This window comes from Prinia subflava, chromosome 5, assembly GCF_021018805.1.
Source record: "Prinia subflava isolate CZ2003 ecotype Zambia chromosome 5, Cam_Psub_1.2, whole genome shotgun sequence".
NCBI lineage: Eukaryota > Metazoa > Chordata > Aves > Passeriformes > Cisticolidae > Prinia > Prinia subflava.
This window is the reverse complement of record NC_086251.1, coordinates 59,242,283-59,313,418: the sequence shown is the minus strand read 5'-3', so window position 1 is coordinate 59,313,418 and position 71,136 is coordinate 59,242,283. Positions and strand designations below refer to the sequence as shown.

Below are 71,136 nucleotides of genomic sequence, written 5' to 3'. Positions count from 1 at the left end.
ATGCTGCCCAGGGTCTGGTGAAAGTGGTCTTGGGGAGGAGGCTTGGGCTTCTTTCCATGTCCATCTCCATTCATAAATCAGGGAAAGTGCTACAGCAAAATTCCCACAGTTAGGAGCATTTTAAACTCCATTCTCCAAGGCAATTCCAGAGTGGAGCTGGAATTGGTCATCCAGCAGGTAACCTGGGAGAGCTGTGGGATGAGGGTCTGAGGATCTGAGGAGCAGGAGTGAAAGTTTTGCTGGAGATGTTTTGATCCCAGCACTGTGTTCCTTTGGAAATACCAATCAAAAGTTTGCCTCTCCTGGTTTCCTCTCTAGGTTTGCTCAGCAATCACCAAGAAAGCAATAAAAAAAGAAAGAAAATTGCCACAGCCCTCTAACCATTGGTTTTCCAAAGCATTATTCAGGGAAACCTGCACCAGTTGCTCTCTAGGGTGAAAAATAAAATTGTTTCCATTCCCATGGCATTTGGCAAACACATATATTGACTGAGCTCTCAGAGAGCAGGAGCAGCCTGTGCCCCAAACCAGGGCCCACAGGGACCCTCCAAAAAGCCTCCAAGCACCAAGAGTGTGGCACAGACCAGTGGTGAGAGCAGAAGAGAGAGGCACAGACCATGAATAAGAAATATAATTTACAGTCCACAGGACATGGCACCAGCTCAGGTAATGCAGAGCATCCTCTAGGACAGCCCTTATTAGTCTGAACTGGCTGTTGAATCACTCCAAGGACTTGAGCAGGCCCTTTTCTCTCCCCATTTATACTGCTCAGGGTGGCATGAGCTTGCTTCTTTTAGCAGAACCAAGCCCTTTCTTTTTTTTACCACCAACACTCAATCCAAGGGCTGACAGTAGATCAAGGGAAGAATCTACAAGCTCTCATGTTGGCTGATGGTTTATTCCTTACCCAGGTAATTCCCTAACCCAAATGCACAGCAGTGGAGGGTCTGTGGGGGTGCTCCAGCAGACACTCATTAGCTGCCAGTGCTGGAGAGGCTCCTCCATTCTTGGGAGACACCAAATCCTGGAAGCTGTGCAGGTGACATGAGGGTGACAAAGATGCTCCTGGGTGGATCCTGTTCTCTGCAAAGGTCTTTCATAAATACAGCTAAATAAAGTCATGAAACATTGCTGCCTAATCTCTTTGGAGAAAGGCTGTGCTGCGGCTCAGAGCTAGTGATGACTCCCCTGGCAGCTGGCAGGTTTTCAAGAGCAGCAAAAAAAAATCCTGTTGCCTTCTGAGCAAGCCCAGCCATATCTATTTAAAATGTAATGTGCATGCTCTCAGGGAAATGCTCAGCTGTCACAGCAGAGCAGGTCATAACAGCATTTGATCTATGGACTCCAGAGCTACTGGTGGATGTCATGTCCTTTGTGGGCAGTTAGGTGCCACTTCTTGTCCGTATCCAGCAAATCATTTTATTTGCAGCCATTACCACTTTAGAAAGGACTCTGTGCTTTCAAATAGACCATTGAAACAATGGTTCAGTCCCCAGCCTCACCAGGAGCCACCACAAATTGACAGATGGGCTGCAAGGACAGTGTGGACGGGCTCTGTGGCCACGCCAGCATTTGGTGATGTCCTGCTGCAACATCCCCGTCCCAAATGAGGGATCAGAGGGATTTTGCTTTCTCTTCTTCAGGAGAGCAACAGAGCATCTCTGATTGAGACAAGCTGCTCCTCAGCAGCATCTTGTGGTCCATGTTCAGATCCAGGGTGTTTTCTGTGCCCTGAAACACAAGGAGCACTCACAGCCTCAGAGACACCAGAGCTCTCCAGGCCCATGGCTGAAGCTCTCCTCTGGTAGCACATAAAACCCATGCTGCAACAACATCCTTATTTTTTCCTGGGATCTTTCCCCTCTCTTACATCTGGTTCTTCAGATCATCTCAAGCATCTCTAAAGCAGAAACTGTTATTTTCTTGCCCAGAAAAGTTGTGGCTGACCCACCCCTGGAAGTGTTCCAGGCCAGCTTGGACAGACTTTGAAGCAACCTTGGTGTAGTGGGAGGTGTCCCTGACCCTGGCAGGGGGTGGAACTGGATGGTCTTTAAGGTCCCTTCCAACCCAAACCATTGTGTGATTTGTGATTTTATGACACCATGTCACCACCCCAAGCTGTTCCATGAAGGGAAACCCCCAGGCCACCCCTCCCCTCTGCCTCGACACCACCGTGGATCCCAAATCAGCTGAATCCGCAGTGGAATGAGGGATGCTGGATGAGCCAGGAGGAGAAGCAAGAGGCAGATCAGCTCTCCCTGCTCTGTGTGCGAGACTTGGCAAGTCCTGTGACTTGCACTTCCAACAGGCTGCTGAAAGAAAAGGGCCTGATTTGCCTTGAAGTGGTGGGAGTTCAGGCTGTGCACAGCCTCTCTCCTTGCCTTGAAAAGCATCTGTTAATAGAGAGGAGTTGGAGGGGAGCAGCAGACAAAGAGACATCACAGGCACGATCCTCCCCATCAGTGGCACTGCCGCTTGCCAGGAGGGTTTCTCATGCAGCCCACGCCTGTGATGTGCTATTATGTGCCATGAAAAGAAGGGAAAATGTCGTGTTTAGAACATCTTGGCTATTTCCAGAGGATAATGCTATTACAGCGCTGAGGTGACATGCACTAGAGGCTGCTGCCTGTTCCCAAGAAGCAGTTCAGGACCCAGCTCTTGAGGAGTCACCCGAGTAAGAATAAAACTAATCCCAGAATAAAGCAGAGGCTCCCCATTTAGCTCCTTTTATCCATCAGGGCTCCCCAGATCTCATCCTGAAGCTCCATTTGTTGACCAGAGCACACAGGGAGGGGATGTGAAGGGTTCTGACCTCGTGTGACATTTCTCACACTCTGGCATCCCAAAGGCCACATGTCCCAGGGCACCCACCAAATTTGTTGTCCTGCCTGTAGCTCATTTTCCTTTTGCATTTGCAGCAACAGAAGAAACTCGGGCCTCATTTCCTGCATTCCAGGTCATTCCCCAACAAATGAATCATCATTCCCCCTGCAAAGGAGCTTGAAAAAGATCCACCAACCATTTGCTCTGTGGTGCTTCTTGAGATGCTCCAGGTATCCACCTCAGCATCCCATTTCTCAGGACAACAGCACAGCCACAAATCCCTTCTTACTGAGGATGTCATTTTAAAGGACGGAATAATTGAACGTCACACACAGGTTTTCCTTCAGCACTGGCAAAGAAAATCCCTTTAATCTGAAATATGACACATCCTGATCAGGTGCACGGGGGGGAAAAAAGAACCAGATCAGAGAGATTTGGCTTTCATGTGGCTACAAGATAAATCATCATCCAGGGCAAGTAATGGGTAGTAATTGTAACTCCTCTCTGCATTTACAGCACATCAGAGACCTGGAGGGCTGAGATGGCTCGATAGCTCCTGAGCCTCCCAGGCTCCAATTACCCCTCTCCCTGCTCTCAGTATCAAAGGCAAAAAATTGCTTTCTTCATGCTAAATGATCTGCAGGGTGGAGGCAAATGGGCAAAAGGACTTGGAGAAATGATCATGGGCTCTGCTGTGCCCAGGACTCAGCTGTTTCTTCAGCTCCTTCCAGAGGAGGAAGCACACTAGGAAGGTGTGGGACTGAAGGTGCTGCATTATGCACCTTGCCCACCCTGTGATGAGCTGGCTATTTACTTTAGGAAAAAATAAAATTAATCTGTGCTCAGTTTGTGTCAGAAAATCTCTTTTTTCTGACCCAGAGATGGGGAAATTGAGAGGTGTTTTAAAAAACCTTTTATTCCATTTTCAGTCTCATCTGAAGAGTGAAACAGTACAGATGTTACAATTCACACCATCAAAATCAGGTGCCAAATTATTTTCTAATTACAATACATTATTTGTATTGTAATTAGTGGTTACAAAAAGTGGTTTTTTGGCCTATCAGCTTTTGCCACACAATGCTGTTAATGCTTTTAAGCCAATCATCTAAAAATACCCTTTGTGGTCCTACTACAATGCATCTTTCATCGTTCTATTCCTCCCAAATATCTAGTCCATGTGCAAGGTCATCATTTGAAACTTGTTTCCAGTTCCATTTCTCTCTCAGCAATGTCTGTCCTATCCCATGGCCTTTCCAAGTCAGCACAGTCTGTCTCAAGGTTTGCATACAGAGACACAAGGCTATGTGAGCCTTCTGTCAGGCTTTGAGAATTCTCTACAAATCCATTTCCCACATTTCTCTCTCTTTCTTGAATGGAAAAAAACTTCTTTGATGGCCTCATTCATGGTTTGCTGTACCAGGTGAAATACACTTTGGTCTTTGGACACTCCAGTGTACCAGAGAGGAAGAAACAAACTGCACAGAAAAACGTTTTTGTCTTCTGATGCTGCATTTCCATTTAGGAAAAACACCCTGCACCACACTGACTGTCGTGGGCAGGTGGACATGAGCATGTCAGGGGAGCCATCTGCCCTCTTAAAAAAGGACAAACCAAGGCTGGTGGAATTCATTTGGTAGTGGACCACCTAGAAATCCTGTGGCATGAGACTTTCAGTCTCTACATCCCAGGGTTTGGCTTCTCATGCCCTGCTGTTCTCCTGAAATCAGAGGCATCCTTTTTGTCTCCTGAAACAAGTTTCCCTCCTTCCAAGTAGCACAAGACCTGCCAGGATGCTCAGCCATGACCAAATCTCTGTCAGATACTTTTATCTATCCAGGGCATGCCCTCCCCTCCTCTTAAATCAACTTAAAATTAATTTGTGGAAGGTGTCCCTGCCCAGACATTTCACACTTGCAGTGCCTCTTGCCCTCCCTGGCCATGCAAATATTTCCATCACTGCCTGAAGGGTGGCAGGTCCAGCCAGCTCCATGGCAATGTCCCTGGGGTTGCTGGATGCAGATTTTAATTAATCTGCAGTGCTTCCAGTGCCAAGGTTCACTTGCTAAAGCCAGGCTGATCACTGCACCACTTCCCTTCTCCATTGCATCAATTTTTGATGTCTTATACACTCATTTGCTGCTGACTAGACCCAAAATTATATATATAGCTTCAATTTTGTCTTTCAAGCAGTGGCCATGAGTTTATAACCTCAAGAACAGCCAGGTAAGCAAGAGCCTTTCCTTCACTTCACCATTCTTCAGATTCAAAGCTCAGCCCATAAAACCACACTAACATTTTATTTCCATAGTGTCAGCTGAGATCTCTCTTCCACAGAAAATCCCCAAAGTGATTTTCTCATGAGCACCAGTGTCAGGGCTCGGGGTTTGCCATGGCAGGGAAGCTCACAAGCAATCCACACTGAGATTTTAGCTCCAGGTTTCTGTCAGGCTGGGGGATCCAGAAGAGTTTTGTGCAGATTCTAATAATGTGGGTGCTACTCAGCACCACAAGCCCTGGTGTGGCTCACAGCACTTTGCTTTAAGGTAAAAGTGAAATTATTATTTCCTGTCTCCTCAAAGTCTGTACTCTTCTATCTAAAAAAAATCCCCCCGTGTATCTTCTGCCTCAGTATTTTCACATCCTCCTCTCCTTTCCACACTCAGATGTTTTAGGGTAATAGCTGAATATTTTTAAGCCCTGCATGCTGACAACAAAACAAATATCCAATTAAATACTTATTTTTAATAGATGCTGTACAGCTTGCAAGCACTCAAATCCCTTGATTAGCCTTTTGTTTTTCATGCTATTAGGCCACATTCTTCGCTTTCAGTTCTAGAGGAAAGACTTCCCTGGACTGTGCATCCCCCTCCTGCAGCCCCAACAGGCAGATCCCATGAGCTGTGGTGGCTTTGGAAGCTTTTTCTGTCACTTCCAGCAAGGACAAAGCACCCAACAAACCTCTGCCACCATTTCTCATGCAATCCATGGTCCAGGGGAGCTGCAGACCTGGCACACTCCTGCCCATAAATAAATTCCACATGCCCAGCACTGAGGCACAGCTCAGCTTTCCCTCATTCCAGCCTGGATTCAATGATGCATTTTACTACCTCCCTCCTTTCCATTTTAAACCCAGCACCAGAGTATTTTTTATGCAGGTCTCCTTGGCCATGTCTTGAATATAATATCAATTTTTTTCTAGTTAACTCTTCACTCCTGCTCCTGCTGCAGTGGGGGGCAGCTCCAAATTCCTCTGGGACGCAGGATTGATATTGCTGGTGTGTTATTTAATCTCACAAACTACAAATCCCCCCCAGCAACCCCCTCAGCTCCTTGTGCCCAAACTACCTTTGCGTTTGTCACCACAAACCCATCCTGGATGTTCACGCAAGGGTGCAGCTCCCATTCTGCAGCCCTGCTGCTGCTCTTGTAACAAAACTCCAATTTCTGGGTATTGCAGTTGAATTTCAGCCTGTATCCAAGTGAGATTTAACCAGACAGGAATCTAATGCAATAAGTCAGTGGAACAGAAGACTGTTACTTGCTATTTTTTTAATATTAAAAATGCAAAGTATAAATAATCTGGGGGAAAAAAATTAGATCAGAAACCCTGAAATTGCTTCCATCATTGCAGATTAAGTTATGGAAAGAATAAAGCACAACTCCATGGGCAGATGATTTCCAGAGGCAAATCAATAACTTTTAAAGGGCATATTGACACCAAGAATGAACCTTGGGAAAAGAGCTAAAATTGAAAAAAATATCTAGTTGACAAATTATTTTAAATAAGAATTTTTCAGCTTCTTGATCTAAAGCACAGTTAAATCCAGTGATCTAAACATTTTGACTGCAAATCCCAGGTCAGGTTACAGCTTGATCCTGGATAATGTTTTCATTATTGAGACTTTGCTTGTCTAAGAGAAGATGTTTTAAATTTACATCAGACACTCTTGATTTAATTCAGAATTTCCTTTTATGTGAGTACGATCGTTTCTTTTGCAGGGATTTAATTTTTTTTAACACACTACAAATTTTCCCTCCATTAAAGAAGAAAAAGAAATCTGGCAAAATCAGCCTCTTTTGTTGCCCAGTTCCATTTCCTCTGCCTCAGATGAAATGAAATCCTTAGTGAAGAGCCTCATTGACTGTAGTTTTTACCCTTCCAGTCACTTTGTATTAAAAATTTGGAAAATTGGTAAAAGCACGGCTCCACTCCCAAGTGCTGGCCCAACACAGAGGTTAACATTCCCCTGGAATATTAACATTAAACCCAGGAGTTTTCTGGAGATATTTTTGGAAAGGGTCAGTCAAAAGTTGCCATTTATCTCCATTTATGTCCCTCCACAGCCCAGCACTGCCAGGAGCTGCTCAGGTCTTTGGCAACTTTTTAGTGTCAGAGAACCACAGAATCATTAAGGTTGGAAAAGACCTCTGAGATCAAGTTCAACCATTCCCCCAGCACTGCCACCCCTAACCCATGTCCCCAGGTGTCACATCTGAATGGCTTTAAAATCCCTCCAGGGATGAGGGATTCCACCACTGGCCTGGGCAGCTGTGCCAGTGCTTAACAACTCTTTTTGTAAAGGAATTTTTTCTAATTTCCAACCTAAACCTCCCCTGGTGCAACATGGAGTCATTTCCCCTTGTGCTATGGCTTGTTCACTCCCCCTCACCCATGAATATTCCTGCCTGGACATCAAGGCTCTGCTGAGCGTGGTCTTTCAATGCTCAGCAGCTTTTTCTGGACAGAAGGAGAACGTGGCACATTTCCACCACTCTGGGAAGAGATCTTTTACCAGGAAATCAGACTAAGACCTAAGCCAAAAAGACTTAAAGTAAATCAGAAAAAAACTCTGTAGTGCCTGGGAGGTGGAAAACTTGGGTTGCAAATCCCTTGTGGAGCACTGGGTGCCCAGCATTTATCATTAAGAAAGGAAACATTTCTGCTGGGAACATCTCTGTTGACTCCCTGCTGCTGGCTGAGACCCAACCCCTTCCCTTGGGATGACATCACCACTGGGGAAAAAAAAGAGGAAACCTCTGTAAGCCCTAAGGAAGCTGAGAGTGAACATCCCTGTGCACTGAAATTCTGATTTGTGACCCCCACACGTGCAGGGGGTTTCACAGGAGGGAGATTTGCCTCAAAGTAAAGGAGGATTTTTGTTCCTGGCCCTGAGCACAGATCCTGGTGTGTGCCTTTACCACCAGGACATGCAGGAAATGCCTTTGCTTTGTCCTTCCCAAGTATATTGATGAAAACAACCCCAAGCTGGGCTGTCTATGCTGCTCTGCAGTGTCCTGCTCGTGACTGAAATGGGCTGAGCCCTGTGCCAGACTCATCCTTGTGCTTTGTTCAGCCCCAAGGAACCCACACAGGGCAGGGACCCCAATGATTTCCAGGACATCCAGCTCATTCTCTCCATCAAGCCACATAGAAATGCTGAAAATGCAGGACTTCTGCAGCCTCACAACAGCTCCATACACACTTTTTTTTTTTTTTAATTATGGTCTCTTCTCTCCCCCATTTTCACAAACCCCTAGCTTGGTTGGCAGTCAGGGACATTAGAAGGAGACCAGCTGATGGACAGAGGCTCAGAGTGAGGCAGCGAGATCACAGAGAGTAATTTGCTCAGGAAATAGACCTAGGGGGGAAAAAAAACATTGTCATTGTTTATCTTCTTTCAGCAGGTCTTGTTTTTTCATTGGAAAAAGCCAGCAGTGCAGCAAACAGCTTCATGAATACACAGATTGTTTTTGGCAACTACCAATTAGCAAAGAATGTGTTCATGCAATCCCCAAGCAGCTATTTCCCTGGGAATTTCTTGTTTTGAACAAGCCATTTTCCATTAGAGAAAACACACACAGTGACAAATAGTTCTTGTTAGTGGAGGGAGATGGGAGAAGGGCAGGCAGACACCCTGTTACTGGGGTATTGGAAGATTTGGGCACAGACATATCAGAAACAGGACAAAACAGAAAGAAAAAATGTCCTGGTGTGCACAGAGATGTCACTGTTGGAGTTCACTGCTGCCACTGCAAACCAAGAGACTTTGTTACTCAGCACAGCCTCTGGCAAACACCTACTTGCAGGTAAATCCTACCCAAAAAGTGCCAGGCTGAGGTTCCCCACGGCTGCTGTGGCCCCTGCAAGTCCTTGCACGGACCATGCAGCCTTGGAGAAAGAAACACAACACCCAAATCTTGCAAGCATCACTTCCCAGCTCTGCCTGAGACACTGAATGAACCACAGATCAGGGAGAGAAAGCACTTCCAGTCAGCTATGATGGACAGCTTTTTTATTTCCCGATGCTTTCATTTAACAAAGTGCTACATTCCATAGTTACAGGATGAGGAGTTGTTCCTGTCCAAAATAGAAAACCTCCAGGAAGCACGAGGGCTGCTCACACAGCCCAGAGCAGCCTCGCCAGGGGGAACATCTGGCCTCAGAGACACCTCCAGGAATCTGTGTCATTCCTTTGGGGCAAGAGCTGGTTCCTCCTGTCAGGAATGGGGCTGCCAAAGCTGCTGTGTAGTGCCTACCACGAAATTCTGCCTTGTGCTGTCAGGAAGATGCAAAAGGGAGGTGTGTGTCTCATCCTGTGTGGGGTGCAGGGGTTGTTATTGCTGCAGTGACATTGCCGTGCCAATGTCACCACGCTCAGCACTCAGGGGCTTGCTGTTCACCCAGCACTGCAAGGAGGGTGAGGAGGGCCCTCCCTGGCTGCTTTCCCTGCCCTGCCTCTTCCAAAATAATCTGCTGCTTTGGCAAGGCAGAGGTAAAATTAAATCAGCAGCGTTAGGCCACTGGAGCTTCAGCTCCCACCTGAGCCCCCCGTGCCCTCCCTGCTGCCATCTGATCACTCCAAGGGAATGAAACAAACTCCAGGAGCTGTGCAGAGAGTATTTTTAAGAGCTCAATCCAAAGTCTGTTGGCCTTGAATGAGGAGGGAAAGGGCTGAGTGGTGCCTGTGCTGTCAGGACCTGCAGACACTGCACTGATGCCAGGGGCACTGCAGGAAACGCTGTCTGAGCTCCAAGCTTCCCTCCAGCCAAGGCTGCAAGGTTCTGACTGCCCACCTTGCCTCCAGGTTAAGCTGAAGACCCAGGCACCCCCCAGGGCTGACCAAAACCAGCTATTATTCCACAGAAACCTCCTCTCCAAATGGCCATCAGCTGGCACCTCTGCACTGCTGGGCAGCAGTGGAAGGTCCCATCACTGGGTGATGGATTTCAGAGCCAGAGTCGGGGCTGGCAGGGCAGACAGAGCATAAGAAAAACCTTTGGGAAATCCTCCTAACTCCTGAGCCTGTCTCCAGCAGAAATCAGAGAGCCCACACTGAACTGTGCATGCAACTGGGCCTCTCTTCCCTGCCCACTTGCAGCATCCAAGCCACCCCTGCCATCCCCTCTCTGGGCAACTCTGGTTCTGAGGGCACCAGGGCCCCCACAGATGCAGTAAAACCCCACTTCCATCGTTCTGACTGGCAGTGCTGCCTTTAATTCCTCAAGTTCACTATGCTGGAGAGGGAGAAGAGAGACAGGGAAACTCTCTTCTCCCCTGCAGAAAGGCCATGTTTCCCAAACTGGGGATTTGTTAGCACAACAAAAGGCCACGGCACCTCCCCACCCACCTTCCCAATCCATCAAAGTGACAACCCATCCATAAGGATCCTCCTGAGCTGCCAGAGCTGGGGTACTTAAACCAGCAGCTTTCCTCCTCCTCCTCCTCCTCCTCCTCCTCCTCCTGCTGACTGACCCAGCAGCTCTGCGTTTTATCCTGTATTTTATCAGAAATCCACTTTGCAATCCTCACCGTGCATTACCAGGAATAAATCACCAAGGGACAATATTTCCTGATTCCCAATACTGCAAGGCAGCCAGGAATGATCACCCGGACTCTTAACACTTCCCAAGCACCAACAGACTTAGGAATGAGAAGGAAATAGGGAGAGACCAGTCTGGAGGGAAAATTTCATCTTAACTTGCAGTGACCACTTTACTGTGTGAGAAAGAGGCCTTAATTTTGGATTTAAAGCTGTATTGCCAGTCAGTGCCTGTTAAAGACGTGGGGCTGCTTTTTCTTTTAAGGCAAAATCCTCCTGGTTGAAGTTTCAGGAACAAAAAGGGAGAGAGGCACTGTGGAGCCCTGTCTGGGGGAGCCTCTCCTGGAGGGATTGGGGTATGAAGACCTCCCCCCTCCCAAAATGTGTCCCCAACGTGCTCCCCATGCACCCAGCAGGAAGAATGACTGAGGTTCCACACACAGCATTTCTGGGCAAAGCTACATGATTCTCCCCTGCTCATGGCCTGTGACACCTCAAGCACCATCTCCCTCAGCACCCAGGACTAACAGGGCACCTCCACAACCCCCTGCATCCATCTGTGCTGTGAATTCACCTTTCTCCCTACAGCCAAGGGCTCCCACTGTGGTCATCTCACCCCCCACAGCTCACACCTCTCCAGCTCTTGCTGTTTTCCCACTGTTAGCCATGAATCCCCCAACAGTGACTGCCACCTGCTCCCCAGCCCTTTGTGCCTTTCTGTACTCTCTCCTTTGCAGACCAGTTGCCCAGGGAAGCTGTGGCTGCCCCATCCCTGGAAGTTTTCCAGGCCAGACTGGACGAGGCTTGGAGCAAGCTGGGATAGTGGAAGGTGTCAGGGTTGGAACCAAGTCCCTTCCAACCCAAACCATTCTGTGATTCTGTGAGACAAGACCCATCCAGATCCCCCAAAGGTGCTGTTGTTCACGCAGCTTTCAGGGACTGAAAACGCATTTTCCAGTGGGGTAAAGGGGTACAGAGGCTCCACTCTCATCCCTGTGGGAATGAAGCCCTGGAAAGAGATGAACCTGGAGCTAGTGTCCCTCCAACAGGAGGCAGAAGCTGGGGAAGTCTCTGACCTGCCTCTTCTCTCACCTCCTTGCCCCCTGACCAAAAGCCAAGAGATCCAGGCAAGAGCACCCGTCAGCAGGTGAGGGCTGGTATTTATTGTGCTGTAACAGACAGTGCTGGTTGAAAATGGACAAGGAATTTTGGGGTGGAATCGAGTGCTGAGGCCATTCCTGCGTGTCTTCAAGCAGTGTGCAGCAGAGCTGAAGGAAGAAAGGGCTGAGAGTGGGGGCACCCGAGGGCAGAAGTGTGCTTCAAACTGTACCAAGAACCCCGTACACGGGCACTTCTCAGGCAGCCAGGGACACAGTTCAGGCTTACAACTCATTAATTAAGCAGAGCAGCTAATCTTAGCACTAACGAACTCTAGCTCAGGTAATGCAACATTTAAAATGAATCGGACAGCAGTCATTCACAGTAAAGATTTCCATTCCTGGGATGGGTGAGAGCTATTGTTATGATTAGATTACTGCCAGCCAGGACCAAAACAGTACAGCAGGGTGAGAGGAACACAATGATCCACGTGGATCGGCTCCAGCTGTGGCTCTGAATGAGGTGCCGGGGGCGAGCGTGACATCTCCACTACTGTATCAAAACAAACATCACGGGTGGCACACGTAGAGCATAGCATTGTCATTGTCACTCGGCTGGGGACACCGCCCCTGCCCGGGGCAGCCGAGGGAGCAGCAGAAAAGTCACTTCTTCTTCTTCTTCTCCCCCTCTCTCCCTCTCCTCTGAAAAGTCTCCCGAGGGCACTGCAGTCCCACTCAAAATTCGTCTTCAGAGCTGTCGGCCAAGAGCATGACTCGGTCCTGCATGCTGTTAAATTCCCTCTGCTGGGGGAGGAAAACAAGCATCAGAGAGCCCCACGAGCAAAAAGGAACAAAAGGAAGAGAATTCCCCCAGCCCGTAACCGAGGCACCCCGGGCACTGCAGCTCTCACAGAGCCCAGCCAGGCTGTGTTTGATTTCCACCAGAAGGGCTCACAGTTTCCATACCTCTCCTTGGCAGGGTCCATACCTTCCTTTTGTGCCTCTTGGAGCCGTTTCTCCTCCGGCGATTCATGATCTTAATGCTGTAGAGGGCTCCCAGGATGAAGAGGGCCCCGGCTATTCCCACTCCCACAGGCACCAGCATCCCCGACATGTATCCTGCCTGGATGGAAAAGAGAGGAGCACAGCAACACTCCCCAAAACAACCTTTCATTCATTTTCACCAGCCAAGGACTGCAGTATATCCCTGTGGTGATTCCTTCAGCGTTTTTTGGATTTCAGCCCCCATCACCTGCCTGTACAGGGTGATTCCTCCTTCCAGGGACGAACCAAGCCCAAACCAACCCCACTCCAGCAGCAAACTGGTCACCAGCACAACTCAGCTTTTCCTGACAGCTGAGACCCTGCAGTGCTTGCCTGCCTTTAGGAGAGGGAATAATTTGGGTGAGTGCTGGGGTGAAGTGTCTCAATTTGGGGTGCAGGAATGAAGGAAAACCTTGGCTGCCAAAGGAAGGTGATCTCGAGCCACTCCAAGGCCTCCTCAGCTTGGTACTCAAAATCTCTGAGCCAAACACTTTGGCTTTGCATGGGCAGGATGATGACACAGAGGGAGGGCACACACACCTTCAGCTGCACAGCAAAAGTGAACCAGCCCCAATTCAATCGCTGTGATCCGAGTGTTTGCACTGCCCATTAAAAAAATAATAATACAGACAGCATGACTGATCTGAAATGACACATCTGAACACTTTCAATCCTTAGGAAAATATTCCCAAGTGCTTGTTATTTTACACTTTACTGCTTGAAATGAAAATGAACCTGAGTTTTAAAGGGCCAGATTGCTTCAGAATCCTCACCTGATTTGGGCAGGGGGGCTCAGTGTTGCAAGGGAGGCATGTGCAGCCTGGCTTCCCCCTCTGCAGCCAGAGTCCTCTCCTGTGCCACTACAGCTTCACCCTCTGCCTGCTACACCCCCCAAAACAGATCTTACACCTGCCAAGGAACACAGGCACCAATTCTGAGGACCATCAGACAGCTCCTGGAGAGCCTCAGCCCACTGCTTACCACCACTTGTCTTCATCTGTGCTCTCAAAATACAACAGAGCACACACACCATAATTACTTCTCCTCCATAATCCACCCAGTGGGAGTAAAAAAGAAAAAGCTGTTCAGCTGCACTACTCTGCTTTTGTACACTTACCTGGAGAATAGAAACAACTGCTCTCACCTGGGGCAGCCACAATGCCAAGGATTGCTCCCCCAAGCCCCTCCAGACACTACTCAGTGCTTTAAATAGTAACAGCTCTGTGTCTGGATCCCAAAGCTCCAGGGATCTTCAGCTGCATCGTTCAGATTCCCTGAACACCCTCCCAGAAAACCCAGCCCTGTTCAGCTCAGGTGCTGGGAAGGGGCTGCATCCCTGAGCCCAGCTCCAGAAAAAGAAGGTTAGTCAGGACACAGCTGACGGCTGTGTCTCTGTGAGGCAATTAAGGTGCCTTAATTGGGTGACCTAATTAGTGCAGCGTGGGGTTTTCTATTTCTGGAACTTTGCTGCTGGCATGGGCAGTGAGGGGAGGCTGTAAATGGCTTTTAGCTGCTGCCCAGTTGAGTTTCCATGTCAGAAATCACCATGAACTCCTCAGCCTGTCTGTGAGCCTTTGTCATGCCTGATCAGCCCACGGCCTTTTACAGCTTTTCCCCAATCAATGTTTTACACCCCAAAAACCTGTGATGTGATGTAAATCTAGCCCTTCTGTGTCTTGCAGCCCAACTTCTGAGGGCTTCTGCACTTTCCTGGTAGAAAACCCCATTTCACAGGTCAAAGCCACATTTTTACCCCTTTATGGGGAAGATGTAACTTCTTTAGGGATGCTTTAATACACCAAATCCACGCTCATGACCTTCCTGGCTCTGCTGGGTTTTGAGATAATAGGAAGAGAATTTAAGAGGACTTCATGTCCCTTGTTTGCCACACCAAATGCAGCATTTGCACACTGATTACAGGAGACCAGACATAAATCTGTCCCTGACCCTGTGCTCCTGGTCCCACAGCCCCTGAGGGACAGGGAAGGACCTATCTCCCAGAGATGGGAGACATTCCATTGTGTGCTGGAAGTCTCTTCTGGATGGAGGGATGAGAAAACAGAGGACAAGGGCAAATGAGAGGGGCACATAAGGCTGGTGCTGATAAACTCAGCTAGGAGGAGGGGAGAATGGGGTGAACAGGTTTATTTGCAAGTGATTTGCTACACCAGCAGCTGGTTGGGAGTGGGGGGAGGGTGTATTTTGATGGGCTTTTCTAAGGAAAAATGTGAGCCAGGTGAAAGATCTGCTGTTCCCCAAAGGAGGGAGGTGCCTCTGGAGTGAGTCTTTGAAGGGGACACCAGTGGATCCTCAGTTGCTCCTGGGCACTGCCACACGGTCCAGGGCCTGCCTGCACGAGGTTCAGACTCTCCAGAGCTCTGCTGGAGACAGGAACAGGAACATGCAGCCCCTCTGCAACAGGGAAGGACAGAGGTGGCCAACAAGGTGTCCAGAGGAAAGACGTGAGAGCTGCAGCTTCAGTGAGAAGGCACTGATGTCCCCAAGCTGGTGCTGTGCCACGTTCTGGCACGGGCAGGTGAGCTGTGCATGCTGCAGTCCCCCAGGCACACACCCAGCCTGGCTGGCTGCTCTTTGCCTTGGCTGGGAGAGCCATTTTCTGTCCTTTCAGCATCTGCTCTGGATGAATCCCAGCCCAAGGAGCTCTGCCATGAGCAAAGCTCGCTCTAGATTTGCCTCCTTCCTGGTGCAGGCAGAAAGGCAACTCCCTTAAACCCTCCCACTCCCCAGTCCTGGAAAACAGACACCCAGACCCTGATTCTCTGCTCTGATTTGATAGTAAAAGTGCTGCTGAAATTTGGTGTGGGCCACGTGGGAAGGCTGGGCTGGTTGGGTGAGTCTGCCTGAGCTCAGAGCTGTGTTTTCAGAGATCACTCGCACTCCCTGTGATGGTTTTTGTTTCTACTGACTCTGATCCTGTTCAAGAATTTCCAAGGCCTGTTGAGTCACGGAATGTTCTTGCTGTCACCTCATTTCCAGCTTCATGGCTCTGCTGTCAGCAACACAACACTTGGAAAGGCTTCACAACCATTTTGAAATGTCAATATTTGCTCCAGGGCAGCAGAGCTTAAAAAGCCATCACTGCCTGTGGCTGGCACAACTCTTGATTCCGTGGGCCAGCCCCCTGTGATGGCAGGGGGAATGATCAGGGTCTGATACCTTGTCAGGTTTGCTGTGTTTGATCATTCTCCTTCCTGGGATTTGCAGCTTGTGGAGGTAGGAAAGGCTTCATCCAGAGGCACTGGCATGGCATGCAGCCTCTCACCAGAGAGCAGCACCAGACCCTCTTGATTTGGATCCAGAACTGAGCTCAGCACTTAGAGAAGAGGGGTGGAACCAAATTCTTTACCCTGGTGTCCCTTGGAACATTCCAGGTCAGGCTGGAGAGGGTCCAAAGCAACCTGTTCCTGATCTGGTGGAAGATATCCCTGCTCAGTGCAGAGGGGTTGGACTAGATGGACTTCCAAAGGTCCTTTCAACCAAAACCACTCTATGATAAGTTAAAGGGAAATAAAAAAATAACTTGGATTATCTGACAAGGTCCTTTTCTGGTGCAGAGAAATCAATCAAACACCTCTGTCCCTCCTGCCCTTAGTTACAATCCCCATCAGGGATTTATTGTGGATCCACACCACTCTACACCAGCAGCATCTGGTTCATTTGCCTCCCAGAGAAAATTTCAAGCCCTTTCTCAACTGTCTGTGTAGAGATAAAGAACAGCACTGACAAGAATTTATTTATTCGTGCAAGAAAAAGGGGCTTTGCTGAAAGGAACTGAAACACTGAGCCTCCTACCTTATCTTTCAGCTTCTCCATCCAGCTTCTCACTGAAAAACAAGGAAAAGTAAAAGCTGTAATCATGTCACTTCTATTAATTAATACCAAACGACAGTGATAACATTTAAATAGACAGCAATTAAATTGACAAGCTGATAAGGCTGAACATTACATTTCCTCTTTCCTCGTTCATGAGAAAAAGCAAATGCAGCAAATCAACGCAAGGAACTCTTGGAGTGAGCTGGCAGGCAAGCAGCTCACCTTTGCCTGAGCAGTTCACATCCTCAGAGTGACTTAACAAGGAAGATAAAAACCAGGATTTCAGGCTGTGGGGTTCCGACCATCACCTCTCATACACTCTGGGGTGTGTGAGCAGGAGAAAACCTTACTGGGCAGTTATCCCCTTCCACTGGCCTCCTCTCTGTGGATGTTCTTCCCTGTATTTTGTACAGCCTGTAATGATGGCTAAAAATGTATTATTCTCCATTTTTTATTCCCCTGCTTTTCTGGAATGGCCACTGCCTGCTCTGGGATAGCCCTGGAGGTGCTAAATCACTAAACCAAGAAATCTGTGCTGCCAGCGTGCGACTTTCTTCTCCTAACAGTTAAATAAGTCCTGTGAAATAAGACAGATGAGGATTAAAATTCTGTCCTGGCATTGTGAGGGAATATTCACTGATCTCAAAGAGCTGCAAGGGCTCAGCAGTGGCTGCAGGAGTCACTGACCCCACAGGGCACTGGGTGTGTCTGCACTGCACCGAGGGCAAAACACCCACAAGGATCCGCCAGGATTTTCACAAACTCCTGCTCACAGGTAAGAAGCAATAAACAGTTCCATGTTGGGGTTTTTTAGGGCTCAGCAACTGTGTTTTTTCAAGGATTCTCATCTCTTCAGGAGGACAATGCTACAGGCACAGGGGACTCTTGGATGCAGCAATGTCCTTCCGAGGGATATTCCTTCCAGTTAAATCCCAAATATAACACACACAGTTTATGGATTCAGACCCGATTTCCAAGCCTGCTTTGTTATAAAACGTCCCTTCAAAGCTTGAATTAGCAATCTCAGTGTCTGCACATGCACCTGCAGCACTCAGAGCACCCTCCTGGAAGGAGCCTTTCTGTGGGTGGGGAGGGGCACAGGAGGGCCAGCAGCAAAAGGCTCTTTTATGTCTCAGATATATCCCAAGTTCAAAGAGATCTGAATGCTCCCCTTGAAAGGTTAGCAACGTGACACCTTCCAAACAGAAGGCTCCCAAAACAGCTAGAGGTGAACACGTGTGAAAGAGGCACAGGTGCACTTATCTCTGATGGGGAGCTGAGAAAAAAAGATGAATTATCCAGGAGAGGGACACACACAGCACCAGAAGAGGACAAGAGGTCTTGTTTTATCAGCTCTTCCCACCATTAGTCCTGGCCTGCATAGGCTAAGCCATAAAAAACTCAATATATGAAGGTGCCACCACCTCTGCCAGCCCAAGCCTGCGTGCCCTGGATGTCACTCCCAGTGGAATCCCAGTGTCAGGATTGTGCAAGAGACACAGGACCACTGAGAGATGTTCCAAAGCATTATTTATTACCTCAGAATCATGAAGAATGAGAATGCTTTCACTGCATAAGTGAGAGGACAGGTGTTTGTGCTCAGTGGTCCCAAGACCACAGGTTACAGGGGGTTTTAAAAGTTTATTAACCAATAATCTACTGCCACACATATTTTTACTTCCACACCAATAGCTCATTAAGCTGTACCACACATCCTGCCACAGTGGAGGCTTTCTTACCTAATCTACAGTGACACACAAACTACTTGCTGCACCTTAAAACCTTTTACTATTTCTGTAACTACTTCTACATCCAAACTTTAAAACCTTTAAACTTTCCACTACCTAGCTGAGTATGTTTCTATCTAAACTACAAACCCACATTTTTGCTTCTGGTCTCTCAATTTGGAAGCTTTTCCAAGGTCTCAGGTCCAACCCTGTATTCATTACTGTGTTTGAGCAGAAGATTTTGAGAATTTTCTGTGCCTTGATTTCCCACATCCCAGAGAGGCAGGAAACCCGTGGCACCCCTAGGCTGGGTTTCCAGATGTGACACTGCCAGGAGTTTCTCTCTGCCAAGGTCAGGATGAATAATACACAGGAAATGCAGGGTTTGAGTTTGGACATGGATGTTTATTATTTCTCATCTATTTACAGACCCATGAGGGGTGAGCTCTAACTAGAAAATTAGAGAAATGAGGTAAAATGGAGAGCTTCTAACTCTTTCCAAGATTATTTAAGCGATAATTACCCAATAATGAGGTGACACCTACATTATTTATACTTTTGACCCAACAATGACCACCCAAGGCCTGCAATGCAGCCCTTTTGCACCCCATTACAGAAAACCACCCAAAAACCATGAAGAAGAAGGAAGAAGAAGGTGAAGAACTCAGACTTCAAATCCTCCATATTGCTTGACACACATGACTATCTACTAAAACCCTAAAAAGTTTGCAGAATTCCAGCACCACAGGGCTTGGGGACATCATCCCCCGAGCACACCAGGGCAGTCACACCTGCACCCTCAGCGTGTGCACGCTGTGCTCAGCTGGCCCAAGCCCCAGCTGAGCACAAAGCCTATTTTTACCTTTTATTTTTACCTATTTTTACACCTTTCACCACAACGACACGGGATCAGTGATCTCATCAACAGCCGACCCACTTTCCTGCCGCTGAACAACGGCAGCAATTAACTCTGGAGGATTTCTGCCAAGGCAGAATATTCTATTCTGAGCTCAGAATATTCTATTACCTATTTTTAATGAACACAGGTTCTGGCTTGGCTCCCCTCTGCTCCACAGAACAACAGCAGCACGCCTGCTGGGGCCCACCAGCTTGGTAGTACAAATCTTTATTTGCTGTTTCACATTTGTTTGTTATTAAACCCAGCCTCGCTTCCAGCCCTGCAGAGCCTTTGGAAATCAACCCAGGTCACAGGAAAAACAGCCCAAGGTGATTTCTCCCTGACTGGGTGCCCCTCCAGGGGATGCTCTAATGCAGCCACAGCCTCTGAGCTCTGCTAGAGGAAAACAATGACCCCAAATTAATGAGATTTGGGCAGCAGGAGGTCAGGAACCCTTCAAGGTCCTGGCAGGACTGCACTGGGAAGGAGCAGAGAGTGTGGAGCTGTCACAGCCAAGGTCCCAGACTATTGACAACTGATAGAGAGACAGGAAGACTGATTTGGTGATCAGAATTTGATTTTACTCAGATTTTTCAAAAGCTTATATACCATTTCAGAAAGGTACAATTCCACTACAATAATCAGGTTAAAGATCATACAGACAACTCATACATTTTACAACATCTTTTGCTTGCAGAAGTTTTGATTGAATCTTCTCTCTTCCTGTAAGCAGGTTTTAATCCCAAATTCTGTAACCCTCAAAGCTCTGTTTGTTCCTGCCATGGCATCTTGGTTATCAAATCAGATATATTAATTAAGTCTGTTTTATTCTTTGTCCCATGTCCACACCAGACCTGTGTCACCAAAACTGAGCAGTGCTCGCTGCTCCACTGATTTACCCCTCTGAGGACACCAGTGTGGGCTGGAGACACAGCATTATTTCAAGGTAGAACTGATATCCATGCTAAGCAGCTACCATCAATTAACTCTGGGCTTCAGACTCTAATTATGCAACAGAATCCATAATTAATATTCTGCCTCGGTCTTGGGAGAGGAACTTTGTGGCTGGCACCTTCCCATGAAAATGCAGCACTCTCCAAGAACACCAGGTGATTTGCCAATGAGGCCAAGCAAATAATTAGTAAGAAATACTCTATTCCATGTATTTTTCACCATCCCTTTTATCCCTCCTTTCTCTGATTGCTGAAGAAATTGCAAGAGTCTCTGGGTGTGAATTACTAACAAGTGTCTGCAGTGCTGGCTCATCTTCCACGGCACTTTCAGGGTGGTGACTGGTCCAAATTCTCTGTCTCAGCTTAATTTTGATCCCTTGGTTTCATGGGGAGCTAAGTAAGATGAGTGTGGAGCACTTCTGCAAATTACATACATAATCTGACATTTCCTCAGTGATTTAGATGATGTCTGCATCTCTGCAAATTAATTTATAATAAAATATAGCTTAAGATTAAGCCAGTTAGGAGCACAGAGGAGGAGCATGGTCATGTGCCACTGGCCTGAGAGCAGCCCAGGATGATTTCAGCCAGTTACAGATGCAATGTGCTATTTTTAGTCAGTTTTACCCATTTTTCCCCTTCAAAATGTGCAGCCAGCTATTCAGAAGCTCTGGTGGCAGCTACAGAAGTGAGGCAGAGATGAGCAGCAGCCTGTGGTGGCTGTGGTGACCCTCTTTGGAGGGACCTGGCCCAAAGGGACAGTCACAATTCCCTGTGAGCAAAACCCTTCTGGAAGGTCAGGTTTTGGCAGATGCAGGTGGGAGGGACAGCAGGTGACACCTGAGGGTATGTGGCACTGGATACCCAAAATCAGAAGTGGCTCTGAGCTCTCTCCAGAGCCTTCTCTTCTCCAGGCTGGACACTGCCATCCCTCCCAGCCTGGCTCCAGCCCCCAGAGCATCTCTGTGGTCTCCTCTGGACTCACTTGGCTCCAGATCCTTTTTATGTTGAAGCTTCCACCCCTGCTCTCCCTCCCTGCTGCTGCTCCAAGGACTGTCCATCTCCAGAAAAGTTATTTTCACTATCCAGGTCTCCTGTGCCCCCTCTGTCCTGGCAGCTGCAGGGGTCTGGGTGCCAGAGCCTGGCTCTGCCTTTCACCACAAGGCACCATCAAATCCCTCACCAAAGGCTTTTCCCTGCTTCCCTCTCCACCCTCCTCTGAAATCAGGAGCACAAGTCCTCGGGGCCTCTTGCTTTGCCAACTTTTAGTAATCCTAATTGCCTAATTATCCACTCCAATGCAATGATAAAGCTGCTTAATAATTCCATTCACTTCTCATTCATTTTCTCCCTTCCCAGATAAGAAAACGCAAAGACTTCTGGTGGAGATTTCAGTCAATAATTCATGCCCTACTGCCATCAGCTGTGTCTCCCCCTTCCCCTCCTGGATGCCCTGCTGCTTTGTCTTGTCACTTTGGTTTCATCTGATCAGCTTGTTTTAATCACATCCTCTTTTTAAATCATCACTTAAAGCAATCCTGTCTTTCCACGGCACATTATGGCTCATCCCTGCAGATGTTGCCTGGTTTTCAAATCCAGCACTCACAGCTTCATTCCAGAACTCCATCCTGCCACTGCTGAGGGTTCATCCATCACCTTTTCTTTTAATAACTCTGGACCCCCAGCCCAGTGGTGAAAATGTGGCACTGCCAGGGATGGGGGATCCTCAGCTTCTCTGGGCAACCTCACAGGACCTCACCACCCTCACAGTCAAGAGTATTTTTTAATATCTAATCCAAACCTGCACTCTTTCAGCAAAGGAGAGCTGGTTAAAGTGTAAAATATAAGGAAAAGATTGATTATTTTCAATCAGTCTGTATATACCAAGCAACCTGCCCTGTTCCATTACAGATTTCATCCCTTTCTCTTGCAGGTGAAACTTTTTTTTTCCCAAATGAGACTTGTGAGAACAATTTTGCAGAAATGCTTCGTGCTCCATCTGCTCAGCTCTGACAACTTAATGGCACAGGGGTGCACCAGCTCCTTTCCCTTATAAAAGCACAATTTTCAATTTACTTACTAGCACAAATAAATAATAAAGAAAATGGCATCTGGCTGGAAGGCAGCATATTTTTAATTCTACAACAGCTACACCTACCTGATGGGAATGTTGATGCATGAATCGGCCAACTCAAGAATGCCTGAACAGCTGGATAATCTAACAAACATCAGACTGACAATTACCATTTATGTTTTCAAAATTTCAAAAATTTTGCTTGGGTGAACTTTGAACTAACCCAGTGAACATTAATAGTTACCATGGCACTGTCTGGTCCTGAATTGTGCCATCCACACCCTTTTCCCTGCCTGTCCAGCTGCAACCCAAGCCTGGTTACAACTCAAGGCTGCCACAACCTGCCCAAATCTCTTGGAAAAGAAATGGAGATGGGGAAACAACTCACCACGCTCACCCAGAAAGCAGGAACTAAAATGGGCTTCCCACCTCCTTCCCTGACCTTAGCAACCCTTCTGACACTCCTTTCCCCATGGCATTATGTCTGCTTCCTCCTTTTCCTTTTCCCTTGCACCTTTTAAGCTGTTTTCCACTTTATCTGTCCACAGTGAGTAGCCCCTTGCTGAGGCTGGCAAAGGCACTGCATAGGCTAAGTCGTAAAAAACCCAATTTATGAAGGTGCCACCACAATCCCTGTATTTGGCATTTCTCTGTGAACCCAATTCTTCTGTGGGGCCTTCAGAACACACATTGATATCTCCACACTCTTTGTTTCACCCCCAGTGGCCCCAGACAGGCACAAGATGTTAAAACCAAGCCAAGGTACAAACCCTCCCTCTATCCTAAAAGGCACCAGCAGGACGTCGCTGTGAACTGGCTGTCACAATTTGTTGTCTGATTAAATATTTACTGGCTCACACCGCGTTCAAAAGCTGTGTCTGCTCTGGGAGAGGAAATGCAAACTTTGTTTATGGAAATGGCAATGCCTCTGCTGGAGCACATGTGGGATCAGCTTCTCCCTGGCACAGCTCCTACAGCAACACAAAGAGTCACCAGCACTGAGAATCCACCCTGCCTCAGCTCAGGGGTGCTGAAAACCTTGATAGTCACCAGCTTGCAGAGAATCAGAGACAGGTCTGGGTTAAAGGGACCTTAAAAACAGTCTGTTCCACCCCCTTCCACTACCCCAGGCTGCTCCAAGCCCTGTCCAACCTGGGCTTGGACACTGCCAGGGATGGGGCAGCCCCAGCTTCTCTGGGCACCCTGTGCCAGGGCCTCCCCACCCTCACAGCCAAGAATTCATTCCCAATATCCCATCTAACCCTGCCCTCTGGCAGTTTGGAGCTATTCCCTCTTGTCCTGTCACTTCATGCCCATGTCCAAAATCCTTCTCCCTCTCTCTTGGAGCCCCTCGAGGCCCTGGAAGGGGCTCTAAGGTCTCCCTGGAGGCTCCTCATCAAAACTGTATCCTGCTGAAGATGAAAAACCTTTCTTTACTCATGAGCCTTGACTTTGCAGCTTTAATAACCTTTCTAAGTTGGCTTTTCTGCGCTGTTTATTTACACACCACCATCCAAACAGAACTACCTAGAAACAGCAGCTGAAGAGCCAGGTTCTATGAAAGAACACTTTCCAGGCTGCTCCAGTGCTTTCTCCAGAGCACTGATACACCTCTTCCAGAGTTTTTCTGATCCCTGCACTCTCAACTCTAAAATTATGCCTTTTCTTTCTTTCTTTCTTTCTTTCTTTCTTTCTTTCTTTCTTTCTTTCTTTCTTTCTTTCTTTCTTTCTTTCTTTCTTTCTTTCTTTCTTTCTTTCTTTCTTTCTTTCTTTCTTTCTTTCTTTCTTTCTTTCTTTCTTTCTTTCTTTCTTTTCTTTCTTTTCTTTCTTTTCTTTCTTTCTTTTCTTTTTCTTTCTTTTCTTTCTTTCTTTCTTTCTTTCTTTCTTTCTTTCTTTCTTTCTTTCTTTCTTTCTTTCTTTCTTTCTTTCTTTCTTTCTTTCTTTCTTTCTTTCTTTCTTTCTTTCTTTCTTTCTTTCTTTTTCTTTTCTTTTTTCTTTTCTTTTTCTTTCTTTCTTTTTCTTTCCTTCTTTCTTTCCTTTTTTCTTTCCTTCTTTCTTTCTTTCTTTCTCTTTTCTTTCTTTCTTTCTTTCTATTTCAAATTACTTCTTTTCTCAGAAGTCTCCAGTAAAAAAATTATTAATGGTTTATTCTCCTCGTGATTCATCCGCTGGAGCTGGTGAACTTCTTCAGCCAAAGTTTTCTTTAAAAGTCTGGGACAAGCATCATGGAAAAACCTTGGTAAAATTTGGTAAAGTTATCAAGAACTGGAATACAACAGAATATAAATGCAACAAATGTAATGATTGGCATGGCCTGGGCAGACTCACAAAGCAATGCCCTGAAGGGAAACACTATCCTTCCCCAGCAAGGCCAGGCTGGGGCTTGGAGCAGCCTGGGCTAGTGGAAGGTGTCCCTGCCCACCACCCTGCAGAGGGGTGTGAACAGAGAGGTCTTCAAGGTTATTTCTTGTCCCAACCATTCTGTGATTCCACAATCTCAACCTCCCTGGCTGATTTTTGGAGAAGCTCCGAGGTGTGATCTTTGGTTTGCCATCTCCTGATTTACAGCAGGCGAGGATGCGGCCCTGGGAGAGAAATCCCGAGAGAGAAATCCTGGGAGAGAAGTCCTGGGAGAGAAATCCTGGGAGAGAAGTCCTTTCTCCTGCCAGCAGGCTCCGTGCTGTGCTTTCACTCTGCCCAATCCCCTCAGGGATCAGAGGAAAGGAAAGCAGCAGGGCAGACAGGGAAAACTGCACCAAGCCCATCCCAGACCCCAGAGGTGAGTGCACAAACAGAGTGGGGATCTCTGTCCTCACACCAAGCCAATATCTGAGCTCTTCCTGGCACCAGGTCCCCCTAAAACCACTGCTGGTTTGACCAGCAGGTTTTGACCAGAGGGTTTGTCCCTCTATATTTACAGGGAAAAAGCACAAGATGGAATTCGGTCCCATGCTACCTTTTAATGCACATTTTTCTCCAAATCTGTTTTCTGCTCCATAACCCAGCAGCCTCTCCCACAGTCTGGCAAAGGCAGAATAGATTTTTTTGCAAATTACAACTAAATGTCAGGTGGAAGTGATGGGAGGAGTGGACAAGGTGGAGAAGCTGCAGGTGGAGAGCACCTCGTGCATCCCTCTGCTCCAACAGCACCTCACCTCAGCTGGAGGACAGCAGCAGGATGGTGGTGGCTGTTATTTGATTAAATACCTTCCAAACCTCCAGCTGAAGCCATGTGATACTGAGAGCAGAGGGCATTTCTCATTCAGCCCTCTCTAAATGCAAACCAGAGATCTTGCTGCCCTCCTGACAGAGCCCATGGCCTCATCTGCTTTCAAGGATCAGCAGCTACACTGCAAAATTTCTTTTTGTGCTTCAGTTTATGTCTGATATTAATCAGGCTTGGAAAAGATTCTTGGTTTGCTTTTTTTTTCTTCCATAAAGAACAAAAGCAATTTTCGGAATCTTATTTCCCGTGGACACTGTATGAAGGATTTGCCAGCTGAAATAGGGGATTTTCCATTTTTGTGTTTAAGAAAAAGGATATATTTTTCTTATTTCAAGTTTTGGCCTTTATTTCCTCTGTCAAGATGCAGCACTCCCCATGAAATGACACAAAGATCAATAAAGGACTAAATGGTTGGAAACAAAAATGATGGAGTTGACCTTTGAAGGAAAAAACAGGTATTAGACTGTGTTTTCCCAGTATTCCAGTAATTACACCACAAAACCCTGAGCATCGATTAGATGCTAAAAATAAGATCTGATTATCACAGAGACTCCTTTTCCTGCAGATACTTGGGAAGAGCAGCATTGTCCAGTGTTAGTCACGAAGGGAAAATGAACAAGCTCATGTTTGCTAACAGGACAAGTCTCATCCCACATTCCTCCTGCATCCAGAACTGAGCATCAGTTCCCACTGTGATTCAATTCTCTTGTGATCAAACACCAAATGGGGCCTTAAAATTCCTCACACCTGTCCCTGACTTCTTGTATAACTATGGGCAAGAAGATTGATTTCTTATTCCATTTTCCATCCTTACTGTGGGAATATTAAAGATGTAATAGATCATATCTCGTAGGTCACTTGTGTTTCTTTTCCTTGTGTCAGAGCCTCTTCCTGCATAGCTCAACAGCCCCTACTGTAACACCCCCATCTGTGTGGGATGTTCTGGGAGCCAAGACAATACAAATATTAAATCACAGCAAAATGGGATTGTTTGGAAACAAATGTTCTTTAGGATGCCGTTATTTAAAGAATCGTGTTCCAACCCCCTGCCATGGGCAGGGACACCTTCCACTATCCCAGATTGCTCCAAGCCCTGTCCAGCCTGGCCTTGGACACTTCCAGGGATGGAGCAGCCACAGCTTCTCTGGGCACCCTGTGCCAGGGCCTCCCCACCCTCACAGGGAAGAATTCCTTCCCAATATCCCATCTGAACCTGCCCTCTGGCAGTTTTCCCAAAACTATTCCCAACTACTTTTAACATTCCAGGTACACCTGTGGGAATGGGCCCTCAGAAAATCCCAGAGGTGAAAGGGAATGAGCAAAGGGCAAAGCAAACCAAGTGAGGAGAGAACATGGACACAGCAGGATCTGAGGAGTCGCACAGTGTGCTTACCCTGCCAGTGATTTATTCCTCTGTCTACAAACAGCTGAGTCAGTGGCAGATTTTATCCCCTAAAAAGCCAGGAAAACTCCAGGAATTACAGCAGTCCTTGGAGGGCAAGAAGGTCACAGGAGAGCCAGGTATCAGCAGACTGCTGATGAGGCTCTGAGCTCCAGGAACACGATGGCAAGGACACACTCTGTGCCTGGAAGTGAGGCAGACAGGGAGGCCAGGCACAGGGCACGGAGCCAAAGTGGTGGGAATGAGCCTTTCCTTTTCCCTGCAGGGCTCCTGGAATGAGCACTGATACTGAGCAATGCTCCTGGAATGAGCACTGATACTGAGCAATGCTCCTGGAGTGACACTGCCACTGTGCAGCTCCTGGAGTGACACTGCCACTCTGCAGCTCCTGGAGTGACACTGCCACTCTGCAGGGTTCCTGGAGTGACACTGCCACTCTGCAGCTCCTGCAGTGACACTGCCACTCTGCAGCTCCTGGAATGAGCACACTGCCACTCTGCAGCTCCTGGAGTGACACTGCCACTCTGCAGCTCCTGCAGTGACACTGCCACTCTGCAGCTCCTGGAATGAGCACACTGCCACTCTGCAGCTCCTGCAGTGACACTGCCACTCTGCAGCTCCTGCAGTGACACTGCCACTCTGCAGCTCCTGGAGTGACACTGCCACTCTGCAGCTCCTGGAATGAGCACACTGCCACTCTGCAGCTCCTGGAATGACACTGCCACTCTGCAGGGTTCCTGGAGTGACACTGCCACTCTGCAGGGTTCCTGGAGTGACACTGCCACTCTGCAGCTCCTGGAATGATACTGCCACTCTGCAGGGTTCCTGGAGTGACACTGCCACTCTGCAGCTCCTGGAATGCACACTGCCACTCTGCAGCTCCTGGAATGACACTGCCACTCTGCAGGGTTCCTGGAGTGACACTGCCACTCTGCAGGGTTCCTGGAGTGACACTGCCACTCTGCAGCTCCTGCAGTGACACTGCCACTGTGCAGCTCCTGGAATGAGCACACTGCCACTCTGCAGCTCCTGGAGTGACACTGCCACTCTGCAGCTCCTGGAGTGACACTGCCACTCTGCAGCTCCTGGAGTGACACTGCCACTCTGCAGGGTTCCTGGAGTGACACTGCCACTCTGCAGCTCCTGCAGTGACACTGCCACTCTGCAGCTCCTGGAATGAGCACACTGCCACTCTGCAGCTCCTGGAGTGACACTGCCACTCTGCAGCTCCTGCAGTGACACTGCCACTCTGCAGCTCCTGGAATGAGCACACTGCCACTCTGCAGCTCCTGCAGTGACACTGCCACTCTGCAGCTCCTGCAGTGACACTGCCACTCTGCAGCTCCTGGAGTGACACTGCCACTCTGCAGCTCCTGGAATGAGCACACTGCCACTCTGCAGCTCCTGGAATGACACTGCCACTCTGCAGGGTTCCTGGAGTGACACTGCCACTCTGCAGGGTTCCTGGAGTGACACTGCCACTCTGCAGCTCCTGGAATGATACTGCCACTCTGCAGGGTTCCTGGAGTGACACTGCCACTCTGCAGGGTTCCTGGAGTGACACTGCCACTCTGCAGCTCCTGCAGTGACACTGCCACTCTGCAGCTCCTGGAGTGACACTGCCACTCTGCAGCTCCTGCAGTGACACTGCCACTCTGCAGCTCCTGCAGTGACACTGCCACTGTGCAGTGTGTGCAGTGCGGGAGGGAAGTGCTCTGGGCACGTCCCTTGAAGAGGCTCAAGCAACAGGATCTGATGCCCCAGGAAAGGTTACTACAGCAGTGGCTGAATTGAAACATCAACCAGGCTCGGTTCTTGTCCTGCCAGGCTGCTTGGTGCCCACAGGAACATTCCTCCACAGGCACCAGGGTGATGGATCCACTCCCAGGAGAAATCAGCCCCTGCAGGGCACATGTGCTCCCTCCCTTCTGCTGGCCCCACACAGAACCTGGCAGCTGCCTCAAACTGATTCCCCAGGGTACAAAGGCTCAGCTTGGGGAATATTTTGAGGTGATTTTGGAGTCACCTCTCAGGCAAAGGCTTTGGCCTCACTGTATGCTGTGCCCAACACTGGCAGCAGCCTGAATGCCAGAGGAGCAGAGTGCCTGGGGTGGGATGAAACCCAGCATTACACATCCTCATATTTTGACACTGTGACATCCTGCAGCTCTTTTCTGGCTGGGGACTGACATTTCCATGGACATTACACTCTCTGGGTTTTTGTCACAGCGAGGCCTTCACAGAGATGTGGGCTCATCCCAAGGCAGTGGTGTGGGGTCGGGTCAGATGCTGCACAGCCTCCCGTGGTCAGAAACCTCAGCATTCTGATTTATAACTTCAGACACTGGAAACTGTGCAAGGGCAAAGGCAGATTCTGGTGGAGCAGAGAATCATCCCAGTCATGGTTTGGGCTGGAAGGGACCTTAAAGCCCATCCTGTTCCACCCCCTGCCATGGGCAGGGACACCTTCCACCACCCCAGGTTGCTCCAAGCCTTATCCAACCTGGCCAGAAACACTTTCAGGGATGGGGCAGCCACAGCTTCTCTGAACTGGGATAACTGGGACAAACCAGGAAATTCAGAGCCAACCAAAATGATGGCTCTGCTGTCTTTTGAGTTGTGAGAGTGATGACAAGGAGATGCTGTCCAGAGGGATCTGGGCAGCTGGAGCACTGCTGAGTGCACTGGGAAAGTCACCCCATGTGTCTGAGCTGGCTCCCCAATGCAGAAGAGGGTTAACGGCATCAGCTGCCTTTGGGCAAGACCTGTTTGGCACACTGAGCTGGCTGCTATGACTTGCAGACCCCTCCCTAAAGCTGCACAAGGGGGATAATTATTCACTTCTTCTATTTCTAAACATGCCAGTGCTTCGTGAGCACTGGAAAATGATAATATCTTGTTTGCCGTAAATGCAGTAATTATAGCTAAAACTCTTCATTTACATGGAAATGACAAACAACAAATTAGAATCAAGCATCTACAATTAGGGTAAAAAGCCACGGCAATTTGTTATTCCTCGCAAGAAATCATTTTTCACATCATTTACTGGGAAGGAGGTCTCATTATATAATGATATTTAGCTCTTCAGCTACTTTTCAGCTTCGCAGCTTTATTAATTGCACTCACAACAGTTCTCTACTATAAGCAAACATCTTCATCTGCTGACTGGGAATCCAAAGCTGACAGCACTGACAGGATGTGCTGTTTGCAGCTCTGGGGTGTCCCACACGGGAGGGACATTGGCCTGTTGGGGTGGTCCAGAGGAGGCCACCAAGAGGATCCATCTGCTCTGAGGACAGGCTGGGAGAGCTGGGACTGTTCAGCCTGGGAAAAAAGAGGATTTGGGGTGACCTCATGGTGGCCTGAAGGGAGCTGAGAGCAAAGGTGGAGAGGGACAGGACAGGGGGGAATGGCTTCAAACTGACAGAGAGCAGGGTTAAATTAGATAGCAGGAAGAAATTATCCCCTGTGAGGGTGGTGAGGCCCTGGCACAGGTTTGCCCACAGAAGCTGTGGCTGCCCCATCTCTGGCAGTGTTCCAGGCCAGGTTGGATGGAGCTTGGAGCAGCCTGGGGACAGTGGAAGATGTCCCTGCCCATGGCAGGGGGGTGGAACTGATGCTCTTTAAGGTCCCTTCCCACCAAAACCATTCTGTGATTCTCTGATTCTATTTACAGCCAAATGGAGACCTGAAGCCAGCAAAGAAAACAGAGGGAAAACCTGCAAATATCTTCTAGCACAGGTATAATTCCATGGGTATTTCTCAGTAATGACAACCCAGACACCTGATGGTGGCAATCAAACAAAAAGGTTTCACTGAGCCTGTGCTGGCTGAGGAGAAAGAAAGTGTGACAGACAAAAATTCTTGCAGGAGGCAGAACGTGAATTATGCTGGTCTATCCAAATGAAGGAGCTACAAATACACTGGGGCAGACAAAAGGTGGGGAAGGCAGCTCCATTTTTAGCTTGCATGGGAGAAACTGACTGATTTTAAACACTTCAATAAAAAAACTCTGAAGGGAAATGCTTTGAAGAAGAGGAGTAATTCTGATTACTGGCTAGATGGGCGGCTTCAGGGTGTGGAACATGGATAGGACCTGGCCTCTTCTGATCTGCATTTCCAAAGAGCACAAGGCCAAATTCAGCCCCCAGACAAGCAAACCCGGTTTCATGGGGCTGATGGTGCAAAACTGTTCTGGTAGGACTCACTGGAGCAGTGCCTGGCCATCACTTGGAGTCTGCAGCCCCTGTTCCCCTTCAGATTTTATCCACACCTGAGAGAGGTGCCCTGGCTTGAGAGGATAAACACCAAACTGAGCACAGCTCTACCTCCACATCCCTCTGGTCCTGTACCTCCAACCTAAGCCCCCATATATTAAGTTTGACTGCGGTGGAGAGGCTGTTCCAGGGGTGCTGTGAAGCAAAACCTCTCTTTTCTCTGCAGCACCTCTTAAGAGTTACAGGTGAGGATCTGCAGACAAATTAACATCCCAAAATCTTGGTGAAGTTTGCTGCCACCCACTGAACTTTATAAAATCACCACCACCTCCCAGCCAAGCTCTGCACAGCCCTGCAGTGAAAGGGTTGATTTATCCTCAGATGCTCTGCTGTCCACCCTTCCCCTTTATTCCACACAGGGCAGAGCTCTGTTCCTGTGGGACTCCAGCCTCTGTGGGGTTTGCTACTGCCCCAAACACACACCCAGTGCTGTGGCCTCCTCCCATCCCACTCCTTCTGCCCAGAAATGAACAGATCTGGAGTTTCTCCAAGCAGATGAAGATGATCAGTAACAATTCACTTACCCTGAAAGGGCATTACCCTGGCTGAACAGGCCAGAGCCCACTCTCTGATTAGGACAGTGACAAGATGTGGCTCTAAGAAGATATTCTGAGTATCTCTGAGGGAACTCCTGATTTTGCTGCCATCATCTGTTCAAATAATGAAGAAACAATTTGATGCAGGAGAACCTTCATGACATTATCTGGGTGAAGCCTCAGAGGTCAATCTCCTTTCAAAGGAGCAGAAAATGTTTATGGTCTAAGTGCTGAGGGCCACTTGGTACTGCTTGCTTTCCAAAGACCACCAAATGGGCCAGAAAATTCTCTCTTGGCTTGACAAGAGTGGTCTCAGCCTTCTAGGAAGACAAACTCTGCAGAGAGAGACACAGAAAGAACTCACTGACAGCCCAAAAGGAAGAAATAAGCAGAGGACACTTTTAAAATTCATTTTTTGTAGTGGCCTGATTACACTTTAAAACCACTGATTGGTTTTAAAGATGATATTTCGATCAGATGTCAGGAAGAAATTCTTGATGCTGAGGGTGATGAGGCACTGGTAGAGCTTGCCCAGAGAAGCTGCCCCACTCCTGGAATGTTCAAATCCAGCTTGGATGGGGCTTGGAGCAGTTTGGTCTAATGGAAGGGGGTTGGAACAAGATGAGATTCTGTGACTCACAAGTGAGCTGCTCTTACCTTAGCTGCAAGGCTAGTAAGGAATACTTGACTAAATATTCATAAGGAAAGTGGCTGGGGTTGTCAAAACCTCCCCTTAGTCTTCTAAAGAAGTAGCTGCATTTTTTTTGTTTGTTTTTAACTGCAAATATTCTGCACAGGGAATTCCCAGGGAAAAGCTGCCCTTTTCACAGCACAAATAAAACCTCTGCAGGCCACCTGAAATCTGAAATTCTCTGTAGGTACAGAAAACAATGGAACTGCAGAGCACTTCTGAAATCTAGCCCTAAACATGAGAAGCAGTTTTCTGGCCTTACCCTGTAATACTGTGATTCAGTTGACAGATTTGAGCAATAACTGATCCAGCCTAGTTTAGTTACAGGTTTGATGGACAGGTCCAAAGAACTCTTGACTCAAATCAGCTCATCACAACTTCCTGATTTATTGATCTCTCCAGACTGAGCAATGCCATTTGTCCACATTTACTTGAACCCAAAGGGATACAGGAACTGAAGTCTCATTTTTAAAGTCCATTTCAAAGAGATGAACAGGTCTACCAAAACCCAAGGAGCAACAAGCCATGCAGTTCCATGTGAGCTGCTGGACCCATAACCAGCTTTGGGAACCCACAGGTGATTTATGCATCCAGGAAAAATTCCATTTGGTACCTGGGAACTGCAAACAAGACCCTGGGAAGCTGAGCAAAGCTAACCTGGTGCCTTGCTGGAAATGCCACAACCTTCTGTGCTACTGCATTTCTGCCTTGAAGATCTGAGATAAGATCATGCAAGGGGGAAATTAACTCAGTCCAACAGGGACAGCAGCTGCAGGGCAGCCTGACCACAAAAGAAAACATACCAAGTCCTCATCCAGGGCAGGGGATGACACAGACTTCCCTGTGGTCTGCACTCAGCTGCCTGTCTTTGGTCCCTCGGTTCAATTATTGACAAGGTCACATCTCTGATTTCAGTATTGAAATGTTTTATCTGGAGCCTGGTGAATCTGAAAGACACTGAAAGTGCTTTCCCTTCCTGAGGCACTGCTCCCTGCCAGTCTGCAACACCAGACAGTTTTTGGGTTTTCTGTCCCTGGCACGTGGTTAAAGGCTGCAGGGGGAACCTTGTGCCAAAGGAAGAAAATACCAGGATGGTTGTAGTGCATCAGCTGAGCCCCACATCCCATCTCTGCTCCCAGAGAAAGGCAAACACAGAACTCATTCCTCACCAATTCACTGCTGATCCAGGGGTCACAGCCTCCCCCTTCAGCAGGCTTCAGTACAGATCTCTGTCCCAGCAACTGTGAACATTTAACGAGCAAAATGTAACACAGGAGGGAGAGACTGAATTTCCTGTCATTAATTTCTATTATTGTGAGAGCTGAAAGGCCACCTGAGATCACACACACACGTGAGAAATGCTCTACAAACATGCCAAGAAGGGTCAGACTCTGCCCAAAAGAACCCAAAAGAATGAGCCCCCCCAGAGCAGTGGAACTGTCCCATCTGTGAACACCAGCACTGAGGCACAGGGATCTGCTCAAGGAATCATGAAAAAGCAACCCTGGCTGTAGTGAGCTGAGGCAGGCAAAGGTCAGGCTGCCTTAGTGAGGCTGGCAGTGCCAAGAGCACGTTTCTAGGAAAAGCTAATGGATGGGACAGCACACAGCAACACTCCCCTTGCACACCCTCCTGGCACTCTGGGGCTCTGGACAAGATCTCTGCAGTCATTCCTTGCACAGGATCCCATTTATCCTCTGCTTATCCATGGTAATTTTGCCTTTTGGCTATCCCCCTCCTTCCTCATTCCCTTTCTCTCTCTGCTGTATCCCTTTCCAGATGCACAGAGGGGCAGAATGGCACAGAGCACTCAGAGTTAAAATGCTGGCTGTTATTTTTCTCTCTGTTCCTTTATCCCCCCACATCCCTCCAGGCCAGTGCTCCTACTAGATCATCCTCCCCTTCCTCTCACAAGGATTTGGAACAGAGGCTTTGCTTTAATTTCTCCTCTTTGCCAAGAGTCCCCAGTTTGCCATTCAAATTCACTCTCTTGTGGTTACAGGACCAACAATAAAAAACAACTCTCAGCCTCAATTTCCCCCTGGAACTTGACTGTCCCTAGGATTTTTTCCAGGATTTCAGAAACAGTATCTAAGCTTTCCTACTCACCCAGGCATAAAAAAGCCCTATTTTCCCCCCTGTATTTACCCTGAGCATTAGCACCCACCCATGCCAGGCTCAGAGGGACTGTGGGGAACATCTCAGATGGGGAACACCTCTGCATTCCTGCTCAGGGCTGGGGACAGGGCAGGATGGGTCCAACACTCATCACCTGGGAGCCCCATCAGTGAAATCTGCTTTTAGAATCAAAGAACTCTGGAACTGTTTAGGTTGGAAAAGCCCTCCAAGATCAAGTCCAACCATTCCCCCAGCACTGCCAAGGCCCCCAGCACACCCCAAGTGCCACACCCACAGGTCTTTTAAATCCCTTCAGGGATGGGGACATCATCCCTTCCCTGGGCAGCTGGGCCAGGGCTGGACAATTCAATTATGAATTTTTTCATAATATCCAATCTAACTTCCATGCAGTGAAGAGCAGAGGAGGGAAACACCTGAGCTGTCAGGCCATCAGAGGGGACTCCAGCACCCCCAGGAGCAATCCAGGCAGCTGCAGAGCTCTCCTGGCCCATCCCAGGGAGATGAGCACAGGGGAGCTCTCCTGCCCACCCACACTGTGTAATATATCCAGGGGAGCTGCTGGCAGGAGCTTGAAGCACATTCAGATCCTATTAAAAAAAACCCACAAAGTCCCACTGTTCTTTAAACCCTCATATTCATCTCCAGAGCCCACACAGCAGTGACTAACCAAACCTTAACAACTGATCCCTGCTGCTGTCAGTCAGTGCCACTGAGTGTGCTTCTCCTCCTGCAGGTGACTGCAGTTCAAGGCTGCCTGCTCTGGCTTGGAGGGACGGTGCTGCAGCACCTCACAGAACCATTAGGGCTGGGAAAGACCCCTAAGGTCCTGCAGTGCCACTGTCTGTGCCAGGCAATGTCCCAGGAGCTCCCACCAGCTGCAGTCACAGCTGCAGGGACATCCCTGGGGACAGCATCCCCTGCAGAGCCTTTGGAAGGAGTTGTGGAGCTGCACCGAAGCCCTGCAGTGCCCCAAAGGCGTTTTCTGTCTGCTTGGAGCTGCCAGAGCATGCCTGCAGCCAGGCAGGGCTGATCTGGCACAGTTTGAGACATTAAACCGGGGCCAAACAACCCCTGTGGCTCTTGCTCTGAGCTTGTCAGGGTGCAAAGGCTGGAATCACACACAAGGAGCCAGTGATGCAGCCCTGCTGAGCCCAAAGGTCACTGCCCCAGAGAAGATCACAGATCCCCCTGTAGCTCCAAGGCTGTGGAGCAGAGCACTCACCAGAGCAATGCTGAGTCCTGCCAGACAAGATTCTGACTTTATCTGCTCCATTAAGACATGGACCTTAAAAAAACATGCTCCTGGCTGCCCCTGTCTACCAAAAGTTAAATTAACTCCCTGCCTCTCCTGCTCCAGACTGCAATTAAAGAGTCACAGGATTGTTTAGGTTGGAGAAGTCCATGCAGCTGTACTGGGGCAGGGTTGACTCAGCATGGAAGCACTGCAAACTGTGACTGGAGAGGGGACACAGCCCCGACAGGAGCATGTTCTGGCTGTGGGAGAGCAGATATTACCAGGAATTACCAGATATTACCAAGAAGCACTGCTCCCCTCAGGGAACTCACTGCGTCTAACATGACCCTCCACCCAACACTCCCTAAACCCAAAAAATTCAAAAGAGACTGTAGCAAACCAGTCCCAACAGATACAGAAAATTTAATTCCACAGAAAAAATAAATTTATTTTCCTGCCAGGAAAATAAATTCCACATGGAAGTTATTTTCCTGGCAGGATATTTATACTGAACTCTATCTTACCATTTTCCTGGGTTTTCTTAAGGGTGGTTGTAAGGAAAGCCAGGATTGAGCAGGGCAAAGTCACTCCCTCCCTCACAGGAGGAAAGAGCTTCTGGTGGGGCTGGAAGGGCAGACACTGAGATCTCTCCTCACTCCTAAACCACACACCAAAGCCAGTGAGGGGTCTTGGAAATCCTCTGCTGCTCTTACACCTGTCCCAAAGTGTGCAGAAGGTGCAAAAGTTCTGCCTTCTTTTCCTCTCTGCCAAGATCAGGATGAAAAATACACGGGAAATGCAGGTTTTGAGTTGGGACTTGGATGTTTATTATTTCTGATCTATTTACAGACTCACAAGCCGTGAGCCCAAACTAGCAAGTTAGAGAAATGAGGTAAAATGGAGAGCTTCTGACTCTTTCCAAGGTTATTTAAGCGATAATTACCCAATAATGAGGTGACACCTACATTATTTATACTTTTGACCCAGTAATGACCACCCAAGGCCTGCAATGCAGCCCTTTTTCACCCCATTACAGAAAACCACCCAAAAATCATGAAGAAGAAGGAAGAAGAAGGCGAAGAAGTGTGGGCCCGATATTTCTGCAGCCTCAGAGTTGCTAGTTTTTCCAAGGGAAACTTTTCAACAGTTTTTCCTTTCTCAAACAACTTTGTGTAAATATCTATTCTTCCCATAACATTTCTAAGTAAACAATATTCCTTTCCCACAACAACCTCTCTCCCAGGTGTTGTTTGTGTTACTTAACCAATGGAGAGAGGTGTCCATCCTATGGACCAATAATGTATCTTTTTAGAGCAGAATGTTACAAAAAGGCTGAATGGATTGTAAATAAAGCCTCCTGATTCTCTTCCACCTTCTGACTAGAGTCAAGCATTTTTATTTTGTGTCCAATGGCGACATAGAAGGACTTAGACAACACCCAAAATCCTCCATCTTCACTCACAAGTATTACTATACATTAAAATCTAAAATTTAAGTTTTTCACTCAGTTTTCACAATAACTTCACTAAGTTTTTGTGAGATCACACAATACTATCCAAACTACACACCCACAACCCCAGTGCCATCACTCAATTTTGGGAATCTGTCCCAAGGCCTCAAGTCAGATTTGGTGCTTGCTTGAGGGTCAGCATCTTTTAGCTCAGAAAGCCTGAAATTTTCAGCCTCCAGGGTTCCAGCAGAAGGAAATGCTGGAATAACTGGCACACAGAGCAAAAGCAAGGGAGGGTCACCAAGGTGCCACATGTGCCAGGGGTGGGCTCTGACAGGGACCTTGGAGCATCCTCTGGGTCACCCTGGCATGGGCAGCCCTAAGCTGGTTTGAGGGGTGCAGCAGCACATCCAGCTTAAGGGGACAGTGACAGCAGCACATGTGACAAACAAAGCAGGGGACAGGAGACAGGAGGCTGAGCAGCCACTCCTGCAGAACCAGCCCATTCACACCTGAGTGGTCAGAGGGGAAAGAGGGATTTGGGAAAAAACAGCCTCAAAAAGGACTCAGCCTGGAGAACCTCTTGGCCTCACTTCACATTAATAAAGCCTCAAGCACAGATGGTGCTGCTGGTATATTAAAATAAATGATAGGCTATCAGGGAGCAGCCTGCCTGAAACCCTTCATTACAGCCCAGGCTCGGACGAGGCTGTGATTAGAATTACTGAGAAAAAAGGGAGGGGGAAAGAAAAAAAGAAAGCAAAAGGCTCCAGTAATTCTCATCATATCGACCCCTGTCTGTGATTAATGTTGATACTCAGTATCTTTGCAAAACAACAACGGCTGGAGGTTTGAGGTAATTATTTTATTGTCAGACAAAGTCTGAGCAAGTTGCTTATTTCCAATATATGTTTCTAACTCACTCTCAGGCAGAGCAGAACTTCTACATATATATATATTTAGAGACAGAAAGCATCCTTCCAGGAAATAACTTGAATCTCCTTTGATTCTCAAGGGGTCTTAATCTGAGTGAACACCAGAGGGGAGACAGGTTTAGCATCAGTCATTTGTGGTTTGCACTGTCCAGGCAGAAAGTGCATCTACATTCTCGTTAGGAAGGAACATTTTAAAATTACCCTCTCAATAAATTAACCTCTCTCTCCCTTCTACTTGTTGCATAAAGCTCTTCTCCTCCATTTTTCTCTCACCAGCTCTGCCGTGGGGCCAACACTGTAACCCCAAAGATCAGCCTCTGACGTAAATCCCCAGAAGGATGGAGGCAATTCAAGGCTGAAGAACCCTCACATTTCCCTCTCTCCATTTTTGAATGCCATGAAAACAGACAGATCTTTGCACTGCAGTATAGATCACTATTAGAAAATAAATGTGATTTCTCCAAAGTGAGGACAAGCCTCTTTTCACACAGCAAAGGCCACCCAGACAGGCACACAAAGGAAAAATGAGTGACTCTCACCCAGGGAAGGGTGAGAACACAGCCCTGCTTGTGTTCTTCAATCAAGCTCAGTGACTGCTAAAATCCAAAGGGAGAGAGGGGAACAAAACCAGCTCCTCTGTCTAAATGGAGCCAAGTTTTCTGAGATGTAGAAAGTGAAGGGTGGGAGAAGCGGCAAGGCACTGAGAAGTGACACGTGTGTACACTGAAACCGCAGGGATGGGAAAGGACAAGGATTACTGCAGATTAAAGGGACAGCAAAGACACCAAGATTTACATTCCAGTGGGGCTGGCAGGCAAGGGGAGAGGCAATGCAAGGCAGCTGAGAGCCCAGAAGGATTCCTGCTGTGCAGGGACCCAGACGGTGCTTGGGCAGCAGATGCAGCCCAGCCCTCGGAGCACGGAGCTCTGCACAAGCTAATGGACCCTATCCTTGAATCCAGGCAAAAAAACACCCCAAGATAAATTACCTGGAGCAGCAAATGCAAAGTCATGCTCCAAGGTAGACACATGCTAACTTTAAAGGATGTGTCAAACAGATGGATAGAGGCAGACAGCTGGGGAAGGTCAGGAAGGCTCAGACATGTGCCTGAGTTTTCTGACTTTGCCTTCTTGGGCTGACAGGAGCAACTGGAGGTGCAGCAGAAAGCCTTTCAAAAGAAACATTCTTGTGCTGGGAAAGCCCAGGAGCCTGGTGCTGCTGCAGCTGCCCCTCTGTGCTACCCAGCAAGCCAAGGAGGGAGAATTTCATAGAATCATTAAACTGAAAAAGACGTCAAAGATGATCAAGTCCAACCACCAACCCAGCACCGACCACCACTTCCATCACTAAACCATATCCACGAGTTTTCTGAACACTTCCAGGGCTGGTGACACAATCATTTCCCTGGGCAGCCTGTTGCAAAGCTTGACAACCCTTTTGGTGAAGGGTTCCCCTCAGTAAACATTCCCTAATGCTCTCTGTACACAGACATCACCCAAGACTTCCCTACCTGAGCTGTGTAGAGGAGCCTTCCACAGATGTTTCCACCAGAGCAGCTGCTGAATCCTCCTTGCAGGTATTTCAGGGAATTTTTGCCTAGCAGGGTAGTGGGGATTAGGGCAGGCAGGATTTGCAGCAGCCCTCAGACTTGGATTCATCCATGTACCCCAGAATCCATGAGAAACTTTCCCCGGTCACTGGGACCTCTCACACCAACCACTGTGACCAAAGTCTCCTCTCTCCACACACTGGCAGGCAATTTCTGCATGTGTTCATGCCAGCTCTCTCCAAACTGAAGGAAAAGAAGCAGAAATGCTGTGGCTGGACAGGATCTCTTCCCTCCTGCCTGCAGTAGTCAGTAATTTCAATTTACAGCATTGTCTGATGGGGTTCCATCTTCTCCGTGGGCAGGGAGAGGGAAGGCAGAGCCAAAACTGAGAAAATGCCTCTAAATCCTCCCCCAGCCCCTGGAGGCAGCACTTAAGGGCTGGTAACAAATGGGTTTAGTCTTCCTCTGACACAGGATGCATAAACTTAGTGGAAGGGCTGGTATTTCAAAGTAATGTATCCAAGGATGTTTTAGTGTTGCTATTTCCCAATACACTCCAACAAAAATGTCAGGGTAAAATATCAGATTACTGTGAGCAACAGCTCTGTGTCACCTGTTTCTCATAGCTGAGCTGGGAATCACCAAGACACCCTCCAACCTTCTGATTTACCCCTAAGATCACAGGACTGGTTTGAAAAGCCCCCCAAAGATCAATCCCAACCATTTCCCCAGCACTGCCAAGCCACCACTAACTCATGTCCCCAAGTGCCACATCCACACAGCTTTTAAATCCCTCCAGGGATGGGGACTCCACTGCTTCCCTCATCTCTATTCCCTTCCCTTGGTTTCCTCTTTGAGGACAAGAGCTGAGGTGTTCCAAGGGGAAGGACGTGGCTCCAACTCCTCAGGGGTTCGTGCTCCATGGCTGGAATCTCCTCACCCCAGCTCACAGAGCAGACACCCTGCTCCTGCCTTCCCTTTCACACACACTGCCCTTGTTCCCAAGGGCACAGCAGTTTTGTGCTGGATGGAAAAAGGGAGGAGCACAGAAGGGTGGCAGGTCAGGACCACAGGGCTCAGACTTGTCCAAGTTTTGTGTCTCCTGGAAGGTCCCACTGACCAAGATCCCAGCACAGGGCTGTGCAGGGAGCAAGCAGGCTGAAGAAAGAAGGAATATTAGAGAGACACATGCCCCAAAACACCTTGGAATTAGATCTGATGAGGAGCAAAAGCCAACTCTGATGTGAATTGTCCCCTCTTGGGAGCTGCTCTGTTGTTATAGATGTCACCCTGAGCTGGCAGAGAGGATCATCACTGCTCACAGAGAGGATGCAGAATTCCCTCTGACAAGACAAACCTGATTAAATACGAGTCTGCTCCAGGATGAAGATGCAGCCATGAACAATCTCTTAGGTAAAAAAGAAGGAATTCCAAAGGAAGTGCACATCCCTCACAAGGGACAGAAACCTGAGTTAGGCACAGATTGATGGTGGGAGCTTCACTGCTGCTTGGGAGAGGGAAGGGGAGCTAGCAAGGAACATATGGAACTGTATAAATTATTTGGAGCACCCAGAAAGACAGGAAAAACAATCATCCCTGCTCCTGAGACTGCTCATTTCTGTCTGCAGCCATCTGGAACCCAGACCTTGCATGGCCAGTGCTTGGTGCCACAAATACCATGGATGGGGTGAGGCCACAGAGGGCAGGATTGCTGCAGGCAGCTGCACTTGGAACATGTGGGGAAGGAAAATTTGCTCTCATCCTGGCTCCTGCCAGCCTCTCCCCGCTGGGATTCCTGTGGACTGTTAGGATGGTGACTCTCAGAGTGATCCTTTGCTCCCATTCCGGGGAGAAATGCAGGTGTGCACGTCCTGCCCCCAGAAGGGAAAAGCGATGCCCAAGCACTAATTTAATTCCCCTCCTTTAAATCCCCACTCTGCCAAAGGCTCCCTGGTGGAACCAGAGGGGTCACTGGGCCTCTCTGTGGTTTTGCTCACCACCTTTAAAACACAGATGAGCCTTTCCAGGGTGATTAAGGAGATAAATGCATTAAAGATTAAAAGGCACTCTGATGCTCCAATGCCACGAGCTGTAAGAGTACTTAAAATAGATCCATTTGTGGCAGCAATTAAAGAACATATTACTAATTTCTGAGTCTCAGCTCCTGCCTTCCTAATGCTGGTTATTTTTGCCCATGAAAGCATTAATCCTATCTTCCTGTAAAAAATGACATTTCAAACATTCATCATCTTCCACTACTGTCCTTCTGCTCCTCTGCCTCACCATCATTAACCAGAGGCATCTGTTATATGGCTTATGCAGTGTAATTTGTGACCACAGATTTGCAATACAACGAGAGCTATTTTCTCTGTAAGTACCTGCTTAGAGCTGCAAATTTTTTTTATCCATTATATATTTAAAAAGAAAAACACATCCCAAAAGTGTTTTTATTGTGCAAGTGCCTTGTCATCACCTGAGAGAGTTATACAAGCTTCCATTACGGCAAGAATTAATGTCCTACCCACAAAAATACATGAAACACAGGGTTTATATTTTGGAAACTACATGTCGAGAATTAAATTGTCACACTTCATAACTTCTTCCTAAATGGCTGGTTTGTTTTGTATGGTTGGTTTTGATTTTTTTTTGATCTCTAAATCCTGTCCACAGGGATGGTCCAAATTCCCCAGTGTACAATTCCTCCATGGGCAGATGGAAATCACAAACAAATGCTGTGGATAAACAGCAACTCAGGTGACTTCTCACAAGCTAAAACCCTGCAATGTGGTACTGCCATAAAGAAAGAGCAAAGATGCAAAGAACATCCCAATGGCTCAGCTAGAGAAAGGCAGATCTGGACAAAAATGGATTTAGGTTAAAACAGAGAATAAAAAATAGTACCTAGCATACACACAAGCCACCACAGAGAGTAAATTCAGATGTAATATGGAACTGCAGGTTGATGAAGACAAAGGTGCAAAACCATGTTAGCAAACAGACAAAAATTACATCAAGTGGGCCCTCAATGGAGAAAGAAGAAAACACCCACTCCATACATTTTAAATGCTCAAAGCAAACTCCTGCATGCCCCAATGTGGTAAAATTAAAGGCTCAGTGAATTGCCCCAGATCTCTGCTGTTACCTGCTGTGGACAGCAGGAGTTGTTCACCTTGGGATGTGGATGAAAGGCAAGCACTGAGGCAGCAGGAAACAGCTTGGAAGTCTGAGCCCATTTTCTTCTTGGCTCATTCTTGTTAAATTAAGAATTCTCTCAGAACTGGGAGAATAAACACGAATGAGAACTGGGAGAAGAAACCACCACCAACAGAAGCAGAGGGGTCTGATCTCCTTGGAGCTGCACAGCAGAGAGCACCTGCTCTGAGATGCATGAGGAATAACTAAAGCACCATAAACTGTTCACCAGGTCTGAACCCACCTCAGCCAGCTGCAGTTCTCCTGGTAACGCACCACAAAAGAGGGAGCAGGGGAAAATCACAGGTATTTTTATTTATTCCCTGAAAATTCAAGCTATATACCTGGTCTTTGTGTCCCTCTGACCCTCTCCAGGAGTTTAGTGTTTGCTTACCACACACCACCTATACACAAATCAAGAAACAAGTGCAGAGACACCAAAGTCACCTCACAGAGAATGCAGAGAGGGCCAAAAGTGCTGCTCTGTCCTTCACTGGCAACCTGTGAAAGCAAAGCACTTGAACAAGACACCAAACCAGATCCCAAATCATATTCAGCTTCAAATTCAAAGCATATTTTTGCTTCCCTGGAGCTGCAGGCTTCCAGGATGGCTTTTGGAGGGTCAGATTCTATTTTATAAATGCAGAGATTTTCTCATTTTCTGCTTTACTCTTTGTCTGTATACTGCTGGTTAGAGAGCCAGCTGATGGGCTGTAAAACTGTCATTCTCCTTACTGGTGCTTACAAATGGCTTTAGCCCAGCTGGAGCTAATGTAGGAGCACCTGACTGCCCAGAACTGACATTTTTAATGATTCTGTTCCTCCAGCGCCTTCTCATTGACCACTCCAAAAATCCAAACTGTCTCTTGCTCTGCCAAGCTGTTTTGTGGATCAGGCTCCTTGTTCTCCAGGGATTTGCAGCATGTCAGCCATCTGAGGAAGCAAACTTGATAATAACTGACCTGAGAACAGCTATTCCAACACTTCTGGGCTCTTCTGCACTACAGATTTTAGCATGAAATGTCAAAATTCTGAAGGCTAGAGGATAGAAGCATCCCCAGGAGGAAGACACGTGTGCAAAGTGTTTTAAAAATGGAAAATGCCAGCTGTGAAAGTTTGGTGGGTGGATGTTGTCCCCTCACCCTGTTCTCTGTGGGGTATTGTCACCTTCCTTCAGGTCTCCCTTTCCAATGCTGTATCCCAGGTGAAAAAGAACAACTTCCCCTTCCAAACCCTGCTTCATTTACACAAAAAGGGAAACTCTTCACATCCCAGAACTATTTAGGGAAGGAAGAGACACACAGAGCTCTTCTGGGGATGTCCAGGAGTTAAAAATCTGTCCCCAAATTAAAAGAACCAGATTTTCAAAGGTGAAAATCACCTAGAGAAAAAGGGTTTTAAAGGAAAGTGCACCCATCCAGCAGATGTGAAGCTTAACAAGTCTTTTACAGTGAGTCTGGTCTCTCCAGGTCCTCCAGCAGAACAATGGGAGCAGCTCCTGCAGCCTCCTGCCAGGTTTGGGGAATTTCTTCTGTTCCTAACAGCCCAGTTCCTGCTGACACAAGCTGTGTGCTTCCTCCACCTTTCCTGTTCTCCCAAACACACCCCATAAAGAAGCACAAAGCCAGGAGCAGGTATGGACACAGGCAGCCTGATGTGTGCCCATGAATCCAGGGCTGGGAACCAGGGCAGAAATTCTCACCTGGCACAAGCTGGAGAGGGCAAGGGCTAAACTCCTGCACAGGCATCTCCCATTCCTCATTCACTCCCAGGAAATCAGCTCTCATCCCCTGGGATCAGCTCCTTCCATGGCCTTGGGCTATCAGTGTGAGCTCATGCAAGTCACAGAATCACAGAACCACGGAATGCCTTGGGCTGGAGGGGATCTTGAAGATCATTTAGCTCCAATCTCCTCATCTAGTTCCATTCTCTTTGTGCCTCTAAAACATAAATAATTTCCCTCTCTCTTGGGAGCACTGCTGAGCACCAGCACCCTGCAGATGGGGAGGGAGCAGTGTCACAGAGCCACTGAGGTCATCCAGACAGGAAAAGCAGAAATGGCTCTTTACATGGTGTAAAGAGTGCCTGCTGGAACCAGAGGGGTGACTCACAAGCAGAGAGGCTGATCCCTCTGTGTCCCCTCTTTTTTTGCCAGCACAGCTCTGCACTGAAGTCCCATCCAGTTCCTAAAAATGAACTCAGCTCAGCCACAGCCTCATCCTCTCCCTCATCCATCCTCATGGATGTCTGCACTGACTGCAGCAGCCTAAGGACAAAAGGCAATCCCAACCACTTGGGTCTGGTGACTTCCAGAGGACTCCAAAGGCCTGCCCAGTCCTTCAGGTGCTCATCCCTCTGATGCTGACCCAACTCACACTTCACAGGGGCTCCTCCAATGCACATGGAAGTCAATAAAACACAAACTGGGGAGAAGAATCCTGCCTTTTACCACACAGTCTGTTTATTCCCTGTCAGAAACTTTTGGGATGATGGAACAGCATAAGCCCCTGCTCTGAGGAGCAGCATCAGCCCCTGGTCACTGCTTTCTCACCTGCCTGCTGTACCAGACATGCAGCTCCTACACTGAGCCTCTCCCCCAGCAGCTGGAAATGCAGCTGTGACTGCAGCCCAGACCTGCACACACCATGAGCTGGGCTGTCCTGACACACAATAACCTCCTCTGCAACCCCACAGCTCGTGGCAAACACTGTCACACACAGCAGCACCGTCACCCAGCTTGCCAAACACAACCAGAAACCCTCAAGGGCTCGGAATTATTCCCCTGACACAGCTCCTGTGCAGCCTGGTGGGACAGCAGGACACGGGAAACAGGCAGGGATCAGTCCTGCTGCAAACTCCATCTCCCCTCACAGGCCAACGCTCCCACAGGGTCTGGAAATCAGCCCTCCCACAGGGCTCTTGAAACACAATCTTTGATTCAATTAAGGAAGCCAACATCACTAAAGCAGGCTGGAAACAGCACCACAGAGGAGAACCTCCAGGTTAAATCAGAATTATGCATTGAGGGGAAGTGACAGAAATCATACAGATATATGTGATAGACAACATATAAAAGACTTTGGTTGTTTTTTTTTAATTTGATGAGCTTCTCAGAACAGCTAACTCTAACAGTCAGACACAAAGCCTTTCTGTCTAGATGTGGTTCAGCTCTCACAAATTCACCTGAAAGGTTCCCATTGTGTTTGACAGGGCTTGGCTTGGGAATTGGTTATGCTGGGAAATTATTGCAGAGCCTTTTGCCAAGCTGGACAAGTTCCTTTGTAAGATCTTCCTTGCCCCACACCAGTTTGGAATTGCATCACATGGACTTCAAATTTATAAATGCTGACTCCTAGGAGGAGTAAGCCAGTCCAGTCATTAAATACAGGGCCTATATGTACAGCAGGAATAAACTGTATAAAGCTTTATAGAGGCTTTGCAGATTTGTCTTCAACTCAGACAAATGCTGCTGAAGCAGCAAACGGGCTGATCAGCAAACACCCAGCTCTTTTGACCCCACAGGACAAATATCCCTGCACCAACCCACCTTGGGCAAAGGGAACTGAAATTTCCCCAGGAATCTCATCCTAGAAGTTTGGTTTTTTGGGGTTTTTTTTGTCCACCTCAGGAGCAAGGCAACAGAAAGCTCTGGGAATAAAGGAGCAGGTTTGGAGTATCCGTATTTCCCCCAAAATGACAAGTCAGGTCACGCTGCCTGGGACACAGCCCAGTTTCCCCAGCTGTCACTGGTGAACTGGGTTTCCTCATGAATGAGCCTGCTTTGTGTTTAGCTTGAGAGCCAACCCACGACTGCTCTGAGGGACTGTCTCCTGCAGAGTGAGGAGCAGGGGATGTGAAAGATAAAGGAAGAAAGAGTTTTTCTCTTACCCAGACCCTGGTTCTGCTGCTCCCACTCAATGGTGTCAGGAACCTGGTAGGACACTCCAGCCAGCTGGGCCACAGGGTTCTCCAGGCCAGCCAGGGGCTCCTGGGAGGTCTCTCCTGGAAGTGTGAAGCCTGGCAGCTCTGTGTCACCCTCCATGCTTTCATCCATCAGGTCTATGTCTTTGTCCTCCTCGTCTTCCTCTTCCTCCTCTTCTTCTTCCTCCTCTTCCTCTTCATCCTCTTCCTCTTCCTCACCCTCTGGCCAGGGAGACAGAAAAGAAACATCAGGAGATGTCCCACCAGGCAGAAGGTTCACAGATCCTTCCAGATGAACACCAGGCTGAGCCCCTCCAAAGGCAGCTGAAGGAATTTGTGCCTGTCCTCCGACAGGAAAGACACCCAGGGCTTCATCTGGAGGAGCTCCTCACCATTGCAAGCTGCTGAGGAACACAGAGATGTTGTCTCAGACTCTCAAATTAGGGGGAAATGCAGTAATTTTCTGCTTCCTAGCAGCAGGGTGCAAACAAGGATGTGCACGTGTACCAACACACTACAGGGCTCCCTGCTTAACTGACCACAGCTCAAGTGAGAGCTCTTTTCCTGATTTCCAGTCTTGGAGGCAGCACTAAGCTGGTTTTATGTTCAGCTCTTATTGACTTTTTCCCAGCTCTGGAAAGGGCACTGCTTTCAAGACCAGGTTGCTCCAAGCCCCATCCCAACCTGGCCTTGGAAAGTGTTGGAAAGAAGGCAGCACAGCCAACACTTCACAGCAGAGCTGACAAATGTGACTTTGAGGAAATTCCTGTGAATTTAGTGCAAGGTCTCCCTGCCCATGGAAAGAGGGGGTTGGAACAAGATGATCTTTAAGGTGCCTTTCAACCAAAACCATTCTGTAATTCCACCTACAGCAGATACCCATTTATTCCAAAACTGTCTGTACTGTTAATATATGGAAAAATAAATATTTAAGCCACATTTCATCACTGGAATCTAAAATGGCAACACAGGAACCACTGTAGTGAATCAAACCAAAGGTTTTTTCCTAGTTTTTCCTATTTCCAACCACAACTGGCTGCAGCTGCTGAAGGAATTCTAGAGCAGGGCAAATACAGAGCCAGTCTTCCCACAGTTTCTTTTCCCAAGTTCTAGTTCCCAAAGTCTCAGGGACATCCTATGCCAGAACTTGCACTGGAGCTATTTAATAGCTACTGAGGGAGCCACCCACCAGGGAAAGATGATACCTGGAACAATGGCATGCTTTGAATTTCTCACAGTTAGTTTTTCAAGGCTGAGAACTGAAACACAGTATTTATGCACTTTTATCTAATTTACACCAACTCTGCTCAGCCCTGCAGAAAAAAAATCCCTCCTGGTGTAGTCAGACTGGGAGAGCCCATCACCCAAGGCATTAAAAAATGGCAATTAAAAATAGCAATCCAGCCAAATATCTGGTGCCCAAACATCCCTTTATTTCTGCTGTAGTTGAACCTCACAGAGGCTGGTGGCAATCCAGCCTGGATTAAATGGGCTCCACGGACTGAAATATCATATGGGATATGAGACTATGAGAAATCATATGTCATACACCATGAATTTCATGTTATAAACCCACTGATTCACTGTGCTGTCCCATGGCATCCCCTTCCCCTGTCACTCAAGGATTTGCTCCCAAACACTGCACGTTTTCCTCAGCTCACCAGCCAAGACAATCCCTTTCAGTTCCACTCCTGTATTCCATACAAATGAGCTACTGTTGGGAATTAGCTGCATCATCCTGCTACAGCATGGCTTTTGCTACCTGGGAAGATCATTCCTGCCACAACGACACCACACAGAGCACCTAATGGAGCTCACAGGGATGTAGTTACCCTTTAAATTCCCATTGCATTTTATAGGCAGTTTCTGTATTATTCAGAATCAAGATTGGAATTTGCTCTGTCAAAATGCATGTTTTCATACAAAACACACTATTGTGAAGCTGAGAGTGGCACCTGGAGAGTGCTCACAGGAAAGCTGCAGAGACAAGTTAATGTAGGTCTTTTCCTTCTGCTGAGAGCAACACAGCTATCAACAATCCCAAAATTTAACAGCAGAGACACTGAACAGCCACACCACCAGAGAAGAGGAACATGAACAGAGCTTCTCCCCAGACTGGGTGCAAAAACCAACCAAGAGTGGAGAGGCATTGGATTTTTATCTCTGAAAAACTACTCTGGGACAAGGGTTTTAAAGCTTCTTGTGATTTTTAGCAATCCAAACGACACACACCTGCCAGGCTCGAGTGCTGAAGCCACAGATAGCGATCTCCCTGTCTCCAAAGCCTCCAAGGCAGCCAAGCTCAACACTCAAATTGAAAGTGCTGAGACTCCTTATCACATCTGATGATCACCAAGCTCCATCAATCACCAGGCAGCCACAGCAGAAAGCTGCAAATAATGAGATCCTTGTGGCAAAGAAGGAAGAAAAAGGCTCTCAGCTTGTTCCCTTCTCCTCTCTGGCTCATTCCTGCACCTGAAAACAGCTTTTGAACCCCATCCCTGAAATGCCAGCAGCTTGCCTTGCTGCAAGGTGCAGTGCAGAGCACCACTTGGTGGTCACAAGGAGGAAGCTACACTTCCAAAAAAAAAAAAAAAACCCACAAATTTCACAAGTGTGGGATTTCAGGAGCACAGGCACAACAGGCAGCCGTGGGCAGGCTGTGCATAAGGCTTGGGAGGCTCACAAGATGGAAAAATGGAAGTGAGCAGCACACAGCTGAACCTCAGGCTGGAGTTTGTGCTTCACACAAAAGCCTTCTACAAAAGTCACATTTTCCCCTCCTAAATTGGCACCTTCTGGCCTTCAAAAGGCCTCAGCAGCAGATTGAAAGGATACTGTTGGGAAAGAATGAGTGGAAGTGCAAAGCCCAGCAGATTCAGAAGTAATCCAGAGCTTCGTGTGCATTTGCAGATCAATGTGAACTAGTTTTTGTGTGTCATGGAATGGTTTAGGTTGGAAAAGCCCTCTGAGATCACTGAGTCCAAGTGTTAATCCAGTACTAAACGACATCCACACATCCTTTAATGTCCCCAGGGATGGGACTGGGCAGCCTGGCACAGTGCCTGACCATCCTTTTGTTAAAGACATTTTTCCTAATATTCCATCAAAAGCCCCCCTGGAGCAGCTTGAGGCTGATTCTTCTCGTCCCATCATTTGTTACCTGGGGAAGCTGCAGGGGAGCTCCAAGGAAACAAGTCTGAGATAAAATAACACACTTTGAGCAGAGTTTTTGGGGGTTTGCAGCTTTATTGATGGAAACAGCCACCTCTGGGCTTTATCCTGGGACTCTGAGTGGATCCATTGGTGACACAGGTGCTATCCAGAGATGGGATTTGCTATTTCAGGGGGGCAAAAGCACCTTGTGCTTGCTCCAAAAGTGAGGTTTTTCACCACACAACTACACATCCAAAATTATTTTGTGGCTTAGGCAGGAGAAATGAGACCACCTTACACCTCCCTTGGGAGGCATTTCCCTGATCCAGCACGAACCCCAGACCTGTGGAATCTGAAGCAATTGGAAAAGCACCAGCAGCCAGCAGGTAAAAGGCTCAGACTCAATTTTTGGGGGTGTGATAGCTTGACAGCAGCTGTAGCTGAAGCCTCTGTGTTCATAACCTTGCTGAGGGCAATGGAGCTACACCAGGTTTTCAGCTGAGGAAACCTTCACTGAAGAATGATGTTTCTGTATTTAGATCTATTTCCATTAATGTTTGCAAACACTTGTATTCCTCAGGAGAGCCAGTAAACCATCATTTGTCAGGCTGAACACACAGGAGAAAGATCTTGCTGTGCCCTGAGCAGCAAGAGGCTCTAAGGGGAAGGTGACAGATTCACTCACAGGCCCAAACTGAATTCAAAGTGCAACCAAAAAAAACCCCAAAAAAACCACCAAATAAAACAAAACCAAAACCACCCAACCAACCAAAAAAAACCAAACCAAACCAAACCCCCAACCAAAATAAATAAATTAAAAAGGAGAGAAGTTGCAGGGCAAAACCTGCAGTTGTCATTTGCTCTTTCCTCTCCCTTCCCAGCCTCCTTCACACCAAACTTAGGGGATCAAGATGTCTAAATGGTACCACAGAGCATTGCTGTGGTCCGTGACAGTTTAAGCTGTGATTTTTCTGTGGTGTTCAGTGCTTCAGGGTTGCCCCTGTGTAAACCATGGCTGATATCACCATGTAAATATGTAAATAATGCTGTGTAAATGACAACAGGATTAGGGATGGGCAGGTCTGGGACTCCCATCTCTTGCCAGAGCAGGAGGGAGAGGCTTTAAGAAGCCTCTGCCAAGTTCACTTTCTGCACTGCTTTTGTGATCACAGCTGACTGTCAAGGCAGGAAGGCCTTTCAAGGACAACTCTTTCATTATTAATGTGTTGCCTTCACGTGATCAGTCATAATGTCACCATCCACCAGCTCCAAAACGCTGCCAAGAGCCTGTGACAGCCTGGAAGGAGAGCTGGTAGGAAGGTGACGGGGTCTCAGCAAGCAGTGCCCCTGGGGAAATGCTGTGCCATGGTGGGGGAACACACCAGGCACAGAAACTCTGCCAAACATCAGGGTAAAGCCCCTGGGGTGAGTTCTGCTAAGCCCAGGCACCTGCACTGCAAAGCCACCCAAGGTATTTGCAGGATGGGGGGTTCTAAATGATGTGCTCTGCAAAAAAAAAAAAAAAAAATCAAATATCTTGAGAAGTTTCAGCATCTGGGCAGTGGCACAGGGACAGGGAAAGGGACTCAGTGGGGGCAATGCAGCTGTTGGGTCAGATCCTACCACACAAAGCAGGGTAACACAATCCTACCCACAGAAGCTTCAAGAGAAAAGGAATTTACACATCACATAATCACTAAGGTTGGAAAAGCTCTCAAATCATCAAGTCCAACCATTCCCCCAGCACTGCCAAGGCCACCACTGCCCCATGTCCCCAAGTGCCACATCCTCACATCTCTTAAATTCCTCCAGGGCTGATGACTCCAGCCTGTGCCAGTACCTGACCACCCTTCCAGTGGTTAAATTTCACTCTAATACCCAATCTAAATCTTCCCTCCTGGAACTTGAGGTCATTTTCTCTTGTCCAAATTCAAGGATTTCTTCCTAAAACAAAAGCAAATTCTATCTCCAGCAGCACTCATCTCAAAATTGCTCTCACACTGAGCCAGGCTCGAGAGTCAAGTTTAGCAACACAAGACTATTTTAAAGGGGAAAAAAATAGCCAAAATGCTGCAGAGCACACTGCATGTACTTTAACAAGTTTGCTCCCAGGCTTGCTGCAGAGCAGCTCTTCTGCCCCTGGGTGTAGAGGTGTTGAACCAAGCAGCAGGAAAATCAAGACAAGCAAGTGGTGATTTATCAAGTGAGGGCAGTCAAATCAGTCCAGATTTAATGGCCATGACCTCTGAGTGGACAGGGCAGAACAAGACAGATGAAGGCAGATAAAAAGTTTACAACAGCTCTTAACAAAATGCTTTCCCCAGGAAAAGGGCTGTGGGCATACAAGACTGTTTTTGCAAACCACAAAAAAAACCCAAAAAACAAAAAAACCAAAACAACACACACACACAAAAAAAACCCCAAAAAACCCCCAAAAAACAACACCAAAAAAACCTGCAAACAAACCAAACCAAAAAAAAACCCCACAAAAAAACCCAAACAAACAAACAAAAAACAACAAAACACACACACAAAAAAAACCCACAAAAAAAACCCCCCACAAAAAAAAAAACCAAACCCAAAAATTAACAAAAAAACACCAGCAGAGTGCTTTTCCATTTTCACTGGAAAAGGCCGGTGGTGTTTTTTTCCAGAAGCATTCAACTCAACCCCACTGCCTGGGAGCAGAACAACCAACAGGCCAAGAGTTAAGAAAATATTTGATTTCAGCTTTATTTTCTAGACAAACCCAGCATGGACCATCACAGATGCTGTAAATTGGAGAGCAGGGTCTCCAGGGGACCAAGGTTTTAACTCAAGTCCTGTGAGGACTAAAAGGAGCCACACTGAGTCCACTCAGCTCATTTCTAGTCTGAGTTCCTGTTTCCTCCCAAATCCTTGATCCCCTCCTTGCAGCAGCCCTGGTCCCACTGGAGAGAGCTCCCAAAAAAGCCCCATGAGCAACATTCTCCCACCTGCTAAAGGACTCCAGCCACGAGCAAATCCAGCAGAAAATGTTCCTTGCAGAGCCTTACTGCCACATCCCTGCTTATCTGAATTCACCTCCCTTGAGCCACGAGTGTAAACTGCTTAATCCTCAGATTAAAACAAACAGAAACTCATTAAAAACTTTCACTCACACAGCCCAATTACATTTCAATAATAGCAACTGTGGGAGTTTATCTGTTGTTTTTGTTCAAGCTTGGAGATAAGTATGGGAAAGCTGCAACATTAAAGGGATATTTAAGTGAACTTTTTTTGGACAAATGAGAAATCTAATGCAGTTCAAAATTCAAACAAAGCCTGGTCAGAACAAGAACCAAGGTGGGTCAGATTAGGAAATGTCACCCAACCTGCTGGAGGCAGAACAGTGACAGAACATCACAAAGAACAGAGCTGGGGGTGCTCAGCCTGGAGAAGGCTCTAGGGAGACCTTAGAGACCCTTCCAGTGCCTAAAGGGGGTCCAAGAGAGCTGGAGAGGGACTTTGGACCAGTGCAGGACAGGACAAGAGGGATGGCTTCAACCAGCAGGGTTAGATTGGGCATCAGGAAGGAATTGCTGCCCATGAGTGGTTGTACAGAAAAACTGGGGATGTCTGCATCAAACATTTTCAGGAGAGAGGAAGAAAAAAAAAAAAAAAGTTGGGTTTGATACAAAAAATTGTCACTTTTTTTTTACCATTTTCTGCTAGAAAGGAGAATGAGGGATGAGCCACCACCTACTGTGAAGAAGATAGAGGTCAACACAGAGCAGTTCCCATTTCAGTGGTAGCAATAAACAAGAAGCAAGAGAAGAGTGTCTACCAAAACCATTTAATAATTCATTCTGCATGTGCTTTGTTTTAAGCCTTCTGTTCCTTGCCAATTTAGTTGATATCCAAAGAGCTGGTGGGGAATTGTAAGACCTGGCTAGTTAACCATGCTGGGTTAAGTGCCTGTTTTATTTACACTTCTGCATCCTAATTCAATTTTTAACAGGGTTGTAGAGATTTAATGAGGCAGATCTTAATCCATACAGTCAAGGTCCAAATAGCAATCCTTTTCAGAGCCTTAATTTCCAGGAAGAATACCCTTCACACTCCCCACCTCCCCAAAAAAGGTTCCTTGTACTGTGGCACAGCTCAGAAGAAAAATGGGGAGCTGAAGCATCCTTTATAAATTTATGTAAATAGCTAAAAGTTGTGAAATATTCAGGAGGAATTTCTGCACAGAACAGGTGGTTAAACATTGGAAGGGGCTGCCCAGGGAGGTGGTGGAACCACTGGAGGTGTTTAAGGAATGACTGGACGTGGTCTGGTTGACACAGAGGTGTTTGGTCAAAGGTTGGATTCCATCCTGAAGGTCTTTTCCAACCTAAGTTGTTCTTTGGTACACAAAATAGTTCACAGCAGGCTGCAAGTGCACATGAAACTCCAAATTCTGCCAGCTGAGAGCCACCCTAATTAATTGGGAACACTCCACACTCAAGAGCTACTCAGTTAAGGCCTCCTCCCCTGGAGCAACTGATTTTAAGTTGCCCATTTCCAGAGCTGATGGCTTTTCCTGACACCACACAACAGGCAGAGCAGCTCCTGCTTTAATCAAAGCTCTGAGCCCTCCAGAGCCCTCCTGACCCTTGAATTGTGTGAGCAGCTCACTCCAGCAAGGAGAACAGACTGCAGGAAGGAATTGTTCCCTGGGAGGGTGGGGAGGGCCCTGGCACAGCCAAGAGAAGCTGTGGCTGCCCCTGGATCCCTGGAAGTGTCCAAGCCCAGGATGGGGCTTGGAGCAGCCTGGGATAGTGGAAGGTGTCCCTGCCCTTGGCAGAGGGTTGGGGTGAGAGGGTCTTGGAGGTCTTTTCCATCCTAACCCATTCTGTGGTGCCAGGATTCTCTGCTGGCCAGGCAGGGTGGTGGCACACAAGAGAACCAGATCCAGACTCACCCACAGCACCAGGACCAGAGCCTGGCGTGCTCTATCCAGCAGATTCCAGCTGAAAACTGCAAGGATGTTGCAGAACAGGGAGCATGGCTCATGTCCTGCCACCTCAGAAAGCCCCTCCTGCCAAATGCTGCCATGCTGGGGCTGTGCAGGCACCTCTGCCATCCACCATGGCAGATGCCACAGCACAGCAATCAAGTAGAAAAGGAGCATGGTTTCTTTCCAAAGAGTCACTTTTTGAAGGCTGTTGTGAGGCTCACACAGTGGCCCCTCAGTGAGCCAGTTGAACCAGCAGCTCTTTGTACCCAGAAAGCTCCAGAGAAAGCTGCAGTGCTCAGCTTGCTGGAGAGACAGACAAATTCTAGGCACAGAGACAAAATACATAATCAATTCCCCCAGACAAGCAAGCCTTATCCTCTGCTGTGTTCTGTCCCCATATCCTATAATCCCTTTATAGGATTTCTCTGCCTAGGAAGGGCAAATAGAACCAAGCTCACCACAGAGTCAAGGCAGGAGGATATTTGTTCCCCAGCTCATGTCTCCAGAGTGCACCAGAGAGGTGGATAAGCTCATCTAGACATCTTTTCATTTTGTCTGTGCAATTTGATTTTTAAAACAGTTTTGCATCCAAGCCAGGCAGGTGAATATACAGATGCAATTAACCACAGGCAGGTTGGCACAGATGGTCCCCAAGAAACAGAGGGAGCTGAGCAGCAGGGGTTTGTATTTAATGATGAGCCAGGCCTTCAGTGAGGCAAGGCAGCAGGACCCCACTCAGCTCCTTGCACTTCTTCCAACAGTGAGCCAGGCACAGCCTCTCCCCAAAGGGCCAAAATCCCTCCTTAGGGACCCCATCATGTGCCTGCAACAGCATCCCCCAAAAACCTGAGTATCCTGGGCTGGAGCTCCAGGTAGCTTTAAAGGAAAACACCCCCAAACATCTTGGATCTGGCAGCATCTAGATATTCTGAGAGTAAGCAGCAGGAACTGTAATTTTGGGAGCCAAGCTTCCAAATGCCACTCCACCATGAGGATGTCATACCCTCCCTCCTCCAGTTGCCATTAAACAGAAAAAGATGTTCAGAGAGCAGAGCTATAGCTCAAAAAGCTTCCTTTGTGCTTAACTGGGGCAGCACCATCCCCAGGCAGAAAGCCTTTCCCCAAATGATAATTGCAATTGTCCCATTTTACAAGATGTGGATTTGTGACCCCCAGCACCAGGGAACCTTCTGGCTCCCTGCACAAAGGTCCAGGCTGAGCAGAAGAGATTTAGACCACAAAACCCGTGCCAGTTGTCAAAGAGCCCCACACCCTCTGGAGAACAGGCACCTGCAGAGCCAAGAAACCCAGATTTGCACTTGAGTCTTTGCACTGAGGGCACCTGGGCCCAGCTACAGCCCACAATTGCCTTTAGAGGAGGCCAGAGCAGAGAAAACAGTGCAGCAGGAATCCAATAAAGTTGCATCAGTCCTGTATTGGAGCAGAAAGATTTTTTTTTAAATGCCTGTGCAGAAGGTCTCATTAAATTGAGAGAGACCAATGCTCAGCTGAAACTGAAATCCCTCTTATCTTCCCATGCAGAAAGCCAGGCTTCCAAAGGAGATCCCAGAGGGCTATAAAACACTTTAGCCTCCTGAATCACACTGCTCTTGCTAAGCAGAGACCTCATTTCCCAGCCTGAAAGATCAGGTTTTCCCTACACACACGACCTTTCCTTCCCCTGCTGCCACTCTCCCATCAGCACCACATCCTTGCCTTGACAGAGACATCCAAGATTCATCCTGGCAAGGGGAGAATGCTGCAGTTGGAGTCCCAGAGAGCTCAGGGAAGGCTTCAAAGCCAGCAGCAAGCCAGGCACATGCAGTGGGGAAGGCTCCCAGCTTCTGCTGCCCTCTAAACTTAGCAGGAGTGAGAGTTATTGCTTCCTGCAGAGCAAAGATGCTGATGAGCTGTTGTCTACAGCACCCCACCTCTACTCAGAGGAGAAATACCATCTGGCAATGCCACCCCTGGAGAGCTGCCAACCTTTGCAGTAAAATACTAAGGCAAGAGAAGGTCAAGATAAAGGAAGGGGAGCAAAAGCAGGAGGAAAGATTAATTCCTGCCAGGTGGTATCAGCCCAGACACTGGAGCACAGAACTGGACGGATGAGCAAGCAGGGAGGAGTTCAAGCAGGAAAAAGAGCAAGAAACAGTTCTCTGCAGGAAAAAAATGTGGGTGAGCTGAATAGAAGGCAAATCAGAGCTGCAGACCAGCTCCAGGGCAGGATCTGCTTTACCTCACCTTGGTGGGTGTTCCCTGGCACAGAGCTCTGCAGTGGATGCACACACCAGAGGTGTGCAGAGCCAGACCCTGCTGCAGCAGCAATCCCAGTGCTGCTCCCTGCCCAGGAAAAAACCCACCCCCATCCACCACAGCCACTGGAACCTCAGGAATCCTCCAGGACACTGCTCTCTGCTTGCTTCCTGTGGCTCCTGGGAGAGCACAGGTTGTTCAACAACTTTATTGGGAACAGCAAGATGTTCACATCACACAACAGATGCTCTGGGGGCTGTCAGGGCAGGCGTGGCCCCCCACAGGAGCCCACCTGCCCCTGGGGCCCGGGAGTACCTTCCGACTCCAGGCGTTCCAGCCCGTAGGTGACAGCAGTGCTGATCCTCCTGCCAGGGGGAAGGGCTGTCCTCCTGCCAGAGGAGGCCACGGATGCTGGAGTCACCAGGACCACAGTTCTGCTGGATGGCTCCTCTGTCTGTCCAGCTGGGGTGGGAGACATCCCGCCAGGGGCTGGAGCAGCCTTCTCACTGGTCACCAGGATCCCGTCTGTGAGATCTGCAGGAGACAGCAAACAGCAGCCACTCAGCCTAAATATCTTTTAGAAACCCTAAAGGAAGTCCTTAATGAAAATTTAACTCAAAGAAAGTCTAGTAAACTTTTTCTTCCTTTGAGATGTGACTCTGCTTTAATGAAGTTTCCTCCTCAAGGGCAGCCAGCAAAGGAGGTTCCCCCTAAAGAAGGGGGAACCCTTAAAGGTTTTAATTCCATTGCTTTAAGGACTGCTCATCACCACACCCTTGCAAGATCAGAGCACCAAGACACCAGCTGAGAACTGAGCCAAGTGACATCTGATAGTTCATTACAAAGATAAAAGTTGGTTGAATTTATAATTAACTCCCAGAAGCAAATTCAATTAGTGGAAACTGCCAGAAGAAACTTCTCCCTCTCACAAACCATCCCTAAATTTAGAGATACAATGCACACAGCTTTTTTCTTTTGACACCCTCAAGAATTTCCTGAAAAGCTGCCCAGCAGCATTTTCATCACAATGGTCCCCACTACTCCAGAAATGCTCAAAGTCAGCCTCGAGCTGGGGGAACCCTTGCTACACTCCTGTCAGGAAGACAGGCTCTGACACCTACCAGTCAAGGTGACACTGAACCAGCAGGCAGCAGCTACATGAACATGACTGCTTAAAGCATTTCTGTATGAGCTACATCAGCCTGAGAACAACCCAACCCTCCTCAGTGGAAGTGAATATCAGTGCAGACACCCAAGGGCTGGCCAGGCTCTTGCAGGAGGCTCTTTCCCCCACCACTGGCTCCCATGTAACCCTGATGAAACATGTTCATCCTCTGGACTGAGCATCAGCAAGCTGTGATTGCCTTGGGTTCCAGAAGTGAGAACTCTCCCTCCATAAATAAAAATTGTTTAAGTGTCTAAAGCTAAAGGCAGCTTGCTAGCAAAGACAGATAGGGGGCTTGTTTGGTTTGGGGCATTTTTTTTAACCTCTACTCCACTTATTTGGGGCAAAAAAAAAAATCCATATTCTGGCAAACTCCAACGTGGTAGATCCCATGGCACAGGCAGAAAGCAGCAGCAGCCCAGGTTTAGAGGCAGAGGGTCAGCAACAAAAGTCAGGTAAGGATGTTGTGTTGAGACTGGAGTGTCCAGGCACTGACACTGGTCTCAGATGTGCCATCCCCTGTGTGGGAGTGAGGCAGAAGCAGAGCCCTACCTTCTGCATCCACAGGGCTCACTGTGGAGGGAGCACCCGTTGCCACCAGCACCTCGGGGCCACTGGGAGCCGTCAGCATCTGGGTGTCCTCCCCGCTGTTCTCCTGGGGAAAGCTGGCAGCCCCTGCTCCCTGCGTGGCACCAGGCACCTCTGCCACAGCTGAGAGAGCAGCATCAGCCTCCTGGGCAGCTGTTGGCACCTCCTGGGTGACACCTACAGCAAGAACACGTGTCAGGGCAGACTCACAGGACAGCTGGCACACATCTGAACCAACATAAAGGGAATATAATTCCATGTATGAACAATTCCAGAGCCACAGTGCCAGCAGCAGGTCCAGCAGTGACCAGCTCCCGCTGAAGCCTCAGCTAGGCAGAAGGGTTTATTTTTGTTGCACAAGTCTTACAGACAGTGTTGTTTCCCCAACATCTGGGAAACAGCAGAAAGGGAACCTGCTGACAAGTCAAGTGCGTAAAAATTAATCTAGAAATTAATCAGTCAGGTTTCAGCACCAGCCTGCAATTAGCTTCCTTTCTTTTACAGCCAAAAATTAGGTCTTTTGGATGCAGTGAAGGGAAATCATCCTTTTGCATCTGCAGCTGAAGAGGGAAGAATAAAAATGCCCAGCAATTAAGAAGTCCTCATCAACCTAGAAACATGTCATTGCCCAACACCTGACCAGCCTTTTTTTTTTTTTTTTAGCATTTCCTTTATATTTTAAACATTAAGTAGGAATACTGTCACGAGGCTGAAGGTGCCATCCCTGGAGGTATGTGCAGGCTGGATGACACCATCAGCCTGGGGCAGGCTGTCCAGGAGGAGCTGGGACAAGCACTGGACAGGCACAGCTTCACTATGGGGTGAGGGGACACCACCAGGAGGTTGCTACAAGGGCCAGCAGCTCTCTGCACAGACCTCCTGACCTCAGCAGGCATTGCAAAGGCATTTAAGACATCAGTGGCTCACAGGCTGCTGGTACAGCTCACTTGGAATCCCAGAAATGAGAGGCAAATGTCTGTAACAGACAAGTTTTACCTTTCCATGAACTCTCCAGAGTAGGAGAGAGCTCAGGCTGGGTATCTGTCACCACAGCAGCCTCCGGCTGTGACGGAGAGACGCTCTTCTCCTCCTCTGCTGTGACTGCACTTATGTTTTCCAACGAGCCAAGATCAGCTGTGTCTGCATCTGACAGGTTCCCAGTGTGGAAAGCATCGCTGCTGCCTGTGGAAGTTGCTGGCAGCTCCTCCCCTTGCACTGGCACTGTGCAGTTGCTCTCCTTGGCAAGCTCAGGCGCTGGTGGAGGGGACACAGGGGAGGGCACTGCTCTTGTGGCATCCTCTTCCTCCCCCACACCTTCCTGGGTGGTCTGGGATGGTTCTGTTGTCCCCAGCTCCTCTGTCACCTCCTCACGAGCTGTACTTCCCCCTTGACTGATGTGGCCCAGTTTTGTGTCATCCCAGTCAGGTGGCACAGTGTCCACAGGGGGGATGGTGACAGTGCCAGCCGTAGAGGGCAGCTCCTGCTGTGTGACTCCTGTCCCTGCTGCTGGGTGAAGGAAGGCCTCAGTCGCCACAAGGGGATGTTTGGCAGCCACAGATGTTGGTGGAGCCAGGGATTTCAGAGGGCTCCCTGTGTGGACTCCCAGCATTTCCAGCTCAGAGGTCACAGCCTGCGGAGTTGGGATCACAGGGTGGTCACCTGCTGCTGCCCAGCTGGGAGAGCTGGGCTCCAGGGTGGGCTGGAGCCCAGCTGAGGGCTGGGAGCTGCTCTCTGCTTCCTCCTCCTCCTCCACAGTGGTCCCAGAAAGGGGGCTTGCTGAGGGGCCAGCAGAGCTGGGCTCCACTGCCACACCTCCCTCTGTTGTGGTCTCACCAGCAGGGCCACCAGACTGCTCCTGGGCTGGAGGGCTCAGCGTGGTCACAGCTGTGGTCAGCATGGCCCTGAGGGCTTCCTCCTCCTCCAGCTGGGCCTCAGTGGGAGCCAGCTCCTCCTCATGGCCAGCAGGCAGTGCCCCAGCAGAGGGGTGACCCCCCAGGCCCTGGCTGCTGGGGACAACAAGGCTTGGGCTGGCAGGGAGAGCTTCTCCTTCTGCAGTGAGAGCTTCATCCAAGGGTGTCCCAGATGGCTTTGCTGACACTGCACATGGCTCTTCGGACACTGGCTGCTCAGAAGGGCCCAGACTGTTTGTCAAGTCCACCATGCCTGTCCTTTCATCTTCCAGCCCGTTCCCTGCCCAGGGGCCGTGCTGGACCTTTGTCACATCCCTCTCCTCCAGAGGATAAGCAAGGCATGGCAGGCTGGAGGACAAGAGCAGGATGCTGCAGGTGACCACACAGATATCAAACCCTTTTGATCTCCTCATGGCTGAGAGGAGATGTGTCCAGAAGCCTGCAAGGCTGACAAATCCAGAGACCTAGAAGGGGGAAAAGGAACCAAGATCACACATAGCCATAACCAACCAGGGCCTTCAATAACTGGGAGGCCATATCTATGGCCAGTTGTGAGCAGACCCCTCCTACACATTCCAAGTAATTAATTCCCCATCTGTTTCACTATTTTCAGCCTACCCTACCTGAAGATGCCAGACAAAACCAAATGTTGCTCTGAAGCCCAGGACAGACCTTGCCCAGCTCCCACCCCAACTGCAGAGTGCTGTGTTCTACCCAGCAGGCATCAGACCTGCAAGCAATGGTATGGATCAACCTGTTTGCCCTGAACCAAGTCCAAAAATGAGGCTTGTCAGGGCCATGAAGTCTCAGGTTTGTTATGGGCAGCCCTGTTCTGTGCATTGGCACAGGAGGAGCCCAAGGAACCTGCACAGAGCACAAGATGGGTCTGTGGGGGACAACACAGGACCAGAGCCACACCAGGAGGCTTCAGGGCTGCATCATGTCCTGGCTGAGGTCCTTGGCCCCACAGAGGAAGCTACAGCCCAGGCAGCAGCACTGCTGCATGAGCACAGTGCCCGTGCTGCACTGCACCACAGAGGCCCTTCCAGACACTTTCACGTCCAGAATCGCCGCACGAGTCGAGAGTTTCCAGGAGCGCACTGAATCCAGGGTCCAGCAGTGATCCAGCCAGCTGACAGCCTGCCCTTGGCAAGCCCTGCTGCCTCCAGGCACACAGCTCCAGCACCCAGCCACCTCCCTTGGGAATATGCCTCAGTCCTGGGCTTGCTGCTCCACCACTCCAGAGCAGAAGACCATTCCCATCCACAGCCCCACTCGCTGGTCACGCCAGTCCCATGCACACAACAAACATCCCTCTGTCACACTGCAGATGTGGTGTGCTGCTCCTCCTCACAGCTGCTCAGGGGCACAGTCAAGCCCTGCTGCAAGGGCCTCCAGCCATCAGCAGCTTCAAGTTCGTTCTCTCAAAGTTCCTCCAGTTCTGAGGCCCCCAACACCACAAAGACCTTGACATGTTAGGGAAAGTCCAAAGAGGAGCCACCAAGGAGATCACGGGGCTGGAGCACCTCTGCTACAGACACAGGCTGAGAGAGTTGGAAACTGCATAAGAGAAGGCTCCAGGGACTCATTGGAGCATCTTCCAGTGCCTAAAGTAGCTCCAAGAGAGCTGGAGACAGACTTTGGACAAGGAAATGGAGTGACAGAGCAAGGAAGAATGGGTTTCACCAGACAAAGAGTAGGTTCAAATTAGATATTAGAAATAAATTCTTGACTGAGGGTGCTGAGGCCCTGGCACAGGTTACCCAGAGAAGCTGTGGCTGCCCCATCCCTGGAATGGACCAAGGCCAGGTTAGATGGGGCTTGGAGCAGCCTGGGATAGTGGAAGGTGTCCCTGGCAGTAGAAGGGCGTGGAATGAGGTGAGATTTTGTCATTCCCAAGTGAACTACTTTTCCCTTTGAGCTGCAGGATTAACAAATATCAGCAAGGAAAGAGGCTGGGGTTGTCAGAGCCACCCCTCAGTGTTCCAAAGAACAGCAACAGCCACCCTGTGCAGTCTCACTGCTCATGGGCACCAGGACAAATCCCTGAACTTGCCCCACTCCTCATTTCCCCACTCAAACAGCACATCCAGAAGCATTTCTCACATTTGTACCCACAGAGTGCAGCAACACAGCTCAGAATCAACCACTGTGGGCTCCAGCATCTGGCTGAGCCTTCAGGGCACACTGAGTCACTTTTTCCATTCTCCCTGAAGCCTCATCCCAGCAGTTCGAGCTGCGAGAATAATTCTCCATCACAGGCCACACACATGCACCAGGTGCTCAGGGACAAGCAGAAGCCACCAAAATCCTCTTCACCAGCCTAGATACCTTCCACTTTATTTTTAGCATCCTCTGTTTCTGAAGGATGAGTGGCCACCCATCAATTTTCTCTACTGCCCACCTTCAAAAAATAGCTGAAAACTGACAATATTTAGCTCTTCTTCCAGGCTAATTCTTTACGCACTTTTGTAATTAAAAAGCACTAAGAATATATAATGCAAGTTAAATTGTTAGTGTTTAACTACATGCATCTGCCTTACCATGCAGCTGAATGTAAATCATGTTCACCTCAACACCCCTTTGGCAAGTGCCTGTTAAGAGCAGGCATATTGAAACATCAAGAAGTTGGGGTTTTTTTCTATCTATAAAATAGTTTGGCTTTAAATACAGCTTCTCCAGAAGTCAGGAGCATTCAGGTGGCACAAATGCTTTTAGAAGTGCTTAAACATAAACAGAACTCCAGCTGCACTTGAAAAGCAGCACTTCTCTTGCAGTCATATACATTATACATATGTATATACACATCTGTACAGATATTTTGTAGCTTTCTAACTCTAGGCTCTCAAATAGCCCAAGACACTCAAGATATAGTCAGGAAAAAAACTAAAATGCTCATCGCCTCCCAACAAGCCTACTCCATATCTTTACTAGAACCTTTCCTCCTTCTAGGTGGTAGATAATGTGGGCACTCAATACCAGCAAGATAAAAGAGTTCTTGAGGTCCTTTGGGCAGCTTCATATTGTTTCTACCAGTCTGAAAAGCCCTGCTGGTCATAATCTTACATTTCTATAGGGCAGGAATCATATTGGAGCGTTATTTGCTCGGGAAATCCACAACACCAGATGTGAGCTAACCTAGACCTTCACACTCAGTGAAAGCAGGAGACAGTGGCACAGAGCTTGCTGCAGGATAATGGCACAGGTTCACATTTCAAAGAAGATTAGCCAGGGCTTAAGATCTACTTAGCTTTAGGAAGAGGCTGGATTAGAGAGTGTATGAACAGCAGTGACCTGGCTATCTCCTTAAGCAGAGTTGGACACCTTGCTGAAGCACTTCCACTGAATGCAGGAGCTGCGGGTATCTGCCTGCAGAGCAGTCTGCTCCTCAAGCCACCCTGAATTACACATTTATCCTCCCATCTGGCTATTTTTACAGCCAGCCTGCTCTCCAGCCCCAGCCAGGCTGTAACAGCAGGCTGGAGCACAGTGCCCTGACCAAGCACCTCCCCTGTAGTAAGCCTGAGCTTCTCTGTTACCAGACTGAAGGCAGTAACTCAATATTTCATGCCGCAGGAACTCCCTGTCCCCAGATTTCACCTGGCATCCTCAGAGCTGAAGCCCTGGAGGCAGCTGCCAAGCACTGGCCAGGCTCTCCGTGGAAAACTAATCCTTGCTTGCAATAGGAAGCACACACTGAGGACAAGAGACAGTGCCAGCTACTTCCCCTGCACTTAATAACAGCAAATCCCAGGAGATGCAGTTCCTCCAGCCGCAAAGGCAGAGCAAACTGCAGGCAGCCAGGGAGCTTTATCTTTAGCATGGAAAATAATAACTTTTCTTTTAACACCTGGTAGGCTGGAAAATAACACAAAGGAGTGCTAGGCTGGAAACAGCAGCCAAAACTGGGCATCTCCAGGAGCGCCCCACAAGAATAAGAACCATCTACCTGGGGAAGTCGAGAAGCTGAGGGACAATAAATATAAATTGGTCACCAGCTGAAGCAGTCTCAGTTGGATCTTTCTGAGCCAGGCTGCTTGCCTGCTCCATACAATTAGCATTTGCAGTAGTTATTAAACCATTAACCCCTCTGAATTCTGGAGACCTTGTTTGAGATCACCTCTTGGGGGGCTCAACAAAAGCCAGCTCAGAAGGGGACCCAGCCTGTTATGGCCACTCCAGCAGGGCAGGCGTGCAGGGGACCAGCACAGAGCAGAGCAGATGTCTCTCCTTCAATAGCTGCTCCTTGCATGGACCAGTGGTTTGTGGAGACATGCTGCAAAGGATTAAACTCCCCCTCTGTCCCAGCTGTGTGCAGCTACTCCCTCTGAGAGCTTTTTAAGAGTTTCACCCAGGCAACTTACTTAGAGAAAACTCACCCACACCCCCTCCAAAAAATATATATATATTAGCTGTTATTTTTGGTCTTTAGCAAGTTATGGCTATGTTTCTACCCAAATTGTTGAAACGGTGAGGAAAATAAAGTACCAAGTTTTAAACTCACTTGAATTAATAACTCTGCTCTAACAATCCCTCTGACACGGGGAGGGCACTCACGTGCTCAAGTGGCTGCACGCACCACAAAGCAGAGAGCAGGGGATGAATAAGTCAGCCCCAGACAAATCCCTCTTGCCTCTCAAAAGAGCTTCTCACACCTCCAAGCACAAGCTTGGCGTCAGCCTGGGCTGCCTGAACAGTCCTGGGTGTGCTCAGCTCTGCAATTCACCTGACAATTCATAAGGGAACCGGACAAAAAAGCTGCAAATCTTTTAATGTGAAGATTTAGCCAAAACATACGAGTCAAACAACTGCCAGCCATCAAGTGCTGTGTTCCAGGGTGCTAATGTATGCCATCCCAGCCTCATTACTTGTGCTGAATACAAAAGGCAGCAGATAATACACTGCAGAGCTCCAACTCCTACTTTTGTGCACAAGCCGAGAAAAATGCCTTCATCTCATCTTACTTTATGTCCTTGCCCAGTTCAACCGAGCGAACTGGAGAGCTGATGCCCTCCCAGCACACACTGCAGGTACACAGACCTCGACCAGTCCGACCACCTCCAACAGCTCAGCGAAACCCCAGCAGAGGCACGACTCCACAGCAGCCACCAACACAAAGTCAGGTGAGAAAAATGATGTCGAGACAAGCACACATCAGAGGGGCACATCCTCACCTACCCTTGAGGATGCAGCCTTAAGAGCAAACAAACGAGATATCAATATTCTGTAAGGCCAGCTTCCCACCAGTCCCAGTGAGGCACCTTAATACATAATACATCACCTCCACTTCCAGCCTCGGCATGCCAGCTGTAGTTCTTGGAGGAGCCAGAGACATGACATTTTTCAGGCTTTATTCCCCCAGCCACCCAGCGATCGCTGGCTTTGTTCGGAACAGCGCTCGGACCACCTATGGAAACCCCCGCTCGGCTTTGCAAGTCAAAGCCGCACAGTTCTCTGTGGCTTCTGACCCGTGCCAGGTCCCCGGCAGCACAGAAGTCTAAGGTCTACCAAATTCCTGAGGGATTAAGATGGGGAGGAGGGGAGGGGGGGGTAAGAATGAGGCCAAAGGTTGCAGCAGTTTTCAAGCAGCACAAGGACAGAAGCGCTGCTGCCCAGCCTGCCTGGGAGCACAGGGACAGCACTCGGATTCCAACCAGCAAAGAAACGCTCCACGATTCCAGCGCCTCACCTAGAGCTGACAGCACCACACAGGAGAGCTGGGGGATCGTGAGTCCCTGCGGGTGAAGGTTTAAGAGCAGATTAAATGCACCTTGTCAGGCCCTTCTGTCTGGGGAAAACCTGCGTGGGGTCCAGGAAATGGGATTAGGGCTGGCTCATGGCTTGATTACACCCAGCACGCCCGCTTGCCGGGCACAAGTCCATCTCCCCGTCCTCCTTAGCCACATTTACAGGTGACTTTACACCCCAGAAGTGGATTCTTACCCCACCGGGCAGGGGATCAAGCACAAACAGCCGCCGGGAATTGCTCCTGCCCAGGCCCGCAGCAGGACAGAGGGACAGCGGCGGTCACCCCCAAACCACCCCCACCACAAACACACCCCCGCCCCCAAAGATTTTCCAAGGAAGCCCACCGGGACCCCCATCCCGGCAGGCCAGCATCCCCCGCTCGCCCCGCTGCCCCTTCCCCATCCCCCGGGGCTGCAGGCACCGGCCGCTCGCCGGGAACAAAGAGCCGCGCCGAGGATGCGCTGCCCCGCGGGCAGCCGAGCATCGTCGGGAGAGAAAAAAAAAAACAAAACCCAAACACAAATCAATTCAAACCGCACAACCCCAGGGCAAAGGCGGCACGGGGCAGCGATGCCGGCTGCGTGCGTGTGTGTCCCGGCCTCACCTGGCTCCCGCCGCCGCCGCCCGGCGCTGCCCCAGCCCCGCGGCCGCACGGGCGGAGCGGAGCGGGCCGCCCACCGGCGGGCGGTGTCGGGGCCGGCCCGCTCCGCCCGCCCGCCGGCCCCCGCCGGCCTCCGGGGGGCTTCGGGCCCCCCCGGCACCCGCAGCCCCCGGGAGGGGCCGCCCGCAGGCGCTGTTTGCTCCTTCTCCCAAGGGAAGTTCGAGCATCCAAGCGCTCGGCTCCCGCACACAACTCTTCCTCGGTGGCTGACCCGAGGAGCTGCCGCTCCCTGCTTACGAGGAGCTGTAAAAACAAGGCCTACGGCACCCTTTAGTAGTTTTCCAGCTATTACAGATTCTCCTCCAGTGTTTTCAGCTGCAGAGGTCACCTTCCCCTAACACTCCCTCTGCAGAGGAGAGCAACTTCTTCACTAACAACAGCCGAATTAGAAGAGCTTTATTCAAGTTCCCTTTTTCGATGCTTTGTTTTAAGCACCTATTTGGCCAGTACAAAGCTTTTCTTGTGCTTTCCTTCTCCCACCCATTTTTTTTCCCAATAAAACCCCTATAACTAACAACAGAAGAAAACCTTTAGACCATCAGATCCTGGCCACACATCAATTCTTTAGCAAAGAACAACTCAGAAGTCCATACCTCGACTCCAAACACAAAAAATGAGGGCGGCTCAGCTTTCTCTTGCTCCCCCAAGCCCAGTGCCAGGGGCAGGACAAGGTCTCTGCTGCCCACAGAGGGTTTTATACGGGCAGTGACTCGTTCCTAGCAGGGCTGCAGCAGGTGCAAGGTGTTAGAGCTGGGCAGGGACAGGTGAGGAGAGACCAGAAATAATGATCTCACAGGAGGCAATGGCTGGGGAGGGGGATCTGGGGAGGTGGAACTGCTAGGAAGGACTAGAGTGAAGGTATAGGAGAGCTGAGGTAAAATCTTGACTTCCTAATAAATGTGCTCTACCCCACGAGGCAAATCAGTGAATCATCCAGTTAGGATAATAAACTACAAAATAAACTTTTCTTTCCACACAAAGTGAGATGTAACCTGCTGGTGCAGGTCACTCAGCTCTTTAAATAAACAACATAACTGCTGGAAGAAAATGAGATATTCCTTATCAACAAATTGTTCATTACTTTTTCTGTTTGCTGTGCTACTGGCAATAACATTTATATTAGTGATTTACTCTCTTTGTGTCTTTAACAGACCCCAAAGTTTTACCTGTTTAATTACAGAAAAACTGTGTGTCTTCTACTGTATTTCAACTAAACTGGATCCTACCCAATTCATTTGGTTGTAGCACTGTGCACCCAATATTAAAACTTTCAAAAGACAGATTTGTTGCAAGTTAGAGCAGTTTTTTTCGGGGAAATATTGCTAACCCCTGCATGAGTTGAAAATAAAGTGTCGGAGTGCCTATATCAGCAATAAAGACAGCCAGTGACAAAAGGCATCAGAAAGAACTTCAGAGTTCGGTTTGGGGGAGGAAACAGCCACTCAAAATGATGGGGAAAGTCCCTTCTGGGTTTGCCTCTCTGAACTGTAAAATCAAGGGAAATTACTCATTTATCAATATTTCTAGTGCTGTGGCATCTTCATAAATAAAATACAAATATGTGGAAAGAAAGGATGTTTCCTTTCTCCTCTAGGGGAGATGGGGTGGGAGGGAAGGAAGAGGTAAGAGCTGCATTTTTCATGCCATTTTAAACACCATGAACTCCCAGATTAGGGACTCAAAACTCTTCACAGGCTCAGCTTCTGTCCTGGCCAATTCATTTTGGCCAAGGGCTCTGGCTGAGAAGAGGGGGTGGCTCAGCCATGCAGGAGGTGCCACCAGATTTTCCAGCCAGATTTTCCAGGAGACCAAAATCAATTCTCAAGAGCAGCACTGCACCTTGTGGTGGGTCTGTGATTTATTCCCAAACTGTTCAGTCATCCGTGTGTGGGGAAAGGGGCAGGAAAACAGGGACCACTCCAGCAGAAATCAGAGCCCTCAGGGATAAGCCCAGGGGCTGAGCTTCAGCATCTGCACAATTCCCCCCTGACAGCTGACCTGGGATTCAGAACAAGGAATCTTCAAGTGGAAGGTGTCCCTGCCCATGGCAGGGGGTTGGAACGAGATCATTTTTAAGGTTCCTTCCAACACAAACCGCTCTGTGATTCTATGATAGTGTTTTCAATCCCATTTCTATCTAACCTCTACAATTATTGGGAAAGTTACTTAAAATGTAAAGCGTGTGTAAGGGATGATTAAGTGTTCTCCAAGGATGCAGAGCACTTAATAGACTGGAGAGGTTTTCACTTCCCCCTTTGCCATCAACTCCGAACCCAGATTGGCACCGTGTCCTCTCAAGGTTAAATATTTCATTTCTAAGCACTGGAACCAAAAAAGCTGGTTATCTGGTGTTTTTTCCCTGCCTAAAATTGCACGTTCCCTGTACTCTGCAAGTTTCTCTACCCCGCATAACCTGCCAAAATCAGAGGCTTTTGCGTTATCAACAAAAATATCTGCAGACTGAAAGAAAGAGGCATGATGAAAGAGGCAGGAATCAGAAATCACCAGAGAGCACTCTTTTGTTATTCCTTTCTATGGTTTGTTAGTTGGAAACACTGATTTTTAACTCAGATCAGTATGCCAGGGAGCATACATGTAACCAAGCAAAACTGGCCCCACTTCCACAGCAAGTTAAGAAACATCCATTCCCCTCCCCTCTCACCCTTGCTCAGGGTTGAGGCATTTCAGTACAATCCTCTATTGGTCTTGTCCTTCAGAACTTCTCACCTGAGGTGAATTCAGACACTAAATTTGTAAGCAGGCTCATTTTTCCATGTGGGTAGCGTAGCTGGGAAACAGCGGGACTCATGTCCCATTCCCAGCTCTGCCTTTCTAGAGGACTCTCAAAACTGAATTTCACTGCTCTCAACTTCCACTTCTTCTGCAAAATAACAATACCTAGTTTTTGTAAGAGCCTCTTATAAAATCTGTGTATTATTATAGCAGCCAGCTCTGTTGTAGAAAGTAATGATACATCAGATTTCTTTCACAGGTGATATTGCTGTCACAGCCTTATTGCAGAACCCGAAAAGTACCAATAGCACGCCCTAATTAAGAGACTGGGTCACATAAAAATTTATATCAAGATATATTTTGCCTGCATAAAATGAACTAAAAAATCATTGTCCTGACAGCAGAATGCTGCACCTTATGCTGCTACTGCTGGCACCTGTGAGGAGATGTGTCAGCTATCCTAAGTATGTCAGGACGTGCCACAGAAGGTAAAGGCAATTTTAAAATAGTTACCATTAATTTTACTGCTGAATGACTTTCCCAAATTGAATATTGGGGACATCCAGCACACAAATCAGTGCACATCTTCATCACAAGACTCACCTTTACACCAGCTGGTAGCATCTGTTTTAAGGGGGCCCTCTTTTCCTACTAAACAGCAGTCACTGGAATGGAGTAACCATGAGTAATTCAGGGAAAGTGAGAACAGCATCCCCTGCCACAGAGAGGGGAGTTTGTTTAAAACAACTTCACTCTGAAAAAGTTTGTTACCAATGAATTATTTTGAATGTAACCATGTTATAGATGAACAGATTTCTTCTTCCTCCAACTGCAAACCCAACAAATGTCAGCTGCAATTAAAACTCAATCAGGAGAATCAGTTTGGAGTCCTTTATTCCATGTATCTCACTGCTGGCATTAACAGGAAAGCTGGGCAAGGCCAAGTGGTGCCAGTGCAGCTCCACTGCTGGCTGGGATTTACAGTAATCAATTCTACAGGGAGGCACGGGATCCAGCTTCTGCTTCCCAGCTCTCATGTTTCTGAAGGGCTCACAGAGCAGGAAAACCATAAGAACTTATTTTTGTCACTAAAGTCAGCAGATGTGACTTGGAGAGCACACAGAGCACAGATCTGCTG

General features: G+C 48.4%; 1 protein-coding gene across 7 annotated transcripts; it reads right to left on the bottom strand.

Annotated features, from left to right (window-relative positions):
* Positions 1–11,784: 11,784 nt before the first annotated feature.
* On the bottom strand, positions 11,785–67,365 carry ARMH4 (armadillo like helical domain containing 4). Of its 7 annotated transcripts, none has more exons than XM_063399605.1 (9): positions 67,147–67,184; positions 66,546–66,655; positions 59,943–61,320; positions 58,911–59,123; positions 57,509–57,727; positions 46,789–47,043; positions 16,597–16,628; positions 12,728–12,862; positions 11,785–12,543 (listed from the first exon to the last, which is right to left on the bottom strand). In XM_063399605.1, exons 3-9 carry the CDS (start codon positions 61,267–61,269, stop codon positions 12,475–12,477), a joined length of 2,250 nt encoding a protein of 749 aa, XP_063255675.1. In that variant the 5' UTR covers positions 61,270–61,320; positions 66,546–66,655; positions 67,147–67,184; the 3' UTR covers positions 11,785–12,474. The 7 variants fall into 7 exon arrangements, with proteins under 7 accessions (XP_063255675.1, XP_063255676.1, XP_063255678.1 ...); XM_063399606.1 differs by lacking the exon at positions 67,147–67,184 and adding an exon at positions 67,026–67,044; XM_063399608.1 differs by lacking the exons at positions 66,546–66,655; positions 67,147–67,184 and adding an exon at positions 67,209–67,365.
* Positions 67,366–71,136: the final 3,771 nt, after the last annotated feature.

Excerpts from the sequence above, each read along its gene's own strand:
- ARMH4 (XM_063399603.1), bottom strand. The coding sequence starts at position 66,191 with ATGTCTCTGGCTCCTCCAAGAACTACAGCTGGCATGCCGAGGCTGGAA. Across the intron at positions 57,728-58,910 it reads GAGCCCTGTGGATGCAGAAG|ATCTCACAGACGGGATCCTG; the intron begins GTAGGGCTCTGC and ends TGTCTCCTGCAG. Across the intron at positions 47,044-57,508 it reads GGAACGCCTGGAGTCGGAAG|AGGGTGAGGAAGAGGAAGAG; the intron begins GTACTCCCGGGC and ends CTCCCTGGCCAG.